General features: G+C 35.1%; 1 pseudogene; it reads left to right on the forward strand.

The window, feature by feature from the left end:
• The first annotated feature begins 32,067 nt into the window (after positions 1 to 32,067).
• On the forward strand, positions 32,068 to 60,032 carry LOC129882610 (E3 ubiquitin-protein ligase CHIP-like; annotated as a pseudogene).
• Positions 60,033 to 72,089: the final 12,057 nt, after the last annotated feature.

A 72,089-nucleotide genomic window follows, 5' to 3' on the forward strand; every position in this document is an offset into this window, starting at 1 on the left:
GTTGGGAGAATTTCAAAGTTGCATTTCTTAACCTCTTCTTCCCACTTGAATTAAGGGAGGTAAAAGTGTTGGAGTTTATCAATATCAAACAAGGTAACATGAGTGTGAGGGAATACACCCTCAAGTTCATAAAATTTTCCAAGTATGCTCCTTCTTTGGTAGACAAATCCCATTCCTGAATGAGTAAGTTTATTTTGAATGTGTTGAAATTTGATGAAAGAATGTCGAACCACTATGCTCTTTAAGGAGATGGATATTTCTAGGCTCATGACATATGCCGAACAAATTTAAGGGGAAAATCTTAAGGAGAGGAAGGTGATGGAATTCAAGATAGCTCGATTTGAAGGTGGATTTTCTTAATCCAAATCCCGGGGTGGTAATGGTTATTTTTGACAAGGTCAAGGTTTCAAGGACAAGGTTCTTCACAAGCTTCGGGCCAAAGGTTTGATAAAGATAGGGTGACAAATGTTAAGGCCTTAGGGGTGGTGTAGTGAGTCTACTTTTAGTAAGTGTACCAAGTGTGGGAAAATCCATGGAAGCAAATATTTGTTTGGTTCGGGTGCTTTTTTGGATGTGGTAAAATGGGGCATCCTCAAGTGCAAGCTCCTCAAGAAGGAAAATCTCAAGGTGGTGGCCCATGCCAAAATAGGTTCTATGCACTCCAAGTTAGGTAAAATGTTAAGGAGTCTCCCAATGTGGTTATGTGTATGTTGCGGGTCTTTGACTTTGATGGTTATATTTTACTTGATCCGGGTACCACATTGTCTTTTATTACTCTTTACCTTACTATAAGATTTGAAATATGTCCCAAAATCTAGCTAGAGCCTTTTTCAATTTATACTCCTATTGGTGATTTGGTTCTAGCCGAGAAAGTCTATGGAAATTCCCCTGTGTCGGTCTTGCATAAAATAATATCTTGTGATCTTATTGAACTTTGCATGACCGATTTTGATGTTATTCTTGGTATGGGTTGGCTACATGTTTCCTATGCATCTATTGATTCTAGAACCTGTATGGTTAAATTCTAATTTCCCAATGAGCCCATTCTTGATTGGAAGGGTAATGATTCGGTATTTATGGGTCGATTCATATCGTGCCTCAAAGCCCATAAAATGATTTCTAGGGGGTGTATCTATCATATAGTGCGGATTAGGAATGCAAATTCTAAAACTCCTACTATTGATTCGGTTTCCATTGTAAATAAATTATCCGATGTGTTTCCTGATGACTTACCCGAATTCCTTATGAAAGGGAAATCGATTCCAATATAAATATTCTTCCTGATACTCAACCCATCTCTATTCCTCCTTATCGTATGGCTCTGGTGGAACTTAAGGATTTGAAGGAATAATTGAAGTATTTGTTAGATAAGGTTTTCATAAGGCCAAGTCTTTCACCATGGGGTAATCCCATGTTATTTGTTAGAAAGAAGGATGGGTCACTTTGCATGTGTATAGATTACCAGCAGTTGAATAAGGTCACCATAAAGAATAAGTACCCCATTTCAAGAATAGATGATTTGTTTGATGAACTCCACGGTGCAAGTCACTTCTCCAAAATTCATCTCCAATCCAATTAACACCAATTAAGGGTAAGGGAGTGTGACATTCCCAAGATAGTGTTTTGAACAAGGTATAGCCATTTTGAGTTTTTGGTTATGTCATTTGGGTTGACTAATGCTCCCACTATTTTCATGGACTTGATGAATCAGATTTTCAAACCATACCTAGGTATATTTATGGTGCGTTTTATTAATGATATATTGATTTATTCCCGAAATGAAGAAGAGCATATGGGTCATTTGAGAACTGAATTACAAGCTTTGAGGGACAAACAATTATTTCCAAGTTTAGTAAATATGAATTTTAGTTGAAATCCATGGCATTTCTTGGTCACATTATTTTCGGTGATGGTATCATGGTTGATCCAACAAAATGGAGGAGGTATAAAATTAGCCTAGACCATTGTCTCCTTTAAATTATTGTAGCTTCTTGGGTTTGTCTAGATATTATAGAAAGTTTGTACAAGGATTTTCATCTATTGCATCACCTTTAAATAAGTTGACCCAAAAGAAGGTAAGGTTCCAATGGTCGGACAAGTATGAAAGAAATTTCCAAACATTGAAGGATCGTCTTATGTCGGCTCCTATTTTGATATTGTCAGAAGGTTTGGATGTGTTTGTTGTATATTGGGACACCTCACGGGTTGGATTGAGTTGTTTTTTGATGCAACATGGAAATATTATAGCATATGCCTCTAGACAACTAAAGGTGCATGACCGAAACTATCCAACTCATGATATTGAATTAGCGATGGTTGTCTTTGCATTGAAAATTTGGTGTCATTATCTTTATGGGGTGCATGTTGATATATTTACCGACCACAACAGCTTCCAATATGTGTTTAGCTAAAGTGACTTGAACCTTAGGCAAAGAAGGTGGCTTGAACTATTAAAGGATTGTGATATGAGTGTGTTGTACCATTTGGGTAAAGCAAATGTGGTTGCTGATGCTCTTAGTCGGTTGTCCATTAATAGTATTGCTCATGTTAAAGATGAAAAAAAGGAGTTAGCTAAAGATATACATCGATTGGCCCGTTTGGGTGTAAGTTTGAGTGACTCAAATGAGGGTAGTATTCTTTTTCATAATGGTTCAAAAATTGTAAGACCATGGAAGTTGAAAAGTCCTAAAACGAGGTTCAAAAGAAGTTTCCCAAAAATTTTCAGCTATTTGATTTAGGTGGCTCTCCATGAGGCCCCTTCACAGTCCTTATTACACTCTATGAGCCTTGGAATATGCCCGTGAAGACCACTAGGTAAATGGGGAGAGGAAAAGGGAAGGACCACGGATTTCTTCACGGCCCATGGAGCATACTATGAGCCATGGTAAGGTCCGTAAATTCCAACCCTCTAAGGCCCAGTTTAGGGTGCCTACCATGGAAAGGCACCATGAGCCTTAGTGTACACCACGAGCCTTGGTGGACTCCGTGGTGAACACCCCTACAGATCCCCTTGTCAGGTTTCTCACTACAACCCCCACCAAGGGTAGTGGTGACCTTCACAGACTATTATGGTCTCCGTGAAGGAAGTCCTGCAAATCATTTTTTTCCCGAGTGCAAAGCAAGGACCACGATCACCACCACGAGCTGTGGTGAGGTTCAGAACTGTGGTGGGTCCTCCATTCAGTCACTTTTCTAGTTTTAAGTGGGGGTTATTTTAGTGTATTCCCCATATTTTCATTAATGAATATGGACGGTTTTTTAGGCTAGATTCGTACCTATTAACTAACCAAAATTCCTCTAACCCTCTCATTCTCTCCACATTTCCCAAAATCAAAAAATATTCTCTCCCAAGTCTTCTCTCAAGAGTCTTCTTCTCCCTCAAGCAATTCAAAGGATCTCTTCAAAGTCAAGCTTTCATTCTCTTCAATTTAAAGCTCATAAAGGTCAAGGTATATGGGACTTCATCCAAGAGTACATTTCACCCATGTAATCCCAAAGATTTCTTCTCAATTTCTCTTCTGATTTCTTCAATTAAAAGTCCTGATTGCATAATTTTTATTGGGTATCCTCAATTATGATATTAGCCTAATTATGCATAATTGATATCATATTGTATGATTTCAAGTTGGATTTCAATGACGCATGCTATATGCTAGTTTCAGGTATGATTTATGAGATATGATCATGATTTTCAAAATATTTCAATAAAAGGAATGAATTTAAAGATGCTTTATGCAAAGAAGTTTATAAATGATCATTCTATGATGTTTCAAGCAAGTTAATGATAGGGAAATCTAAGTCCCTAAAGATGTTCTATGATCAAAGATATGAAATGATGGAAGGCCTACACCCACATTACATGAGTTATATGATAGATGAGCTAATTTGATGATATTAATATGATGATGCTAGATGAGTTATTCTTATGTTATTTTATACAGATGAATTAATATCTATTATTATATTTTCCATTGATGTTTAAGATCATTTTTTATGAGTTCCATTGGGATAATGACTAAGCATCGAGAGGACTATTAGGTGGGGTTTGGCCTGGTAATCAAAGGTTTGTTACCCAAGGGAATCCTAATAGCAATCTTTAGTCCCAAACTACATTATCTGCGTAGGTTCAAATATGCCAATATGATAAAGCTAATGGATCTATACAGCAAAGTTAAAAGAGTTACTTAATAGAGTATGCCTAGGCAAGGTAGCCTCTCCCATCTCGATGTAGGAGTCATCGAATTTCATATATTAGCTCGTTGGTCTTATATGTCCATTAAGGGTCCTATCCTACAACATTTTTAGTTGATTTATGAGTTCTTATGATGATTATGAGATTTTGATGCATTGACCAATGAGATAAATGTTTTAATGTTTTCATGACTTTATTCATGTTTTAAAGATATTGGTCTTGCATCCATGATTCATATTTCCTATGTCCTATGATTATTGTTCATGCATAGTCTCACATACTTATTTCATTCATTGTACTCACGCATAGTTTTTGCCTATATCATAATATAGGGTCCAACGATCACGCTAATTCTCCTCCTGCTCATGGCTAGAGTTAGCACTATTATACTGTTGGTGAGTCCTCATGTTCCGAGGATGAGACATTTTATTTCTTATGAGTTTATGACTGCTTTTACCTTTTACATTGGGTGAGCTAGGAGATTTTCTTACGCCTCCATCTATACTAGTAGAGGTATGTTAGATGTTCATGGAGTCTAGCATGTTGCGTCAAATAGAGTCTTATTCATCAGTGTGAAGTGCGCTACATCTATAAATAGGAGTCTATAAGGTGTCTTAGGAAACATTTCACTTTTTTCATGATCTCATCATCCTATAAAATTGAACTCCAAGGTTTTCTCATCTAATGCTTTCTCTTTGCAATTACAGAATGATGCCTCCACGAAGAGCTCCCGTATGAAGAAATGTTGATGAAGAGCCACAAGCTCTGAATGCCCCTTTTAATAAACAAGTAACTAATGTAGAGTTTTGAGCCACTTTTCAGATGTTAGCCCAAATGTGACTACTCAAGTGAATCAAGGAGTAGTTGTTCCTCCCAATGTATCCACTCTTGCTTCAAGGGTTAGAGACTTTTCTAGGTTGATCCCTCCCGAGTTTCATGGGTCCAAGGTTGATGAGGATCCCCAAGACTTTGTTGATGAGTTATACAAGATCATGGAAATTATGGGAGTATCTTCTGAGGAAAAGGCAGAATTGGCGGCCTACCAACTCAAAGGTGTCACCCAAGTATGGTACAACTAATGGAAAGCCAAAAAGGATTGAAAAGGGTCCCATAGGTTGGGAAAAGTTCAAAGTTGTATTTCTCCACCACTTCTTCCTACTTGAGTTAAGGGAGGCTAAGGTGTAAGAATATATCAACCTCAATCAAGGAAAAATGAGTGTGAGGGAGTATTCCCTCAACTTCACAAGGTTGTCCAAGTATGCTCCTTCTTTGGTAGCCGAATCTTGTGACCGAATGAGCAAGTTTATTTTCGTAGTGTCGGACTTGGTTATGAAATAATGTCAAACCTCAATTCTCATCAAGGAGATGGACATCTCTAGGCGTATGACTTATGCTGAGCAAATTGAAGGATACAAGCTTAAAGAGAAGAAAGTAAAGGAGTCCAAGAGAGCTTGGTTTGAAGGTGGGTTTTCTCAAAACAAACCCGGTGCTGGAAATAGTCATTTTCAACAAGGTCAAAAGTTTCAAGGCCAAGGTTATTCAAATACTCTGGCTCTAAAATTTGATAAGGCAAAGGTGCCAAATCCTAAGGCACAAGGAAGTGCTCTGGGTGTTCAAGTCATCCCTCCATGGAAGAAGTGTGGGAAAAACCATAGGGGGGGGTGCATGACAGGGTTGGATGTTTGCTAAAAATGTTGAAAGTTGGGTCAACATGCAAAGGACTTTAGGAGTGGTTCTAGACCCCAGGTTCAGACTCATGCTATCGGTCCTCTAGATTAGCGTGCTACTAATTCGGGTAGCGGTCAATGCCAAAACAGATTTTATACCCTTCAGACTCAACAGGAGTTAGAGGATTCCCCCAATGTTATGATTAGTATGTTGAAAGTATTTGACTTTGATGTTTGTGCGTTATTAGATCTAGGTGATACTCTATTATTTGTTACTCCTTACCTTGCTACGAGATTCATTATTAGTCCCGAGATTTTTCTAGAGTCTATTTTAGTCTATACTCCAGTTGGTGATTCAGTTGTGGCTAAAAGAGTTTATAGAAATTGTCCAGTATCAGTTTTCATAGAGTTACTTCAATCGATCTTATAGAGCTTGACATGATCGATTTTTATGTTATTTTTGGTACGGAATGGCTTTATATATTTTATGCCTCTATATGTTGTAGAACCCGTGTGGTTAAGTTTCAATTTCCTAATGAGACAATCCTAGAATGGAAAGGTAGTAATTTTATGTTTAAGGTTCAATTCATCTCATGCCTTAAAGATCAGAAAATGATTTTCAAAGGTTGCATCTATCATCTATTTTAGGTAAGAGATACTAACTCCAAAATTCCTTCTCTTAAGTTAGTTTCAATTGTTAATGAGTTTTGGGATATTTTTCCTGATGATCTCTCAAGTATTCCTCTCAAAAGGGAAATAGACTTCGGTATTGATCTTCTCTCCAAAAGACAGGCTATCTTTCTTCCTCCTTACCAAATGGCCCCGACAGAATTAAAAGAATTAAAGCATCAGTTGAAGGATTTGCTAGATAAGGCTTTCATTAGACCGAGTATATCTCCATGGGATGCTCTAGTTCTCTTTGTCAGAAAGAAGGATAGTTCTCTCCGTATGTGAAGTGATTATTGATAATTGAAAAAGGTCACAATTAAGAATAACTATCCCATTCCAAGGATTGATAACTTATCTGATCAACTTCAAGGAGCAAGCTATTTTTTAAAGATTGATCTTCGATTGGTCTATCATCAAACCTGAGTAAGGGAATGTGACATTTTGAAGATAGCTTTTAGAACTCGGTATGGTTACTTTGAATTCTTGGTTATGTCATTTGAACTAATGAATGCCCCTACAACTTTTATATATTTGATGAATAGAGTGTTCAAGCAATACTTGGATATGTTCATTTTCATGTACATTGATGATATTTTGATCTACTCTCGGAGTGAGGAAAAGCATGTCGATCATTTGTGGATTATGTTGAAAATTCTCAAGGACCACTAGTTATATGTAAAGTTTAGTAACTGTAAATTTTGGTTAAGGTCTATTTCTTTCCTTGGACACATCATCTACCCAAAGAAGATCGAGGTGGTTAAGAATCGGCCTAGATCATTAACTCCTTCCGATATTCAGAGTTTTTTGGGATTAGCCGGTTATTATAGATAGTTTGTGGAAGGTTTAATTCCATTGCATCTCCTTTGACTACTGTGACTCAAAAGAAGGTGAAGTTCCAATGATCCAAGGCATGTGATAAAAGCATCCAAGAGTTGAAGGATAGGCTTACCTCTTCTCCAGTGTTGACCTTACCAAAAGGTTCCGATGGGTTTATTTTGTATTGTGATGCTTCATGAGTTGGTCTTAGTTGTGTTCTAATGAAAAATGGTAAAGTGATAGCTTATGCTTCAAGGTAACTCAAGGAATATGAGAATAACTACCTAACTCACTACTTGGAGTTTGCGGCAGTGTGCTTGCTTTGAAGTTGTAGAGACACTATCTTTATGGTATCCATGTGGATGTTTTTACCGATCACACAAATTTGCAATATGTGTTTACTCAAAAGGACTTGAAACTTTGACAAAGAAGATGGCTTGAGTTGTTGAAAGATTATGATATAAGTGTGTTATACCATCCAGTAGGGTAAAGGTGGTTGCTGACGCTCTTAATAGATTGTCCATGAGTAGTGTTGTTCATATTGAGGATAAGAAGAAAGAGCTAGTTCGGGATATTCATAGATTAGCCTGTTTGGGTGTTTGATTGGTTGATTCTAAATATTGTGGAGTTATTATGCAAAACGGTTCTGAATCATCTCTTATGGGTGGATGTTAAGGAAAAAAAGATAGTGATCCTGCATTTGTTGAATTGAAGAAAGCGGATGCCGAAAAATTCATTGGGGCTTTCTCCCAAGGGGGAGATAGTGTTTTGGGATATCATGAACAATTATATGTTCTGAATATTGATGGCTTGAAAGATATGATATTGTCTAAAGCTCATAGTTCACGGATTTCAATACATCCCAATTCCATAAGGATGTATCAAGATTTAAGGGGCATTTCTTGGTGGAATGGCATGAAAAGGGATAATGCAGAATTCTTGGATATTGCAGAATTCGTAACTAAGTATCTTAACTGTCAACAAGTGAAGGTTGAGCATCAAAATTCAAGAGGTTTGGCTCAAGACATTGAGATTTCTACTTGAAAGTGGAAAACCTTGAATATGGACTTCATTACAAATTTGCCTCGTACTCGTAGGCAACATGATTCTATTTGGGTGGTTATTGATTGAATGACTAAGTCTGCTCATTTTTTTTCTATTAAGAATTCATACATAGCTGAGGATTATGCTAGATTGTACGTCCAAGAGTTGGTTAAGCTTCATGGTGTTCCATTGTCTATCATCTCAGATCGAGGTACTCAGTTTTGGAGATCCTTCCAAAATGATATTGGTACTCAAGTGAAGATTAGTACAGCTTTTCACCCACAGCTAAATGGTCAGGCCTAACATACCATTCAGATATTAGAGGATATGTTGAGAGCATGCGTTATGGATTTTAAAGGAAATTGGGATGATCATTTGCCATTGATAGAATTTGCCTATAATAATAGTTATCACTCTAGCACTTAGATGGATCTATTGAGGCTTTGTATAGTAGGCGGTGTAGATCTCCAATCAGTTTGGTTCGTGGTAAGTGAAGTTGCTTTCATAGAACCCAAATTGGTATTTGAGGCTATGAAAAAGGTTAGACTCATTAGAAAAAGATTGAAAATAGCCTAAAGCCGATAAAAGTCCTATTCGGATATGAGAAGAAAGAAGCTTGAATTTGAGGTTAATAATTGGGTTTATTTGAAAATTTTACCCATGAAGGGTGTGATATGTTTTGGTAAGAAAGAAAAGCTAAGTCCCTGTTATGTTGGGCCATATCAGATTTTGAGGTGAATTGGTAAGGTGTCTTATGAATTGGATTTGCCTTTCTAGTTGGAATCGGTGCATCCGATATTTCATGTGTCTTCGTTAAAGAAGTTCATTGGTGATCCTAGATCCATTGTGCCCTTAGATAGCAGTGAGCTTAAGAAGAGTCTTTCATATGAGGAGGTTCCAGTTGAGATCTTGGATAAGCAAGTTAAAAATTTGAGGAACAAAGAAATAGCTTTAGTTAAAGTGTTATGGAGGAACCAGGAGGTTGAGGGTGCTACATAGGAAGTCGAAGCCGATATGATGTCCCGTTATCCTCATCTCTTTCTTTCCATGCCTAGATAAGGGATTTAGTTCCTTCATGATCCAATCAGCCCTAAATATGTGTTTCAATTGTTCTCAGGGTTTCATATGCATTCATGTTCATGAAATGAATTTTAAAATTATGTTTTAGCTTGAGATGAAAGATTTCATGTTTTATGCATTTGCGAGATATTTTGCATTCAAGTTGGGCTGTTATGTTCATTTCCTATTCCATTCATGCTAGTTTGAGTCCCATTCGAGGATGAATGTTTCTAAGAGGGAGATATTGTAAGACCCCGGAAGTTGAAAAGTCCTAAAATGAGGTTCAAAAGAAGTTTTCCATAAATTTTTAGCTTTTTGCTTCAGGTGTCTCTCCACGAGGCCCCTTAACTTAGTTTTTTATTTTGCAGGTACTTTTGAGTCCAAATCAGTTTCAGGATATTCCAAGTGCAGGGAAAATAATAATAAATGCTGACAAATATGGTGTCCCACATTTGAGAATAAGGCAATCTAATAAGATTTGTTCTAACAATGTGTAGTATTCCGTATAACTTCTAAAATATTCGTAACCCAAGCATTTTTTTCCACCACATTTTTCTGAATAAGATTTGTTTGGTTACATATCATGTACCTGGTGAGATCCTAAGGTTTCACACATGATATAAATCTAGGACAAGTGATGTTAATCTTGTACATGTCTAGGATATGTTTTATTAAGTTGTCTCCATCAAATTATCATAAATAACTAAAAAAGGATTTGTGTACATGATTTGAACTATATCAGTTGTTTTCCTTCTTCAATTAGTAAACCTGGTCTGGTTACTTGAGTATCTCTTGTGTCAACACTAAAATAGTTTAATTAATCAGTACCCTTTCTAAAGATCTAATCTCATGTGGTTGTAGTAATGCCATTGAGGGATTCAATCCACCAGGATTAGATTTGAATAATGGGGTTTAAACTTATACTTATTGACAGACAATCCAAATGTTCTTGATCTAGAGATCTGCAATGGAAGAAAGATCAACAACCTTGTCATGACCCACGCTAGGCCCTAAGCGTGACACGGCGATGAGAATTCTAAATGACTCCAATTAAGACTCTTAGCATATCATATGTTAGCATATATAAGGTAAATTAGAACAATCATACTAAATCATAAATGCATAATAAAGGTTTCGTGATCCAATCCTAGGGCCTAGACATGAAATGGCGAATGAGGAACCCGAAAGTACCTCAAACAAGCCTCTTAGCAGTCTTTTAGCCTTTCATAGGTAATAACAACAAATAAATAAGTGGAAATCATAATAGTAAATCTTCAACTTACATATGTCCAACAATACCTCTAACTTTAAGATTTAACGTGGCTAAGACAAGTCCCTAGCTCACCCTCAATCATAATTTATCATTTAATTAAAATACTTTAGGCATGAGAGTGAAAGGAACACTCTCATTGAAGACTTATAAACCTAGAATCTGAAGCGTTACTCAGAATCAAAGGACTTAATAAACACTCTTGAATCCTAGCCTTTTATCCTCGCCGGAGCGTTTTGTGTACTACCCGGAGTATATGAATCACCGGAATAGTATTTCTACATTACAAAGAACTAAAACTATATTTTGAGAATGAGTAAAGGAGTGTATAGAGAGAAGAGTTGCTTGAAAAAGCTTGATGAACAAAATAATGAAATAAGATGGGTATTTATAGGTGTGAAGGAGGGACCTAACAATAATTAAAATAATTATAAAGAAAAATTTTAAAAATTAATGGAAGATTGTGATATAACCCATGACATTAATAGTTCTCCATTTGACATCACCCATAACATCACAATCTTCCATTAAATTTTCAGATTTTTCTTTATAATTATTTTAATTATTGTTAGGTCTCTCCTTCGTACCTATAAATACCCACCTTAATTCATCATGTTGTTCATCAAACTTTCTCAAGCAACTCTTCTCTCTATACACTCCTTTACTCATTCTCAAAATATAGTTTTAGTTCTTAATAGTGTAGAAATATTATTCTGGTGATTTATATACTCCGGGTAATACACAAAATGTTCCGGTGAGGAGAAAATGCTAGGATTCAAGAATGTTTATTAATTCTTTCTATTCTTAGTAACACTTCAGATTCTAGGTATGTAAGGCTTCAATAAAAGTATTCATTCTACTCTCATGCCTAAAGTATTTTAATTATATGATAAATTACGTTTATTTTCTTTAAACTTTACTCTAAGTTATGTGGTGTTTATCTATGGGCTCTTCCACCCATGTAGTCCAAAAATCTTTCAACTAAATCTCTTGATTTTAAATAAGATTTTCTTATGGGTAATTCTTATTTCTACTTAATAGTATGAATCATGGTTAAACTAATGATCATTGATCTATTTTGATGCAAAATAATTTTATATGTATGAATTGAAGGTTTGCAAGTAATTTCTCTATTTATCTCTTTAAAGGTTCTTGAAATTCATGGTGGGTTGTTTAAAGCATGATTTTTAATTAATGGTTTTCAAAGTATTTATGCATAATTTCATTTACATACATGTTTGAAAGTTGAAGTGATTTGAACTCACCTAGTTTTACTATATTTTTCAATGAAGTTTGACTTGAAAGCTTTGACTCCAAATGAATATTTATGAAAGTAATATCTATAATCAAAAGAGATTCGTATGAAATAAAAGAATGATGAAATGATATGAATGATGGATTCTTTATGCAATAAGGACAATTCTTGCATATTTGAATAACCAAATGTTTTAATGAGCTATTCCACCGAATATGATGTTTTGAATATCAAGGTATATGCTATGAATCTTTTGAAGTATTAACCTATTCTGTGGGATTGACTTAGCACCGAATGTAGCATTGAGGTAGGATTTGGTAAGGGAATCTTAGTAGCAACCCCTTGTCTCATTAATTATGTGCCAACATAGAAGCCCTTGTAGGCTTAGGCTAATGGATCCATGAAAGACCTTAAAGTTAAATAAATGAATGAAGTTGACGGAGTTCTACACGGCAAGTAGTCTACCCAGCCAACGTAGGGGGTTATGTTGGATTCCATGTAATAGCTCACATGGTCTTAAATATCAGTTATGGTCATTTTTCCACAAAATGAATGTTTTAAAGGATATATATATATATATATATATATATATATATATATATATATATATATATATGTATGATTTATAATACATCAATTGCATTATATTTGATATTACATAAATGTTTTAATGTTTCCTCAATGTTCATGCATGCTTACATACTTAGTACATTCAAAGTACTAACGCATACTCTTTTGCCTACATGATATCACCATATAGGGACCGGTGCTCCTCCTCATTCTCCTCTACGTGGCTAGTCTAGATTTCATTTGAAGACTACTTTTGGTGAGTTTCCATATTCTGAGAATAATACTCTTTTATCTTTCTATCTTATGATATATTGAGATCTTTAGACACTTACTATGGTTTTTTCTTTCTATTATGATTGAGGGTGAGCTAGGGACTTGTCTTAGCCCCGTTAAGTTAGAGGTATTGTTGGACATATATAAGTTGAAGATTTACTATTATGATTTCTGCTTGTTTATTTATTGTCATTACCTATGAAAGGCTAAAAGAATGATAAGAGACTTGTTTGAGGTACTTTCGAGTTTCTCATTCGCCATGTCACATCTAGGCCCTTGGCTTGGGTTGTGACATGCATATTGATCTCCAGACCCTATATAATGATACAACATAGGCAAAAAGTATGTGTTAGTATATGTAAAATATTAAGTATATGAGAAGCATACACAAATAATAATAATCAGACATAGTCAATATGAACATGTGATTCATGACCAATATCTTGAAAAATGTGTAAAACTTGAAAACACTTGAAAATCATAATAATATGGTCAATGCATCACAAAACATCATAAGAGCTTATAGAACATAACATATACATATGTGGGATATTAACCTTAACTGGCATATAAGACCATGTGAGTTATAACCTGGAATCCAATGTAACTCCCACACCAAGAAGAGAAATGCTACTTTCCAAGGTAGAATCTATATCTTAAATATAAACATGAGTTATATGTAGGTCCACTAGTTAAGTCATGAAGACAAACCTATGGTAGCACATAGTTTTAGAACTAATGGTTGCTACTAGTGTTCCCTCATGGATCCCCACTATAAAATTCACTAGGTGCAAAGTTAATCCCAATAGAATACATAAACTATAGCCATTATGAAAGGTAATCAACCAATCCAACATGATGAAAATATAACATAAGAATAGCACCTTGAAAACCATGATCATAACTTGAACTTGTGGATACTTACCCCTCTAACAATCCAAATCATCATAACTTGCATATTGCGAGAAATCTTTCACAATTCATGGTTTTATACTTGAATCATCATACATAACTTTCATAAATCTTTGATAAATATTTCATAACTAGAAACTTGAAATTCATAGCATAATGCATGGTTCATTGCAAAACTTATTGAAAACATGCAATTTTGAATCAAATCATGCATGAATAGACTATTGAAAGTATGTAAAAGCATAATTGTATTGACCCAATGCAATTTGATAAAAACCCTAGAATAAATGAATTGAAATTGACATAGAATTAGGTAGAAAACTTTAGGAATCCATGGATGGAAAGGATCCATGAATGAATTTTCCACATACCGTGATGAAGATCAAACAAGGAATTTTGAAGAAGAAGCTTCAACCTTAGAACCCCAGCTTGATGAAGAAGAAGAACCCTTAAAGAGATAATCTTTGATGTCTTAGAGTGATTTTGAGAGAATAATAGGGAATGGTGGTAATTTGAAGAATTTAGGTATTTATAGGCTTAGCATGTTACACCAAAACGATAGTATAGGTATAGAATAGGTAGAAATACCCACAATATCCCTCATTAAATCTGGCCGGAGTGACCTACGTGCAAGAACTTATGGGTCATAGTTCTGTCAACGGGTTGTAGGGACCGATCGTCAAATGAGTGCACAAAATTTCAAGCTATTGAAGTTGCACCCTTGACCCAATGGACTACGTCTACGGGTCATCGATGGTCCTACAGGTCATCAAGATGATTCGACAAACACTCCAACAATTAGACAAATTCCTAAATTTTAGGACCCAACTTACAAACCCCATCTACGGTCTGTCAAAAGTGCTAAGGGTCTTAAGGACCCCTCGTCCTGGAAACTCTTCCAAAACCTGAAACTCAGAGTTTCTGATCATCATCTACGGGTCCTTCCTACGGGTTGTAGGAACTCCTACGGTCCGTAGGAACTCGTCATAAAATGAGTCCATACTTATCCAATTTTATTCTTCAGAACCCCTTTCTATGAACCTTTTCTACGGCTCATCAATGTTTCTACGGATTTTCAAAATGACTCATCTCAGACAACTTATTTTTCCCCAATTGTTGGGCCTTCTATGACTGCCCCCCCTATGGCCCATAAGGCTTCCTACGGACCTTCGGTTGGCTCATAGAAGCCTGTACCAAATACTTTTCTGCAATATGTTTTCCTACTTAGGTTTTTCAACTTCCAGGGTCTTATAAACCTTATCAAAAAGGATAAGATTGATGCAGAGTTTACCTATTCGCATGTATACTGAAATTAGAGCTTTCAAAGCTTTCTTCTCCACACTCAGTTGTTGACTTTTGGAGGTAAACGATCGAAAAATGCTTCACGAGTTTGGAGCTCAAGCTCAAATCATTAATGAAGTTCCAATGCCTCACTGACAAAAGAGGGATTGTGGGGGAGATGCTATCAGAGGAATCTAGAAGGACTTAGACTTTCCACTTTCCTTTTTTCTTATAGTTCCTTTAGATTTTTGGGCCTGTCGGGTCTTTTAATTAAAAAAATTCTATTAAATGATATCTCTAATAAAGGATAAAAGAAGACAAAATGGTAAAAATAATAAATGTGTGTGAAACCCCAATTTTTCTTGCATAATATACATAGCGTGGCGTGGTTATATAAGGTGTATATTGTTATGTCGAAAAAAGACGATTTAAAATTAATTTCAACGTTTTAGAGAAAAAATCAATTTTAGAAAAGAAGAGTCGCCACTTAATTTTTTAAAGATATTAAGAAAACTTAATTTAAAAGACACTAACAGATTTAAGTCTTAAAAATTCAGAGAAAAAGGTACGAGGTTTTATTTCCATCTTGAGAAGGTGTTAAGCATTCAAAGTGGCCGCTAACGCGCGGTTATCCGGGGATTTAAAAAATTATTTGACTAACTTTTGAAAATATTAATTTAAAAGGAAATGAAGACTTTAAAATTATTAGTTTTTTAGAAAAAATGATCAAACTTAAACATTGAAAATAATATACATGTATATAAAATAAAGTAAAAGTTTATCAAATGACTAAGTAAAGGTAGAAAATTATTTAAAGAGTAAATTAACATGAATTGGTTTATCTTTAAGGGAATCTAATTAAGTTAAAACAAATTAAAATTAATATCTAAGCAAACATAAGTAACATAAGTAAATAAATTATTACAACCCGAATCAATATAAATAAACAATAAATAACACATGAAAATATGGCTCGACACTTAGTCTCTGTACACCTGGACTAAGTTGTTGGGCTATCTGCGTTTTGGGTCTTAAGCACAATTCCATTGTATACCGCGGTTGTATATACACTGTATATCAGACTATATATACATTGTATACAGTTTATACAATATTATTTCTGTATATCAAACTGTATACACACAGTATACCACTTGTTTGTTCCATGTATCTTCTGTATATCAGTATATATCATACTGTATATTAGTGTATACAACATTATTTTCTTACATATCAGACTGTATAGATACTGTATATCAGTGTATACGATACTATTTTCCACCGATATTCCATGTATACAACTCAATATAAATATTCAAACCATGTATATTAGTTTTTTTTCTGTATATCAACTTTTCAGCAATTCGAGCAAGATGATGGAAGACTCAAAATTCAATGATATCCAAGGATAGAGTCCAAAGATGAACTCGAATTGAAATTGATGGGCATCCTAGAAGTGACTAACAACATGCATATATGTAGACAAAGGATAGAAAAGAAGAAATATATGCAAGTAACTAAAGAACATAAATTTAATATATACGCTATACTAGCTCAAATTTTAAAGAAAGAATTAAATTGATTTGGCCATGAAAGTTCAATTAAATAACAACTTTAAGCATATTTTTGTTATCTAAATCATGTTAAAAGAAGAAATTAAAAACATAAAAATTTATATTGTCAAAGAAAACTACTTGAAAAAATAATGAACAAAAATAAGAGCTTTCATTAAATAATCCTAACACATGATAGCTAATTAATCCTAACATATGCTAACTATAAGAAATTTCTATCATTAATCTAATTATTCTTAATACATGCTAACTAAAATAAATAAGACTACGAATCAACTAAATATAAAATATGAAATAATTAAATAAAATAAAGCTGAGAAAAGATTTTACCTCTTTCTGGGCAGCGAGACTGAAGACGATGCGCGGAAGATAACTTCACCACCACCCAAGAGCTTGATGGAACTTCAATATACAAAAAGAAAAATTAAAAATTTAGACTCGAACCTTCATGGTTTCGATGTTATAAGAACATTGTTCTTAGCCTAAATTTCGACTTCAATCTCATATATTTTTGAAGAAAAATATATATTGAAAGTTAGAAATTTTCACAACTTTTAGGATGGGGACAAGAGTCCAAAATTCTAGCCAAGTTAAGAAAATTTCTAACTTTCGGGTGGCTAAAAAACTCTCACTTCTTCCCTCTTCTTAATAAGAATACGAGCCTTTATATAGGCTCCAAAAACCTCAAATTCTTCATCATTTTTCGATATGGGAGAATGGTTTTATTATTTTTTTTAGAAAAAACTAAAAATTTCAAAAATACAAATTATAATTAAGCTAACCTAACTAACATTATATTTAGTAAAAACTAAAATCTTTTGAGATGATTTTCAAATAACCACATAAATAGTAATCAAAGATATAGTTATATAGAAATACGTATATTATACTAAAATTTATAAAAATATAAAAATAGTTAAGAATAACATGAAAATATCTTTGTTTTTATAAAAGTCAATTATTTCAAAATATTCGAAATTCAAAGAAACTCGATAGCTAATTTGCGTTGTGGACGGTCAAAATTGGATGTCAACATATATGACTTGATATTGCACATCGAGAGAATAATACTGTAAATATGTGGTAATATCAAGGAACTCAACTTAAGTTTTAGGTCAAAACAAACCCTTTAACAAAGGTTCGGGGTTAAAGAAATGGTTCGGGTAGCACCTTGCCTGGTCCAAAGGTTTAAATTAATTTGTACCTTTGGGATGAGGCTAAGAGTGTATATTATGCAAATAATAATGTTATATGAGGTATTATAAAATCAAAATGGCCGTATGTTAAGTTTTGAAGTCAAGCAAGTTGTGAAATAAAGGTCGGCAAAAGTTATCGTAAGTTTCTCTATTAAATTTTCTAAACATTGGGTCAAATGTCTCAAATTATTTCTCCCAATATATAGAGATTTATGGGTCCCAAGACCTATTAAATCGAAGGTATACGAGTATAGTTTACAATAAAAAAATTGCACATTAAACCGACATCAAAGTAAAAGGTTACGACAATTTTACTGCAAACTATTTAAGTTGAAACTAGGTCGCGAACCGGGTCGGATCAAAATTTTGGTAAAGTCAGCATTTTAACGTTTTAAGCCATAAAACATTTCTTTTCAGCTCATAAACAGTGAGCAAGCTTAAGAGAGGGTTCTATGGTGTTGTTGAGTGATTAAGATGCATTTTTAGCAATTTCTATCGTTAACGCGTGACAATCATTTCCCCCTTCTATTAGCTGCGTTTGGAACTATTTTTGGAAGATATGACATTGTAATTCTTAATTTATCTTCAAGTTTTATACTTGGTTTGCTATGGTAATCATCTTGGGACTCGTTTATGATTGTTTTTACGAAGTTGTATGGACTTTCCTTCAAGTTAGAATTCTATAGAAAATTTGTTGATTTATGCTCAATTATAAACTATTTATAAGTGACTATCAACTGCGTATATATAGTTTTTGCAAATTTTAGGAAGTAAGGAACAACTTTCATGAAGGAACTACGGGTATTCGGACGTTCATTGGAAAGGTATGTTAAGGCTAAGTTCCATCCTTCCTTTTAGCACGAATCTTGGAAATATTCCTAAAACGTCAAATGCGATATTTTACTATTCTATTGTTAAAAAGACCTTCTATGAAAGGCATTAGGATCATACATAAGGTGTTTTCATAATGCTATTGTGTTAATATTCCACTCATTCGGTTAAATAGAGTATTTGACATCTATATGTCATTTTGTCGACTTTCTTGACTATATGTTCATATGTATGAATTTTTATTCTTCTTTGGGTGGTGTAACATAAAAACATTATGAAGGACATTTAGTATTTACAATCAGTCCTCATTCTTTGCTAAAGTGCACTTTGAAATACTTTAAAGTAACACATCGATTTTCAAAACTCTCAAATATGATTTGTATATTTAAACTACTGAAACACTTGGTTTTTGAAATACTTTATTTTACAAATTATCAAAGAGTCGAGTATAGGAACTAAGTGAAGCACCTTAAGATTTTTATCAACATCTTCAGGTTAAGTTATCTTTCTAAAAGTAGAATTAAGTTTTCAAGCTTATTCAGAAAACATATGCGGTTCTATGAGGCATTTGTATGTTATACGGAAGTGATTATGAGATTATGAGAATAAGAGTACCAATGAGCCAATATTGGCTAAATTCTTGTTATGGCCTATGTGCATTCAAAATTCATATCATACATGACATGTTATGCATGGACTCCGAGCTATAATCGGAGGAAAGGAGACCTATTTGCCCATAAAAGTATATGTATTGTACAAATGGCCACAGGTTGGCAATATGATGCTGGTTAGCTACCGAAAGAGACTGCCATTGCTGGCATTTAGATGGGTTTGTCATGCATTTGCATCAATATATATATATATTAACGACATACGACTACACGGGCATACCATGTATATTTGACTACTATAAGGTTGGATGTCATCCATGGAGGCTTTCAGAGTTTCAGTGTCAGGTGGTATCTCTATTACCCTTTTTACAATGACTATTTACGATTCTACTTTTTGCCTTAGATACCAGTACATTTTTATTCGTATTGACGTCTCATTGCCTAGGGATGCTGCATTTTTGTTTCATGCGTGCAGGTCTAGGTAGGGATTCTGATCGACCCCTTCGCTTAGATTTTGGGATTCATCAGTGAGTTGGTAGGCTCCACCTCTTCCCGGAGTTTTCATTGGGTGTTAGTTTTGTTTTATAGTTTGGGTATAGTCGAGGCCTTATCCTGACAATTCTTATGACACTCTTAGAGGCTATAATGGACACAGTGTTCTAGATTTCTTTTTGCAGCTTTCAGTCTCCAGCCTAAATGTTATGTTGCCCGATCTTTTGGGTCGACAGTTTAGTTAGCTAATATGTTTCTATGGCTAACTCGATTGAATACGGTAAGTAGTGCCTATCGCGCCTCCCCTAATTTGGGGAGTGACAATGAGAAAAGGATAAAAACATAAATAAAAGGACAAAAAAATAAATTAAAGAGCATAAACAATAAATGAAAGGACAAAAAAGAACAATCAAGCACTACTCCAACCTATAAACGTAGGAGGCATCTCGAATAAATAGTTTGAGTCTATTAGTAAGGAAGGGGACAAATTAGAGTAATTAGTTTGGTTTTAGGAAATAGTTTGTGTATTTTGACTCTAGAGATATATTAATATGGAGAAGACAAAATTATTTCAAGCACCAATAAAATAAGAAGCGCACCTTCTTTCAGAAAGAAGAGAACGTGTTAATAATATTTCACTTGATCATAAGAGACAAATTAAAAGTTCAATAATGAGAGTTCTAAAGATTTCTCAGGAAACATTTAAAGACGTCTTTTATGCTAGTTACCCATAATATGGGAAAGCATGAATACAGTTTCATAGAGTTATTTTATTCGGATATTTAAGTATTTATATATAAAATCAATCCTTACAAATAATTTTCAACATTTATTTATTGCTTAAAAAATCTACTTATATCCAAAGTGGCTCTAGCCTAGAACAAGGATTGTTCAAAATGAATCAAAGTCAATAATTCAAATCAATTTTTTATATTAATTTATTGATAATGTGATTGATTTAGGGAATAATTGGAAAGACATCCTATTAATTGGATTTGGTGTAATTGGATGTAATTACACTGTCTAACATGTTTGGTTGATCCTATAATTACTTGATCACCAGGTAATTGAGTATAATTAAAAAAGGATAATTACACTTTCCAAGTCTCAGTGTATGTGAATTGCTGGTAATTACATGATATAATTAAAATGGGTTATTTTTTAATATCTTCCTTTTATTTCTATTTCTATTATCACGACCCGATTTTTCAGGTCATGATGACGCCTACTATGACCCACCAGTAGGCAATCCAACCCATAACCCAAAACTGCGAGTAATAGGATGTCAGGGTAGAAAACCAATAATTTAAATTTAAAAAATTAATGAAATAACAGAAACACAAAGGAATGGGCAAAAGCAGATCAAAATATATACAAACAAAGGAACCATCCCAGAACCTGGAAGTCACATTTACAGAGCTACTACAAAAGGTGTACAAGTCCCAAAAATGGACCACAGAAACCAGATTATCTCAAAGAGCAAAAAATAGACAAAAATATATATAGAGAGAGAGGGAGACGGGTAAATCGAGAACATTGTGCGCTCACCCTCACCTCCGATCAAGACTGCAGCTGGCTCAAGATCAACACTAATAGCTAGTACTCGGATCTTTATCACAAAAATAGATACAGAGTGTAGTATGAAAACTAAAACAACAGGTACCTAGTAGGCATTATAGGCCGACAGAGCAAGGAAAGCAAAAGTAAACTGAACTGCAGAAACTAACACAACTAGAGACAGGAACAAGAAATAAAATTGGTATGTACACAAGTGTACTCACACACAAGGAGAAATAGAGAAACTAGTTAAATCCGTCGGGCTCCCATAAACCCGACGTGTACGCTCGTGCACAAATCTAAAAGTAACAACCTAACAAGACTCCCATAAGCCCTACAAGAGCAAGGATAGTTGAAGCGAGACGAAGAAATCTGATGTAGTACTATAACATCCCTCAAAAATAATTACAAGTACCTTTAAAATGCCTTGAGAATAGACCGCTCATGTAATGCGTTATCCTTAATCTTTTTAGAAAATTCGAGTTCGAAATATCGAAATGGGGTCAAAACCTACAGGAAAATAGTCTCGGTGGATTTTTAGGACCCGTATATCGAAAGGTATATTTTCAAAGAAATTAAATAAATAGTAGGATCCACGACAGGTCCACGTCGCGGACCTAGGAGAGTTTTCTGGCCGAGTTGTGTTTTTTTAAGGGCAATTTAGACCTTTTCCAAATTATTAGTCAATGAACTTAGACGTTTGTAGGGCATAATCTGACTCTATAAATTCACCTAAATCCTTAATTCTATTCATTCTTCTACAATTCATCTATCAAATATTTCTCTCTCTACAAAAAGGCTCTCAAGGGTTTCCATTGAAGAATTCAAGTAATCTACTCAATTTTTCCATCTAACTCTCAAGTTCTTCCAATTATTTGATGTTCTCCCTTAAGGTATGTGGGTATTGATTCATGGATTCTTTCATCCATGAAGCCCAATCAATTTCTCAAGGTTTTCTATCAAATTAAAGTAGGATATTTTATGGGTTTTATGATCTCTATTCCTATTGCATGAATTATGATTCAAAATATGATAATGAGTCTATTTTGATATAAATTAATGGTTATTGCATTGAATTGAAGAGTTTTCCCATGAACTCTCCTATTTTGATCTCTAGGGTACATGGTGTAAATTATGAGTATTTTGAATTATACTTCCAAAGGATATTATCTATATGAATTATGTATGTGATGATATAAAGTTTATGATCATGCATGTTTTCAAGTGAATTACATGATTTTCAAAGTCAATTGATTATGCAATTGAGTTTTACTCTAAGTTCAAGGTATGAATTTCATGCAAGTTATGAAGTAAAAGGTGACTTATGGCCCTATGTGGTGACCTAAGGCCTAAAATGAGACTTAGGGCCCTATGTGGTGACCTAAGGCCTAATGATATGAATTTTTCAAATATGATTGTAATGATGAAAGGACAATTCTCACATTACAAGTATGTTATGAAAATGAGCTACTCTATGATTTCAAACCTATGATCATGACTATGATATATGAAATTATGATCTTATGTTATGTATGTATTCTATGGGATTTGACTTAGCACCGAGTGAACTTGAGGTGGGGTCCCTACCAAAAGCCTTAGTAGCAGCATCATGTCCCATAAACTACGTGTCACCGTAGGTTGCTTTTATGGCCTAGCTAGTGGATCCACAAATAGCACATGTTCATGATCAGAAGCCTACCTTGGCAAATTAGCCTCCTCCTTCTCGATGTGGGTATCATTGGATTCCATGTTATAGATCTCATGATCTTATTGTCGGTTATGGTTCCTATCCCACATATGTATGATCTATTAAGTATGTTATGATTTTAAATTTATGCTTTTAAATACTTTGGTCAATATGATTTTCTCATGACTTTACTTTTTCCATCTTATTATGTGTTTTACTTGACCTTTGCATTCCATGATTTATGTTGCATGTCACTCCCTCATACTTAGTATATTCCAACGTAATAATGCATAATTTTTGCCTATATTGTCTCATAATGTAGGGTTTGAGGTTGAAAATCCTAATCGTCCACGTAACTAGTAGGTGTTCTCTATCCGACTATGTTGTGGTGAGTCCTCATTAATCGGGGACTAGTTTCAAGTTGGTTACTATTTTCTTTTCAAAATACTTTTTCTTACGTTGTATATTGAGGGTGATCTAGGAACATGTCTTAGCCCCCGACCATACTCATGTTTAGAGGCATCTAGTTGGACATATGTTCAAGTCTATGTTGTCATAAGATATTTTTAGATTTCTATTCATGTTTTAGACTCTCTTATGATGTTTTTGCTTTTATATTTTACCTTATGTATGCTTTTAATATGTACAAGAGGCTTGGTTGGAGCCCTTTGGAGTTTTGATCGCCGTATTATGACTAGGCCCTAGGTTGGGTCGTGATAAACTTGGTATCAGAGCACAAGGCTTTTCAAGTGTCCTAGGATGTCCAACATGCCGCATCAAGTAGAGTCTTATTCATGGGTGTGAAGCACGCCACACTTATGAGTAGGAGGCTATGAGATATTTAGGAATTCCCACTTCTTTCATGATCCATGTGGTGCGATAGAGTTCACGTTAAGAACCATTTTCCCTAACGGTCCTTCTTTGCGATTTTTCAGAAAGATGGCTCCAAGAAGACCACCATTTCCAATGGGAGATAATGTTAATAGAGCCCAATCTTCCCCAGCTCCTTAAGACAATGGTCCTCTACCGGATCAAGTAACTAATGTAGAGTTTCGAACTGCTATTACTATGCTAGCCCGAGTGGTGACCAACCAAGGTGTTGTGGCTCCTCCTAATGTTCCTACTCCAGCCTCAAGAGTAAGGGACTTTGCACAAATGAATCCTTCGGAGTTTCATGGCTCAAAAGTCAATAAGGATCTTCAAGAGTTCATTGATGAGGTCTACAAGATAGTAAGTATTATAGAGGTGACTTCAAAAGAAAAATTGGAGGGTGTTGCTCAAATATGGTACACTCAATGAAAGTTGGAGAGGGTGGATGAAGGTCATATCGAATGGAAAGCTTTCAAACTTGCTTTCCTTGATCACTTTTTCCCTCTTGAGTTAAGAGAGGCTAAAGTGTTGGAGTTCATAAATCTTTGACAAGGCAATATGGTGATGAGGGACTATGCCCTCAAATTTACTATGCTATCCATGTATGCCCCTTCAATAATTGCTGATCCACGTGCCTGAATGAGTAAATTCATATCAGGGGTGTCCGAATTGGTTGCTAAGGAATATCGCACCACTATGCTTGTTAAGGAGATGGACATATCTCGGCCCATGACTTTTGCCGAACAAATTGAAGGAGAAAAGCTCAAGGAAATAAGCATGAGAGATTCTAAGAGGGCCCAATATGAAGGTGGGTTCTCCAATGCTAGGACCATTGGTAGTAGTGGACACTCTCATCAAGGCCAAAGCTCGGGGAAGAAGTTTGCTAAGGATAGGGTGCCATACCCTAAAGCTCAAAGAGAAGGAGGTATAAATGCTAGTAACCCTTATTTTCCAAGATGTGCAAAGTGTGGAAGGAATCACAGAGGAAAGTGCTTGATAGGAATGGGTGCTTTCTTGGATGTGGCAACATGGGCCATAAGCGATCTGAGTGCCTTCTTGTTGCCAACATGGGTGGAGATGGTCGTCCTATAGGAGGCTAAGTTCCACAAGGCGCCCAAGCTCAACCTAAGGGTGGCCAACGCAACAACCGATTCTATGCTCTTCATGCTAAGCAAGAGGTTGATGAGGCTCCTGATGTGGTCACGGGTATGTTCCGAGTCTTTAATTTTGATGTTTATGCATTTCTTGATCCGGGTGCCAACTTATCTTTCATTACTCCTTGCATTGCTATAAGATTTGATGTGTGCCCCGAAGTGTTAATAGAACATTTCTCGGTTTATACTCTCGTTGGTGGTTCGATATTAGCCAAAAGAGCTTATAGAAATTATCTCATATGGGTCTTACACAAAGTTATTCCATGTGACCTTGTTGAACTTGATATGACTGATTTCGACATTATTCTTGGTATGGATTGGTTACATGCCGCTTATGCATCTATATGTTGTAGAACTCGTGTGGTTAAGTTTCACTTCCCTAATGAGCCTATTCTTGAACGGAAGGATAATGATTCAATGGTTAAGGGTCGATTCATCTCATGTATTAAGGCCCAAAAAATTATTTCCAAAAGGTGCATTTGTCATATGGTGCGAGTTAGGGACATTGATTCCAAAACTCCTACTCTTGAGTCGGTCCCTATAGTTAATGAGTTCTTCGACATATTTCTTGATGATTTGCCCGGTATTCCTCCCGAAAAGGAGATTGACTTTGGCATAGATCTCCTTCCTGATACCCAACCCATCTCTATTCCTTCTTACCGTATGGATCCGGTGGAACTTAAAGAGTTGAAAGAACAATTAAAGGATTTGTTGGATAAGGGTTTTATAAGACCAAGTATGTCACCATGGGGTGCTCCCGTGTTATTTGTTAGGAAGAAGGATAGGTCACTCCGAATGTGTATAGACTACCGGCAATTGAATAAGGTCACCATAAAGAACAAATATCCAATACCAAGGATAGATGACTTGTTTGATCAATTACAAGGAGCAAGCTACTTTTCTAAGATTGACCTCCGTTCCGGTTATCATCAATTGAGGATAAGGGAGTGTGATATTCTCAAAATGGCTTTTCAGATAAGGTATGGTAATTTTGAATTTGTAGTAATGTCGTTTGGGTTGATAAATGCTCCCGCTATATTAATGGATTTGATGAATCATATTTTCAAGCCATATTTGGATATGTTTGTAGTGGTGTTTATTAATGATATCTTGATTTACTCTCAAAATGAGAAAGATCATATGGGTCACTTGAGGATTGTGTTGTAAACATTGAGGGAAAAGAAATTATTTGCTAAATTTAGTAAGTGTGAATTTTGGCCAAGAGAGGTTGCATTTTTTGGCCATGTAGTGTCCGGTGATGGGATTAAAGTAGATCTAAAGAAAACGGAGGCAGTTAAGAATTGGACTAGACCATTATCTCCTTCGAACATTAGAAGTTTTTTGGGCTTAGCCGAATACTACAGAAGGTTTGTTGAAGGGTTCTCATCTATTGCTTCCCCTTTAACTAAGAAGACACAAAAGAAGGCAAAATTCCAATGGTAGGAAGAATGTAAGAAAAGTTTCCAAATATTGAAAGATCGTCTCACGTCAGCTCTTATTTTGACATTGCCCAAAGGTTCAGATGGGTTTGTTGTTTATTGTGATACTTCGCATGTTGATTTGGCTTATGTCTTGATGCAAAATGGTAATTTTATAGACTATGCCTCTAGGCAACTTAAAGTACATGAAAAAAACTATCCAACCCATGATCTTGAACTTGCAGCGGTTGTGTTTGCATTGAAAATTTGGCGCCACTATCTTTATAGGGTGCATGTTGATGTATTTACTGACCACAGAAGCTTTCAATATGTGTTTAGTCAAAGGGACTTGAACCTTAGGCAAAGAAGATGGCTTGAACTCCTAAAAGACTATGAGATGAGCGTATTCTACCATCTGGGTAAAGCAAATCTTGTAGCCGATGCTCTTAGTCGGTTGTCTATGGGTAGTGTTTCACATGTTGAGGAAGGTAAAAGGGAATTGGTCAAAGAGTTCCATAGATTGGTACATTTAGGTGTGCTTTTGGTTGATCCCAATAATGCAGGCGTTCTTATACATAATGGTTCGGAATCGTCTCTTACGGCAGACGTCAAGGCCAAACAAGATAATGATCCAATTTGGGTCAAATTGAAGAATTCGGTTGTCGAAAAATCCATTGAGGCTTTCTCCTTAGGAGAAGATGGGGTACTACGTTACCAAGGTCGGTTGTGTGTTCCAAATGTTGATGGAATAAGAGAGTTGATATTGAATGAGGCCCATAGTTCTCAGTATTCAATTCATCCGGGATCCACCAAGATGTATCGTGACTTGAGGGAAGTGTATTGGTGGAATGGCTGAAGAAGGACATAGCGGAGTTCGTGGCTAAGTGTCCTAATTTCCAACAAGTGAAAGTTGAACATCAAAGTTTGGGAGGTCTAGCTCAAGAAATCGAAATTCCTATATGGAAGTGGGAAGATGTGTATATGGACTTTGTCATGAGTTTGTGTCGTACTAGAATACAACATGATTCTATTTGGATCATTGTGGACTGAATGACCAAATCACCACATTTTCTACCGGTCAAACCTTTTATGGTGCTGAAGATTATGCTAAGTTGTACATTCATGAAATTATGAAACTTCATGGTGTTATTATATCGGATAGAGGTACTCAATTTAGTTCACATTTTTGGAAGTCATTTTAGAAAGGTCTTGGCACTAAAGTCAAGCTAAGTACCATTTTTCATCCTCAAACCGATGGACAAGCCGAGAGAACAATTCAAACCTTGGAGGATATGTTAAGGGCATGTGTGATTAACCTTAGAGGAAGTTGGGATGACCATTTGCCATTGATTGAGTTTGCCTACAATAATAGTTAACTCTAGCAGCCAAATGGCTCCTTTTGAAGCCTTGTACGGGAGAAGATGTAGGTCTCCGGTGGGGTGGTTTGAGGTTGGTGAGATGGCGTTGATTGGTCCAAATTTGATAATTGATGCAATGGAGAAAGTAAGGCTCATAAAACAAAGATTAAAAATGGCTCAAAGTCGTCAAAAGTCCTATTCGGACACTAGGAGGAGAGAGCTTGAATTTGATGTGGATGATATGGTGTATTTGAAGATTTCACCTATAAAAGGGGTAATGAGGTTTGTAAAAAAGGGAAGTTGAGCCATAGATATATAGGACCTTATAGGATATTGAAGCACATTTGCAAGGTAGCATATGAGTTAGACTTGCCACATGAGTTGGCTTTGGTTCATCCAGTATTTCATGTGTCGATGTTGAGGAAGTTTGTGAGTGATCCAAATTCCATTTTTCCAAGGGAGAACGTGATTATTGAAGACAATTTGACTTATAAGGAAATCCCGATTGAGACTTTAGAACGGCAAGTGAAGAGGCTGAGAAATAAAGATGTTGCATTTGTCAAAGTGTTATGGAGGAATCAACAAGTAGAGATTGCTACGTGGGAAGCGGAATCAGACATGATGAAGCAATATCCTATTATAGCATATCTCGTGTTATTGTTGATCCAAATTACATTGTGCAAAAGGAGAATGTCTATGTTGTCATAAGACATTTTCAGATTTCTATTCATATTTTAGACTCTCTTATGATGTTTCCGCTTTTATATTTTACATTATGTATGCTTATGATATGTACAAGAGGCTTGGTTGGAGCCCTTCAGGGTTTTAATCGCCGTGTTATGACTAGGCCTTAGGTCAGGTCGTGACAAGTACCAACAACATTACAAGATCCCACGGACTTAAATAGAACCATTTTGAGAACCTGAAGCTCGAACACGAAGCATGAAAGAGTTAAGGACTTGAACCGAGGAACTATAAGAGGATCAGGGACTTGAACCGAGATTTAAAATAACCAAGGACTTGAACCAAGGTTTGGATAATTATGGAGTTGAACCACGTGCAAAAGAGACCAAAGACTTGAACCAAGGTAATAGTAGATATGGACTTGAACCAAGGTTAATAAGTAGCTTTGGACTTGAACCAAGGTTATAGCGGCGGTGGAATTGAACCACGGCTAAGTAAGGCCAGGGATTTGAACCAAGACAATAATACCTTGTCAAGGACTTGAACCCCGCCTGGTGGAGTGATTTAGGGACCTGAACCACAAGTAGAAATGAATCATTCAGAGTTAGGATCAGCGACCAAATGAGCGTCATGGGGAGTACCCCCAATCTGAGTGTCATCAATAAATCACTCAAGCCCGAACCGCATCCAACCAACATCGACGAATAGCCTTCCAGAACCAAGAATCACATGATACGAAGCCAAAGAAATTAGGGAATTATGGATATAAGGTCCCAAAGTTGTGTCACTGCCTAGATAAGGCCCAGACTATCAGACTCAAATATGTTATATTAGTCTACAGGGAACTAAGACGTCTGAAGTGACTTCGGAGAAGTTCCAAGGCCTAACGACACCAAAACCACACGAGTCTACGACAATCACTAGTCTAAGCCTATACAAGTCAAAACATGCTTTCCAACAACATAAACCAAATACACGATGCGCAACCCAAAGAATCGATAATCAAGAATAACACGAGACATGCTATAATAGCTCGAATTCCCTAAAAATAGAGTCTAAGGCATGATTTCTAGGAATTTGCATACTCGACACCCAACTACCCCCAATCTCACACAATTCAATATACAAATGCTTAACAACCGTGCGCGCTCCAACTCAAGGTATTGGAGCTTTTTCCTTTTGAATGGCCTCGAAATGTTGTCACGCTATCAACAATATAATCACAATGTCAATACGGTCGTTTTAACACAAAATTACTAAATTTGGAGACGGGCCAATTTCTAGTAAAAAAAGGAATGTAGGACCCGCTTCGTAAGTTATGGAATTAACTTCGTACAAATTTCTCTACGCCATCCGAACATGTGCTCCAAAAAGGACCACAATTCGGTGCTCACTACAGCCCAAACACATACATGCACAAAAAACACACTAGGATCACCATTAAAGACATGGACAATAACTAAAAGAGAAAAATTACCTCCGAAAAAGAGCCCCGACACTCCCCGACAGATTACCCATGAAGCCATGAAGATTTTAGATGATTAGATCTTTGAATCACCAAAAATGGTGAAGAAATGAGAGAGGAATGACCAAATGAATGTCTAGCACAAGGCTGATCCCATTTCTGGTCATAAATTAAAAGACTAGGATAAATTGTTCATCTCAATTGTGGGGACATGTTTCGCGATCGCGTCCCCAACAAGACCATCGCATCGCAATCGCGAGGGTTAGGTCTCGTGATCGTGAAGACCAATAGGGTCAACTCCTAGTCAACTCTTCATTGCGATCTAGCCCACGAGCCATACGATTGCGATGCTTAGCATAGTGACCCTCCGAGATTGCGGAGGATCCACCACAAACACGATGAGGAAAGCCACCTGCACCAGTAGCTGCTACAATATCACATTTTGGCAAAGTCTAAGTCTCCGATGGGGTATTTGAAATTACTTCAAAATCCCGTGCGCATAAACGGGATTTGCTACCTCACTAAATTCAATATTCTGGACTCAATGACACATTCGAAAAATTCTCATACGAGGTCATTTTAATAAAAAATGTATCCCACACACAAGTGCCATTTTGAGCCAAATTCTACAACAGACCTCAAAATTAGACTGAAAGCCTCAAAAAGCCAATGAAGGGTCGTTCTAGACCAAATTTGACATTCCAGAACTAAATGCGTTGACGAAATTTTCATCTGAGTGTGTTTTTCAAAAATGTTGACCAAAATCAACCATAGGCCAAATTTCAAGGCCACAAACTCGTACAAATTACCTCGATACTTGTGTTGATCATGCTACTAGCCTAATTTGGTCATTTTGAAGCTGAGGGAGCCGTCAGAATTCCGTTCTGAGGTTGTTTACCTGAAGTAATGACCAAAATCATTTTTTTAATTTATAAAAGCTCCAAAACAAGAAAACCGGCCAAAAACACCAAACGAATAACTAGGCGATCGAATAGTTAGTGCCAGCAAGTCATAAATGACTTGGGGTCGCTACCAAACACTCTAAAGGATGAAATGAATGCTTTAATTCAGAAATGACCTGGAGGGTCATTACATCTATTTTTTCATTTTAATTTATTTTTAATTGTAGAACTTTTATTATAATAATATTTTCTAAAAATATAAGTTTTATTTTTTTATTTATATTTCATTTTCTTCTTATTCTCAACATTTACTTTTTGTGATTCCATGCAATTTTTCGTATTATCTATTTTTAAAAAATTATTATATGTTTATTTTTTTTCACTAACATAATTTTGTTAGTATACTAATTTTTAAATTAAAATAGAATTCATTATTGAATAAGGTTATAGACTTACATTTTCTTTTGTTTTAAATCACATTTATGTACATTATGTTGAAATTTGATATAAAAATAATATGTTAAATTTTTTGTTTTGAATTTAGAACTTATGTTATATTTTCAGTTGCATTTGTTTTAGTAGTATTGACTTAGTATTTCACATTGCAAGTCATTTATTTTATAGTTAGACTTGATGTATTATCTTTTTGTCAAATATTTTAATAATTTTATGATATTATATTTAAAATATTAATCTTTTTGCCAAATATGCATTTCATGATGTTCATAGAAATCTTGTACTTTTAGTTTTAAAATTTAATATAACCTTATGATTGCACTTGTGTAACCAAACAATAAATTTGTAATTATACTGTAATTACATCGTGGCAAACAAATAAATCATTGTAATTACTACGTTGTGTCAATACTAAGCTCATAATTACTATCCTAGTAATTATACAAATTCCAATTACCAAGTGGATTTCCAAACAACCCTTAGAGATTTTAGTAACAATTTTAATTTTTTTATATAGAGTTATCAGTTTGGTTTGAGATTTTTTCTTAACGGATTAACTGATAAATCAATAATAAATTAATAAATTATATTTATATCATTTGGTATATAAAGTCCGAATTTAGTTTCGTGCTTTCATTTTTCTGTCTCTATAAGGTGTTAGTGTTTGTTTTTGAGCAATTATTTAATTTGTTACCTTATTTTAAAATTGATTTTCAATTTTTTTATTAAATCAATAAGGAACAATAATGAATAATCAATAAATTAATATGTATATTTACTGATCGATAACCAACAACACAAAATCGATAAGCTTTAAAACACAATGGATGGAATGGCGGCTCTATCACAGGTGACGTTATAAATACTTTCCAAATTGTAGGCTAATGGAATGTTCTTGAAAGTTGAGGAAGAAAACATTCTCATTTCCTTTTCAGCAAAACCGTTGCTTATTTTCCCTCCCAAAAATATTGCTTCCTTCGTCTCAGCAAAACCACTGAAGCAAGATGTCACCGATAGTGGCTGCCTCTGCGGTGGCCAAACAAGCGGAACAGCTGAAGCAAGATGGCAATTATTTCTTCCAGAAAAGTCGATTTGTGGCTGCCATCGATGCATACACGGAGGTGAGACACGTCTTTCTTTAGGATCATCTTCTTCTTCTTTTTTTTGGCTTTTTAATCTTATATTTGTTCTCTAATTTCTGAATGGATTTTCTAGGCTATTACCTTGTGCCCCAACGTTCCCATACATTGGACCAATCGCGCTTTGTGCCATCTGAAACGCAAGTACGCCCCCACAACATTTTTGACTCTGGGTTTTACTCATATCTTATCACTGTTCATTAATATCGTCTTTCTTGGTTGATAGTGACTGGAGAAGAGTAGAGGAAGATAGTAGGAGGGCTATTCAGCTTGATCACACTTCTGTTAAGGTGCCAACTTGCAATATTTTTTGCGTTCATTTTTCTTTTTCAATGATGAATGGGATCTTCATCTACTTAGCTCCATCAACATTCCTATTTCCAATTACCATTTTGGCGGCCATGTTCTTTTCCTTAAAATTTGTACAGTTGAATTTGCAGGAGGTCGAGAGCACCCGTCTTAATTTAACTCTTTTAAGATCAATTCACTGGCGATTTGATTATTAAGTAGATTATGAAAAAGGAAAGAAATCGGTGTAAATAGAAAGCAATAAGTAATGTTAACGAAATTGTGAGCAACACAGATTATTAGCAAGTATAAAATTGCTATTGTATTTCTCAGATTCAGAATGGACCTACAAAAGAAAGAGATCAATCGTTTATAGGCTGCACCAATGAGGCTTTGGCCAATAAGAGGGTTCCACTAGAGCTCTAAAGTACTAAGACCAATATCTTCGCACTAGCACTATGTGTCCAAGCCATTGGTGATGCCAGCTAATATTTCTGAACTGCTCCAGTTTGTACAGGCTCGTCCGCACTCCTCTCCCTTTTTACATTCTTGTCCCTTTCATTCTTTTCTCCACGTCATTCCGGCATAGCTCCTGATCTTATCCTCTCCGGGGATGCTTCTCTGAATACGACCTCTCGGGATCCTTTACTCCAGACTGCCACGTAGTTCTAATAAACTTTCACCTAATACTCATGTAAAGATTACTCTTTCTAATGTGTGATGATTAATCCTGGCGACAATAACTAGTTTAAACTATGCAATGCTATAAATTTGCTGGAATAGGAAAGAAAAGGGAAAAGTAGTTGCTTGCAAGTGTTGCCAATTTAAACACCCTCTTGGTCTGAGTATCTGCTGCTTTTAAGATAATAACTTTCTTTAATACCTACAAACTGCGCATTTTATTCATCTCTCCAAAGGATAATTCATGAGCGTTGAGGGAGCTGTAGGATACAGGTCTCCCTGATCTAGTTTGGAAGATGGCCAACCAACTATCATGATACAAGAAGATGAAATAAATGCTATTGGCAGAATACAATGGACTAAACCATGGTCTAAAAGAAGAGATTCCTATACTAGAGGTGGGATACCTCCAAAAGTTCCCACCAAATCTACAACTGTAACTCTAAAGATTGATCTGCATTGATCATGGAGGCTCAAAAAAAAAACGGTTCTGACTTTTTCATGTTGGTAATGCGAGTAGCTGGAAGGCTTCATTTATCCACAATCACTAGACCTTTGATAGATGGTAAATCCGAAAAATAATGATACAATTTGGTCTCAGGCAGTTGTGACTCATAGAAGCCAGACTATCTGCAACTTTGAGCCCGTTTGGATGGGCTTAAAAAATAACTTTTATGTATAAAGTGCTTTTAGAACTTTGAAGTGCTGAAAGTTATTTTTATAAATAAGCAGTTGAGTGTTTGGATAAAAGTGCTTATGATGTGAATTTTAGGGTTAAAAGAATAAAAAAAAGTAGTTTGAGAATTTAGTTATAATATAAAGGATATAAAAGTAATTTCCATGGTCAAAGAAAATGACTTTAAGCACTTTGGAAAAAAAAGTTAGGAATCCTAACTTTTCATTTCTGACTGACTTTAAGAACTTTATGGCTTAAAGTCAGCATTAGGCAAACACGTCCAAAAGCTAAAAGAGGCTTTAAGTTGGTTTTGACCAACTTAAAGTCAATCCAAACGGGCTCTTTGTTGCATTCCTTGTAGAAATGTTTGAGAGTGAAGCTTGACTGCTCCTTTCTCTTCTTGAACTCTTCAACTTCAACACAGAGCCTCCAAGGAGTAGAATTGTTCCCATTTACACAATGAACTAGAAGTTGTGAATCACTTTTTCAGCTCCTATATTATGCAAGCCATTACTTAAAAACCATTGAATGCCAAAATGTATGGCTGCTGATTACTGCTAGTCCCGTTTCCTAAGACTAGGCTATAAGCAAAAAAGAAAGCCTTCTGCACTGTCCCTAATCACACCACCACTCAGTGTTTTGGAAAGAAAGAAGCGAAAAAAAATTGAGGGCTCGCTTCACTGAGGCGAGAAGCGTGAAGTGAATCACTCACTTTTTTCAGCTGAAGCGCATTTAATACAAAAATAAAAAAAATATTAAATTTGCATAGATAAATAACCAAGAACTCAATAGAAATAATATATTAGAAAAATCTTTCAATTCTTACATTAAAAAGTAAATGCTTAAGTCATGTGTGGCTCGTTAAAGTTGTCCGCATATTTCACTTAGACACATTAATTCTTGGTACCTATTGAACATTTCAACCTTAACAAATTTTATACCTATTTGATATAAAATGACAATCAGTTAAAGACAAAGATGTCTGTATCTCAAAAGCGAATACATAGCAGATGGACCAAGGAAATGATGACATGTGGCAATTAGATCCAATTTTTTTAGAACTCAATTAAAATAATTTTTTTTAAGAAAACAAAAACTTATTTTCTGAATTAATAACCCCCTTCTTCTTACCCTATTTCCTTTTCCACCGGCGCCTCTACCGCCATTAAACCATCGTCCCCACCCACGCTAACCCCTCATTCCCCTTCCATTCTGATAGCATCAGAAACTCTTATTCATTGCTTTCACCACCTTTTCAACTAGTAACCATTTACCACATTTAGAAGGAGGAACAATAGACTTTCGCCCAAAAATAAATTAATTTGTATCACTCTTGTTATTACCATTTTCAAAAAATAAATAAATTGTATCACTCTTGTTGAAAATAATGGAACATTGCTAGATTTATTTTGTTAGACATAAATCACTTTTGCTAATAAATAAATACAAAGGAATAAAAAAAATGTAGAAGAAGAATTGGAGAGAAAGGGAAAGGGTGGGAAAAGATAAGTTGCACAGGAGGGGATGGAGGAGGAAGATGATCTTCTTCCTCTTCTTTTTTTTTAAAGTTAATTACTTTTTCCTTTTTATGATTAATTTAGGTGTAGATGCTAAAAAAATAATATTTAAATTGTTTTACGCGCTTAAAGAGAGTGAAAAACATGTCTTTTGCCATGCCAATGTTTTGGGTCTAGTTGGAACATTTTTGAATAGTTAAGGTGTTCAATAGTTATAAGTCTGAATTAAGGTATTTAAGTGAAATATGTGGACAACTTTAAAGGGAAACAAATGATTTAAGCTAAAAGTAAATAATAGATACTAGAACTAGATAGTCAATAATCCTCATAACATATTAACCAAATGCAAACCTGAGGTCATTGTGAAACTGAGTCTCCTCTACTTCTTCCTCAGAGCCAGTTTCAAAGTGTGAATATTCATACTGCTCATTTTCTTCATCCATAGGTAGCATTTCTGTCACGACCCAAGCTAGGCTCTAGGCGTGACACGACAATTAGAATTTCGAGGGACTCCAACCTAGCCTCTTAGCATATATCGAATGACATAAACAATACGAAATCCAGAGTAGACATAAATGCACAAGATAGTCTCAACATAAAAATATCGATATAAGGAGAATTCAAACATAATAGTCAACATGAATGACTCATACTACTATAGTCCGACAATGCCTCTATTAACTTAGATGGGTCATAAGAAAAGCTCCTAGCTCACCAAACATAATGAAAGAACATAAGTTTGAAAAAAAAGACATGATGAGTTCACCCTTGAATAATGAAGACTCGCGAAAAGCTAACTCTGATTAGATCACCAACTAGCCATGTGCGGGAGGATGAGAGTCGGATCCTACATTATGAGACAATGTAGGCAAAAGTATACGTTAGTACTTGGAATGTACTAAGTATGGAGAATATGCAATGCATGTCGTAAATCATGATAATGCAATGACCAAGCTAAACATCGTTAAAAACATTGAAAACGTCATGGGAATCATAATACATGGTCAATGCAAACTTGTAAGAAAATCATAAGTCAAAGCATAACATAGTGAGAGAATCATAAGTCATAGTGAGAGATATTGTTAACCGACATAAACCATGTGAGCTATAACATGAAGTCCGGTGTTTATCTCTCTCACCCAAAAGAAAGGGTCCATCCTTGCCAAGGTAAGAACCATGATGCCTAAGTGGATCCACTAAGCTGCTAAGGAACCAAGCCTCAACTATCGGGTGACCCTTTCTAAGGAATCAAGCCTCTCCTAACGGGTGATCCTTCTTCCTACGGTGGCACATAGTTATGGGACAATGGGATTTCTACTAACGGTCTCATGCCTCTACTAATGGGTGAACTTCTATGCCAAGGTCCACTCGGTGTTAAGCAAACTCTCAGCGGAATATCGTACGTAGTATAACATAAGCTTTGAAGATGGTAAGAATCTAAGAACACCAAGTTCATCATAAATACTTGAAAATCATAAGAGTAGCTCCTTCAACATATCATGTCATCATAACATATTCATGAAGATACTTATCTAAAACATCAAAATCATGATAAGTTTTTTCATAAAATTCGTATTGATACTTCATCTAGAAGCATCCTTAAATCATAATTCATAAAAATCACGATGCATGCATAATCTCAAATCATAGCTTATAGTCATAAACATAGTCATAATTCATGGGTTCATGTAAAAATCCTTTGAAAACATGTAATTAAGATGAATTCATGCATAAGAAGATCATTGAAGATGAGTAAAATCATAATTGAATGAACCCAATGCTAAATCATTAAAACCTTAGAACAATTGAATTGAAATTCATAGAAAAAAAGAGAAATATTTGATACTCCATGATGGAAAGGATCCATGGATGAAATCCCACATACCTCGATGATCCTTAGCTATTAAATTGAAAAAGACGACTTGAGTTCTTGAAACCCTAGCTTGGATTTGGAGAAAACCTTGAGAGAGAAATCCTTGTAATCCCTAGAGAATTTTAGGTGAATGAGAGGGAATAGGGTTTGTTTAAAGGGTTTGGGTATTTATAATTTGTGGGGAAAAGCCTAAAACGACATAGTATTGGGATTAAAAGAGTGAGCAATGTCCAAAATACCCATCTTAAAATCTTACGATTGGGGCCTACGGGTCATAGTCCAATGACGGGTCGTCAATAAGGCTCGTTGAATCACACATTCAAAAATGGAGTCTCTGAAGTTTGACCCTATGACCTTGTCCTATGGGTCGTAGGACCCATCAGTTCTGCCAACTCCCAAATCGCTGCCCTGTGATCTTTTCCTACGAGCCATCTTACGGGTCGTAGGTCCACCTACGGCTGGTAGGAACCTACCTTGAGCTACTGGAGTGTGAACTTTCTTGGGAGCCTTCCTACGAACACCACCTACGGATCGTAGGGCCTCCTACAGTCCGTAGATGCCAACAGAGAATTTCTGAAATCGTTTTCCTTGTTTTGACTTTCTAACTTGCGATATGATAAGGTTTAGGAACAATAGGAGCACTGGCCAGAGGAACTTCAACACCTTTCCCAATATTGCAGGAGATATTTTGAATGATCTTGTTTTCCTTGATGGTCTGCCTTGAGAAGCATTATTCTGCAATCCATGTTGGAGTTAGGATCATTGATAGCAGTTTCTTCAATGTTTATCAGACTCTTCTCCAAAATGATAGGACAACCGTTAATCTTTTCTTCCTTCTTTCTCCCTTCTCCCCCCTCCCCTTTCACAAGGTACGGCAGTCTTCACAAAGAGGAGTCTCTTTTGGTTCTCATGATCTTCATTTAGGATTGTCTCTGTTGCACCTGCTTAGTCTTTCCTTTGGTACTAATTGATTTATCTTGTTGTGAGAGCTCTCAGAAGGCTCTTTATTGATCTTCACTTCTGTAGCCCCTTCCATGGTATTCTCAATGGCCAGAACCATCTTGTCTTTCATTTTTGTTTCCTGCATATTTGTAATTTTAAATTTCTCAGCATTTTGCTCTTGGTTTTTGTGGTTGTTCTTACCTTTGACTCTTTCAACGATGGTTAAACCCTCATTGTCATCAATTTTCTCAACTTCCATGGTAGATAAGACTCATGTTGTTATGACATTTATCCTTCTTGTATTTCTGGACTTCATGTAAACTGGCATAAGAACAGTTTATTCCTGGTTAATAAAGTGGACAATATTCAAGAATTTGTAGGTGTTCTGGGATGTGGTGGGTTCCCTACCTACTACCTATTGGGGGCTAACTTTGGGTGCTAAAAGTAAAGCCTTGCAGATCTGGAGTGGTGTCATAGAGGTGTGAAAAAAGGCTTGCAATATGAAAGGGACAATACTTATCTCTAGGTGGTAGGGTCATACTAGTCAATAGTGTTTTTGATGCCTTCCCTACTTATGTCATGTCTCTTTTTCCTTTACCTAGCAAAGTAAGGAAAAAAATTGACAAGATCAGGAGAAATTGCATTTGGCAAGGCAACAACGAAAACAGAGCACTCCACCTGGTTAATTGGGATGTTCTTATCAAATCCAAAAAAGATGGTGGCCTTGGCATCAGGAACCTAAATGCTCACAACCAAAGTTTACCAATGAAGTGATTATGGAGGTATAATCTTGAAACATATGCTTTATGGAGAAACGTCATTCATGACAAGTATGGTCAAGATGACCAGTGGTGTTCAAAGGTGGTTGTGAGCCCCCATGGTGTAGGAGTCTGGAAAGCAATAAGATCCCTCTGGTCTTTGATGGCTGGAAATATTAGTTTAAGAGTGGGCAATGGAAGGAAAATTCTTTTTTGGTGTGATAATTGGCTTGGGCATGGACCTTTAAAGGAACTCTTCCCTGAATTCTTTAGCATTGCCACTATGCCAAACATTAGTCTGGAATCAGCAAAAGCAGTACACGGATGGAATATTACTTTTAGAAGGCTACTGCATGATTGGGAGCTGGAAAGAGTTGTTGAATTTTTCAAGACCTCATCATTCCAAGGATTCAAAGATACTGAAGATTCACTTATATGGGAGCCACCAGTAAAGGAACTTATTCTGTAAACTCAGCTTATGACATTATGATTAGGCACAGACAGTCAACTAATCAGTGGCCATGGAGATCCATTTGAAAGATGAAGGCTCCTTTTAAGGTGGTATGCTTTTCTTGGCTAGTAGCAAGAAATGCTTGCCTCACAAAGGATAAACTTCAAAGAAGGGGATTCCAACTATGTTCTAGATGCTTTTTATGCGGAGCTGCTGGGAAAATAATAGTCACCTATTCATTCATTGTGCTGTTACTGGACAATCATGGAAACTATTCTTGAACATGGTCTGAATCAGATAATCAATGTCAGCAAAAGTGTTGATTTACTGAAATGTTGGAACCAGAATGATGGGGTAGTTAGTCAGAAAAATTGGTGGAAACTTGTCCCGGCTTGCATATGGTGGACCATTTGGAAGGAGAGGAACTATAGAGCTTTTGAAGAAAAATATAATTTTGTGGAGAAAATCAAGATGAGTTGTATATTTTTTTGGTTTTATTTTTGGTGTAAAGAAAGCTATGCTGTGGAGTCTGAATCACTAGTTGATATGATCGGATCCTTGTGAAGAAGTGGCCTAAGCTTGGTTGGGATTTTGTTATGTCTTTTTGCACTGTTATCATCCAACTTTAATATATATACACACACACATATATACAAACACGTTACCATTTTTTTAAAAAAAATCAATCTGCATATTGTCTTTGCTGCTGTTAGTAGGGTTCATAGGTTCTTTTCTCAGTTCAGGATGTTGGATTCTACATTTCAAATCATTATGTCCCTGGATTTCGCAATGGTTACAATATTCTCTAGGACTATCTTGTGTAATGGTCTCCTCATGCCCCTGAGGATTTGTGATTGCAATTTGAGCTTCATACATGAGTGGTTTGGTCAAGTCGATCTCCACTTTAACCTTAGCAGTTGGTCTTGATTTGGACAGAGTAGCTCTATCTGTTATAATAGGATTACAAATTGGATCCACAATTCTACACAAAGTATCCCATTCAAAGAAATGCCATGGAGTCTTAGCAAGGTGATCCATACTGGCGCTAAAGATGTTTCTTTTCCGGTTTGAAATTTGTGGTCCATTTCAAAAGTATCATTAGTGGCAAGTAGGAAGAAAATTCCTAGTGTGAATATTTCTGTCATCCTCTTTTAAATCAAAATCAATAAATAAATGGTGCATGTTATAGGCTATGATTTTGACTGTTCCTTTGAGGGAGACTGGCCGATTGAAATCAATTGAATACAATCTATGGAGGGTCTAATTTTCTGGAACTTACCTATCGCGGTGAGGTAAAAAGTTTCTGCCAATAGGGTGTGTTCTTCCTTAGTGAATCGAACAATAGATTTGCCATTTACAATTTTGTGGGATCTCCGAGGTAGACAAATCCTCTTTTTAGTTCCCAAAGAACTCTTAGAACCCATGACTCTTGAATAATTTATGGAGTTCTCTGAATTGGGGTTGTTTCCAAAGATTCTGTGTATCATCTTCTTGGTTAATGGGGGGATTATTCATAGCTAATTGGTGTTTTGGTAGAGGGGGAAAATCTTGGGGCATAAAGTAGACCAGCACACTTGCCATTTGTTGAGTCCCTCCTCGGTGGAATGAGGAGAATTTGGACTCTTTATATAATCTTGGGTAATCCTCCCCTCATAATGTCACGACCTGAGTTAGTCCCTAGTTGTAACACGGCGATTGGGATGCGAGGGACCCCACCCATAAGCCATCTTAGCATACATCACATACATAAGGTAAATAACAATATAAAGATGAGCGGAAGTAATCATTAAGTGGGGAATGGGACTAAGGGAAATTAACTCTATAAATGTCCAATCCGGACTACACCAATGAGTATCGTCTAAACATGCCTCTAGTCTAATCTTTGACGGGGGCTTAGGACAAGCTCCTAGATCACCCTAACAAAAGAAGAAAGTGAAGACAATAGTAATCATGAATAAAAGTCTTGTCCTTAGTAGAATGAGGACTTACCTTCTTTGAAATCTAAAGAAATCTCTAGCCACGAGTAGGATGATCGAAAGTGTCGTCCGTCCCTACATTATGAGACAATGTAGGCAAAATATGCATTAGTACGTTTGAATGTACTAAGTATGTGAGGTATGCATGCACAAGTAAAAGAATGTAATCAAAATGCGATAAGATGCATGATCAATCATAATGAATATGAGTAAAGTTTAAAAGCAATTTAAAACATATGGAACTCATGGTCAATGCATATCATAAGAACTTCAACTTCCAACTCATAACTTTAACTTGAACTTGTGTGGGATAGGACATTTAACCGGCAACTAAGACCATGCGAGCTATTATATGGAATCCGATGACTCCTGCATCGAGACAGGCCGATGAATCCTGCATCGAAATAGGAGAGGCTACCTTGCCAGGGCATACTCAAAGGTAACTCAACTCAACTGGGCTATATGAATCCACTAGCTAGGCCATGAAGGCAACCTTCGTGGGCAACGTAGTTTGGGACTTTAGGTTGCTACTAGGATTCCCTTGGATAACCAATTGTGTAATCCGACCGAACCCTACCTAGAAGTCCTCTCGGTGCTTAGTCAATATCCAACAGAAACTCATTAAAACATAATCATAACATAATAGGGAAAGATAGTAACTGCCTATCAAGCCATCTTTAAAACATATTAGGAATAACTCATCTACTCACTGATTCATAAGAATCTATAACTTCGATGAAAATTGTCCTTATCATCATCTTTAAAGCATCTTTTGATCCTAACTCTGATCATCATCATAACTTTATCTTAAGAATCATAAATCTCAACTTTAACTTATATAAAACTTTCATTGAAAATCATTTAACTCATGATCAACTCATAACTCATCTTAAATTCATAATCATAGCTTGAAAATATAGCTTTATGCACGGGCATCAATAAATCAACTTGAAATTATGCAATTCATACGAGAACATGCATATAAAGATCATTGATAACATTTAAAAACAAAATCAAATCAGCCCAATGCAATTCATCAAAACTAGGGTTCATAATCAATTGAAAATTTAATGAAAACTTGAGGAATCTTTAGGACTTCATGGGTGAAAAGAGTCCATGAATCAATCCCCACATACCTTGCTTGAATCTACTAAGGATTGAAGAGGAACCTTGAAGAAATCTGGAAATCCTAGCTTTAGCATGAAGGAGAAACCTTGAGAGACTTTGTTCTTGCCTTAGAAAATTTTAGGAGAATGAATTGAATAGGAGGGGAATTTGAAGAATATAATATTTATAGACATTGAATTTGGCCATAAAAGTATCTAGGTTCATTGAACTGAACTTTGGAAAAAATACAATTGCCCTTCATTTAATCCCGGATTTCGAACCTACGAATGAGTTTCTACGGGTTGTCGAAGTGTTGACGAATCGTCGAAACGACTTGTCTTGCAGGTTTGAGAAAAGTACCAAAAATCAAGTCTCTAAAGTTTGGGAACGGGCAAGGTTTATGGCCCGTCTTCTTGTCTACGGGTCGTCCTGTTGGCTGGATCTGCAAGTCGCAAGAACCTGCAAAATACAAGTCTCTGAAGTTTTGTGACGGGTGTTCTTACGACCCGTCATTAATCCTACGACCCGTCCTGGCAAGTTGTAGACTTGGCTTGAGGAATATTTGAATCAAGCCCGCTGAACTTGGCTTACAAGGTGTTTCTACGACCCGTTAACTTGACGACGACTCGTCCTGGCAAGTTGTAGCACCTCTCCTGATGGCAACATCAAACTTTGCTCGAAGGGTCACCCTACAACTCAACTCTACGAGCCATAGGGGGACTCGTTCACTTGGATAGGTTCAAAGTTTTGAGACTTTTCTCCTTGGTTCCAACTTTCAGACTTATGGGGTCTTACACATAAGCTAGCTTTTGTGTTGAGTTAGGCCCAATGTCCATTTCTTTACATGGAATCAGAGCAAAGATCATGGGTTCAATTTCTAAGAGCAACATACTGCATGAGGCATGTGTTGGGAAGGGGATTGTTGGTAACACCAACATCCTGCCTATGGCAAGGCCCACGAGGGGCTAGGTCACTCTGGTCGGAGTCATAATCGAACATGATGCTTGCTTGGTGGATTTAGTTAAGAAATAAAGTTGCATCTTTGCTATTAGCTATAGCTTTTGACATAATGGTGAGCGCTTGATCCTAACAAGTGGGTATTAGAGCCAGACTCATCCCAATTTATGCTTTACCATGTTGGGCCCCCATATTTGATTGTCCATGCTCCAGATGTCCAGCTCTGGGCATGAGACGGTGTGTTGAGTTCCTCATTGGTGGAGTGAGGAGAACTTGGACTCTTTATATGATCTTGGGTAATCCTCCCCTTATAAGATAGCTTTTGAGTTAAGTTAGACCCAAAGTCCATTTCCTTACACCATTCATCAAAAATATACTAAAAAGATTCGTAGTAATTCATGAGAATAGTTCATTTGTAAATTAACTGGACAAATTGAGGCATCTGTAATTTCGAAATTTTAGAAAATTAATTTAGCTCGTTAGAGTGTAGAAGCCTAAAACCAAACAGTGTCCAAATTGTTTCAGTCTCTTCTTAACTCTGAGTTTCAGTCTTTTAAGCTTGTGGAGCTAGAAATTAGTTCTCTAAAGATGATAATAAGAGGATGATTTGACAGGCACACTATATGCTAGGTCTTGCATTCCTACAGAAAGAACAATATGCGGACGGAGTTAAAGAATTAGCACAGGTATGGACACTTGTCTGTGTGAGCATTTATTTTCCACTGGACCAGTCACCTATTGCATAGCAATAATCACATTGGTGCCTAAAACTTTGACATTCATGGCTTTGAGTCTCCTGTTAAGTGTTATGCGTTCAATGCATTACTTGGTTTAAGCTGCAGGTTCTAACCGTTTCTAAAAAGTTGACTCGACATGTTTTTTAAGCAAGCATTTCTTGTACTGCTATTCCTCTTGACATTATTACTTCATCGTCTCATTTTTATTTTTACTAAATCGGTTCTCATGCAACCAGTGTATTCAGATTTATCGTTAAGTGTCCATGTTACTACTCTTTCTTGTTTGTTATACTTTGTACATAGTGAAAGTAATTAGTAGGCTTATTTGGTATAAGACTAGATTTTTGAACCTTTTTTGGTTTTGTTTATTTATTTTTGTGTATTCTATTATCTAAAGTCTAATGAATCTTTTCAGACATCAGTAGTGCTTGGATACTTGAGAACTTTTCTTATATTCGGAATTCTTGATGCTCATGAGTATTATTCTTGATTCTCCTAGAAGCTGTCCATACAATGGATTATTCATTATGGTGAGCAATCTGAGTAAAAAAGTAACAATCCTCATAAACAAAAGTCGAGGTGATTGATGGAGTGTAGTATGCATATGCAAAATGTCTACAATGACTTCCTATTTGATAAAATAGAATATAGAATTTATTCCGTTTACTGTTAGAGAGTAAGGTTTAGGATAAGTGGACGTAAGATTGAATACATGCATTTCAATTTTAGTCAGAATGAGAAGAGAGAAGTTGAAGTGAGACTAGATGGGATTGCGGTGCCAAACTGTAAGCAATTTAGATATCTAAAGCCCGTTTGGATGGGCTTTAAGTTAGTCAAACCAACTTACGTGTTTGTCTAATGCTAACTTTAAGTCATAAAGTTCTTAAAATCAGTCAAAAATGAAAAGTTAGGATTTCTAACTTTTTTTTTCTAAGTGCTTAAAGCCATTTTGTTTGACCATAGAAATTACTTTTATATCCCTTATATTTTAACTAAATTTCCAAACTACCCTTTTTATTTTTTTAACCCTAAAATTCAAACACTTATTTTCAACATAAGCACTTTTATCCAAACACTCAACTGCTTATTTATAAAAATAACTTTCAGCACTTCAAAGTTTTAAAAACACTTCATACATAAAAGTTACTTTTTATAAGTCCATCCAAATGGGCTCCTAGTCTCATTTCAGGAGGATGGAATGATAGATAAAGATGTTACTCATAGTATTAAAACTAGATTGTTGAAACAAATAAGTGTTATCGGGGGAGTCCGGAGCCGAAAGGGTAATTCTTTTTGGCAAAAATTCCAAAATGGCAATTGATTTTGGGAAGAAATCAAAAGGGCAAAAATGCACCTTGTGGTGCGACTTTCCCTTTGTCAGTTGACGGAAGTTAGTCCACCGTTAAAGGAAGTTGCATGGCAAGATGTGACTTACAAGTCGCACCACAACCTTCTACTTACCTTTAAGTCATGGGCCCATGCCCCTCTTCCCACCCCCATCCCCAACCCCCAATCCAAAACCCCTTTTATAAATTAGGTGTTACATTTTTTAATAAATTTGTATAATTATGTTTTAGCTTAAATGTATAAATTAAGTTTTATCATCTTTAACGTTAATTTATTTGATATTACAAATATTTTCTCTTTTAACTTTCATTCTTTATTGCATTTTTTTATAAATTTACGATCATAATTTTTTTAAGTTTGCGTGATTCTGATAAATTAATAGTACTTGCTTGTAATGTAGGATAGAGATTCTTATTGTATTGTCCAATTATTCATGTATACATATTTTCATCATTAGTTTGTTATTTTATCAGTTTAAATAAAGTAGTAAATTTTTCATACCATACGATAATATATCAAACAATAATCTGCCTAAAACAATAATAACATCGTATGGTATGCAAAATTTTCTACTTTATTTGAACTGATAAAATAACAAACTAATGATGAAAATGCGTATACATGAATAATTGGACAATGCAATAAGAATCTCTATCCTACATTACAAGTACTATTAATTTATCAGAATCACGCAAACTTAAAAAAATTATGATCGTAAATTTATAAAAAATAAAATAAAGAATGAATGCAATAATGAATGAAAGTTAAAGAGAAAACATTTGTAATACCAAATAAATTAACATTAAAGATGATAAAACTTAATTTATAAATTCAAGCTAAAACATAATTATACAAATTTATAAAAAATATAACAAAAGGGTTTTGGGTTGGGGGTGGGCTGGGGGTTGGGGATGGGGAGGGGTGGAGGTGGGAAGAGGGGCATGGGCCCAGGACTTAAAGGTAAGTCGAAGGTTGTAGTGTGACTCGTAAGTCGCATCCTTCCATCCGACTTTCTGTAACGGTGGAATGACGTCAGTCAACTGAAAAAGGGAAAGTCGCACCACAGGGTGCGTTTTTGCCCTTTTGGATTCTTCCCAAAATCAATTGCCATTTTAGAATTTTTGCAAAAAAAAAAACATTTACCCTTTCAGCTCCGGACTTGTTATCGGGGTGTTATGTGATAGAAGAATGCCTACCAAATTGAAAGGTAAGTCTTATAGAATAACTATAAGACTCGATCATGTTATATGGTAGTGAATGTTGGATTGCTAAAGTCGAACATATCTACAAGATGCGTGTTGCAGCGATGCGAATGCTAAAATCGATGTGTAGTCATACCAAATTAGATAAGATTAGAAATGACCATATTTGTCAAAAGATGCAAGTAGCACACATTCAGGATAAAATATGGGATCACTTGAGATGGTTTGGGCATGTCTTATGTCGATATACAGATTAAGGTATTTTAAGGGGACATGGTAGACCTTATATTACACTTAAGGAAGTTGTCTCGAAAGACCTTCAAATGCTTGGAACCAGTGCAAACTTAAAGATAGGGTGCAACAGAAGGAAAAGATCCATATAGGGATAGCTACAAGTTGATAAGTTTTAGACTTTTTAGAGAATTTTTAATATATATTCACTTTTATTTTATTTAGTATGATAATGCTATGAGCTAAAATGAAGAAGCGGGGATTCATATAACCGATCCCAACTTAAGTTGGGATTGAGGCATTAATGAAGAAGCGGGGATTCATATAACCGATCCCAACTTAAGTTGGGATTGAGGCATTGTTGTTGTAATGTTTAGGGTGGTGTAAAAGAGATAGGTATAAGAATCAACCAACAGTTGAAGATAGAATGATTATTGGAAGAGTGTAAGAGCACTAAGAGAGAAGCTAGGAAAACGATTAGTGAAGTCCAAAGTAAAGCTTTAGGTGACTTGTATCAAAAGTTGAGGGGCACACACGAATGAGGGACATAAATGTACAAGTTAGAACAACTAAGGCCTCATTTGTTTGTACTTAATGGGGGTATGATTCAGACATTATATCTTTAAGTGCATTTGTTTTCATTAAGATTTAAGCACTTAGTGGGTCTGAATAGATTTTAATCATTATGATCTAGAACAGAGTCTTAGGCATCATTTGTTTTCATTAAGATTTAGACGTCTAAATCTGAATGCACATCTAAATGATTAAGATGTAGTCTTAAGATCTGAACATTGAATGATTAAGTTTGTTTGTTTTTCAACATCTGAATGTACATAATTTATTTATATGTACATAATAAATATACAATTCAAATAAAAATTAATAAAATAAAATTATTATTTGATTAAAAAATAAAACACTTGTACTTGCTAGTAATGATGGAGATAGTTTGTAGTGGTGGTGGCGGTGATGATAATAGTTGTTGTTAGTGACTAGTAATGATGGTGGTGATAGTTGTGACAATGGAGGTGGTTGGTGTTGTGGTGACTATCAGAATGGTGATGATTGGTAGGGGTGTTGGTGGTTGTAATGATGGAGTTGGTTGATATCAGTAGTTGACGGTGTTGATGGTTGTGGCTAAAGAACGTGTGGTGGTTGTGATGTGTTTGTGATAGTTGGCGGCGGTGCTAGTTATGATGATGGAGGTAGTTGATAGTAGAGATTGACCACAGTGGTGGTAGTGGCAGATAGTAATGGTGGAGTTGGATGTGGTGACCAAAGAATGTACGGTGGAAGTTAACGGCATTGCTCGTTTTAATGAAAAAGTTTGTTGGTAGTAGGAATTGACTATAATGGTGATAGTAGTTGATATTGGTGAGGTGGCAATTGCTACAAAAACGGGGGTGGTGGCGGCAATAGATGTAATCATAACAATGGAGGAGGTAAGTTTGGTAGCAGCTAATTGTAGTAGTTATAGCAATGTTGGTGGTTGTGATGATAGAGATGGTTGGTGGTAGCCGACGGTAATGGTGGTGGCAGAAGAGGTGGTTTATGGTGGTGGCAGGTGATTGTGGATAGAGTGATGGTAAATATTATCCACAAAGAATACCTTATAATGATATTAAAACTATGTTCTAGATCTTAATGATTAAGATCTATTCAGACCCATTAATAATTAAGATCTATTCAGACCCATTATGTGCTTAAATCTTAATGAAAACAAATTCTCTTAATGGTGTAATGTCTGAATCATTCAGATTCAATCCCCCATTAAGTACAAACAAATGAGGCCTTAATATCATTAAGAGGTATTCTTGTGTGGATAATATTTATCATCACTCTATCCCTAATCACCAGCCACCTCTGCCGCCACCGCCTTATGATAATGGCAGGTGATTGTGGATAGAGTGATGATAAATATTATCCACATAAGAATACCTTTTAATGATATTAAGATTGTTCTAGATCTTAATGATTAAGATCTATTCAGACTCATTAAGTGCTTAAAACTTAATGAAAACAAATGCACTTAATGGTGTAATGTTTGAATCATTCAGATTCAGTCCCCCATTAAGTGCAAACAAATGAGGCATTAATATCATTAAGAGGTATTCTTGTGTGGATAATATTTGCCATCACTCTATCCCTAATCACTAGCCACCTTTGCTGCCGTCACCACCACCACCACTGCCACCACCACCACCATTGTCAACCAGCATTACCGTCGGCTACCACCAACCATCTCTGTCATCACAATCACCAACGTTGCTAATTAACTACTACTATTAGTTGCCACTAAACTTATCTCCTTCATTGTTATGATTACATCTATTGCCACCACCACCCCTGTCTTTATAGCAACTGCCACCTCCACCACAAGTATCAAGTACCATCACCATTATAGTCAATTCCTACTACCAACAAACTTTGTCATCACAACGAGCACTGCTGTCAACTACCACCATACATTCTTTGGTCACCACTTTCACCATTACTATCAGCCACTACCACCACTATGGTCACCTCCATCATCATAACTAGCACCGCCGCCAATTGCCACAACACATCATCAACCACCACACATTCTTTAGCCACCATCATCAACACCGCTAACTACTGACATCAACCAACTTCATCATTACAACCACCAACACCACTACCAATTGTCACAATTATGATAGTCACCACAACACCAACCACCTCCACAGTCACTACTATCACCACCGTCATTACTAGCCACTAACAACAACTATTACCATCACCACTACAAACTATCTCCATCATTACTAGCAAGTATAAGTGTTTCTATTTTTTAATCGAATAATGATTTTATTTTATTAATTTTTATTTGAAATATATATTTATTATGTACATATAAATAAATTAAGATGTTAAAAAACAAACTATCTTAATCATTCAATGTTCAGATCTAGAGATAACATCTTAATCATTCAAATGTGTCTTCAGATTTGTAAATCTTAATTAAAACAAATGAGGCCTAAGAGAGAACATTGGCTAAAGGTAGGTTAAATGTATTAATGGTCTTTTCCAGATGCCAGTTTTGAAAAAAAGATATTAAGGAAAGAGAAAATGTAATTTTGATAAATTGTTTAACACAATTTTTGAGGATAACTTTATGGATACATCCGTGCAGGACAAAAAACTTAGATAGCCTCGTAGAATTAGTTTTGTTGAATTGTGGATACCACAGTATAAGAGTTTGAATCCTCTGGTCTAGATGGTAGCCTGTAGATGTTTGTGCCTCGAGATTGGTATAGTTTGCTTAACCAAGCTATTGACATTACATTAAAGACTAAAGATTGAAAGATGCCAAATGAGTCGGCAAAAAATTGCCTTCTCAAAAAGATGCCAAATGAGGAAAGAAATAGTATATATGGTTAAGAGATATGAGAACAAAAAAGGTAGGATTGTGGTACTAATGTCACGATCAGAACTAGGTCCTAGTCGTGGCATGAAGATTAGAATCCCAAGGGACCCCAACCAAGCCTCTTAGCATATGATTCATGAGCATACATAAGGGAAGCAAAGTAAATAAAAACTAAATCAAGATATGGAAGCATAGTCTCGAAAAAAGGAACAAAAGTCTCAAAAGAGAGAAAACGACAATATAGACTCCATGAATATCTAACATGCCTTTACTAACTCGATGAGGGCATAAGACAAGCTCCTAACTCATCCATGAAAACATAAGAGTAGTGACATAGTCAAATGACAACATGAAAGTAAAGTTTCATGTCCTCGGAACATGAGGACTCACTACCAAAGTACAACTATAAGAAGCTCTAGCCACGAATGAGAGAATGAGCGTGATCGTCGGACCCTACATTATGGTATAATATCGACAAAAGTATGCATTAGTACATGGAATGCACTAAGTATGTGAGAAGTATGCATGAACAATAAACATAGAACATAATCAATATGAATAATGAGATGCAAGACCAATATTTTTAAAACATGAGATAAGTCGTGAAAACCTTAAACATTTAATTCATTGGTCAACGCATTGAAAACATCATCATCATGAGAACTTTATACCTTTGTTTAAATAGTGTGGGATGAGACTTTTAACCGACATTTAAGACCATGTGAGCCATAACATGGAATCAAATGATCCCCACATCGAGAAGGGGGAGGTTATTTGCCAAGGTAGGCTAGTAGCCTCCGTCCAACATTATCATCATCAAAACCATATTGGTAAATAAGAATCCTACGGTGGCAACGTGGTTTAAGGGACTAAGGGTTGCTACTAGGGCTTAGGTCGAGCCCCCACCTCAAAGTTCACTTGGAACTAAGTCAACATCCCACGGAATACATATCATATCATATCATAGTATAAACATATTATAGGAATAGCTCATTCATCATGTGATTCATGTAATGTGGGTGTAGGCCTTCCATCATTACAAATCCTTGTTATAAGACATCAGTAGGGTCACCTTCCTCATTAAGGATCTTAAGTCACCCTTTAATTAACTTGCTTGAAACATCATTGAACATCATTTAAAACTTTTCACGAGTAATTCATAAACTTTGAAAGTCAGTCATAAAGCTTTCATTGAATATAACTTGGAAATCATTATCATAACTCATAAATAATAGTTGAAACTAGCATATATCATGAATCATTGAAATTCATCTTAAAATCCTGCAATATGATGTGAATTATGCATAAGAAGGCTAATAGCATTGAAATATATCATAATTTAGAAGACTCAATGCAAATCATGAAATTAGGGTTTTTAGAAGAAGAAATCATAATAGAATTTGAGAGAAATCTTGGGATTCCATGGGTGAAAGATACCCATGAATGGAGTCCAACTGGGAGGTCTAGGCATCAAGAATTTGGCTAATCACGAGTGTGTGCTAGTGAAGTGGTTGTGGAGATATGACCAAGAGGAATCAGTATTATGAAAGAGAAGTAATCAAGTCAAAATTTGGTTCACTCAGTGCATCAAGACTCCTACATGGTGTTTCCTTCATAAAAACATTTGCAAATTTTGGGATGAGTTTCACAAAGCTACTTATTTGGATAACATCAAAACCTTGTTTTAACTTTCACTATTTTTTGTTTTTCAATTTTACCCTAATTTTTTATTTTTATAAAAATGATCCCATTTAAATCACATTTCTCTTATTATATAAAGTAACTTGAAAAATATAAAAGAGGGAGAAAAGACAAGAGGAGAACAGAGAGCAGTATATTTTCTTATTTTATATGTGTGTTTTTGTTACCTTGTGCATAAATCCGTGCAAGGTATATATAGGCACATCAAATTGGTGATTTGCCTAACTATCCAATACCTAACACTCTATTTGCACAGAAAAAGGCAATTTGCCTAACTATACAAGTGGGTGGGACCCACCTGTATAGAGACATCCATACATAACACTCTCCCTTGGATGTCAAGAATATTCTAGTTAAAGAATAAATATACATAGTTATTCTGAATATCTATATATGTTGTGTCTCGTTAAAAACCTTACTAAAAAAACTCAGTGAGAGAAAAAACTTAGTGAAAGTAACAGAGTACACATATCTGGTAATACGCCTTGAATGCTTCCTCATTAAAAACCTTGTCAGGAAAACCCAGTGGGACAAAAAACCTTGGTTAAGGAAAAAAGAGTGCAGCGCGTATTTTACTCCCTCTGATGAAAACTTCATTTGATATTTTGGAGACGATGCATTCCAACTTTATATCTTAATTTCTCAAAAGTTGATGTTGGTAATGCCTTTGTGAATAAATCTGCAAGATTATCACTTGAACGAACTTGTTGTACATCGATATCACCATTCTTCTGTAGATCATGTGTGAAGAATAATTTTGGTGAAATATGTTTCGTTCGATCTCCTTTTATGAAGCCACCTTTCAATTGAGCTATGCACGCGACATTGTCTTCGAATATAATTGTGGGTAATTTAACATCATTTTCCAGACCACATCTTTCTTTGATGAACTGTATCATCGATCTCAACCACACACATTCTCTACTTGCTTCATGAATTGCTATTATTTCAGCATGATTTGAAGAAGTAGCAACAATGGACTGCTTTGTAGATCTCCATGATATAGCAGTCCCTCCGTGCGTAAACAGATAGCCTGTTTGAGATCGAGCTTTATGTGGGTCTGATAAATAACCTGCATCTACATAACCATTAAGGTCTGTGCAACCTTTGTTAGTATAAAACAAACTCATATCAATAGTACCCTTCAGGTATCGCAAAATATATTTGATACCATTCCAATGCCTTCACATTGGGGATGAACTATACCTTGCCAGCAAATTAACAGAGAATATTATATCAGGCCTGGTTGCGTTGGCAAGGTACATAAGTACACCAATAACACTGAGATATGGTACTTCTGGACCAAAAATTTCTTCATCCTCTTCTGGAGGTCGAAATTGATCCTTTTCCACTTCAAGTGATTGAACAACCATTGGAGTACTTAATGGATGTACTTTGTCCATGTAAAATCTTTTTAAGATTCTCTCAGTGTAGGCAGATTGATGGACAAAAATCCCGTATGCTAAATGTTTAATTTGCAGAACTAGACAAAGTTTTGTCTTTCCAAGGTCTTTCATTTCAAATTCTTTCTTTAGATATTCAATTGCCTTTTGGACCTCTTCAGGGGTTCCAATGAGATTTATGTCATCAACATAAATGGCTAGTATAACAAACTCTGATTCCGTTTTCTTAATAAAAATACATGGACAAATAACATCATTTATATAGCCTTTATTTATTAAGTACTCACTAAGGCGATTATACCACATACGCCCTGATTGTTTCAGACCGTATAATGATCTTTGCAATTTTATTGAGTACATTTTTCGATACTTTTTACATGCTTCAGTCAATTTTAATCCTTCTAGGATTTTCATGTAAATTTCATTATCAAGTGAACCATAAAGGTAGGCTGTAACTACATCCATTAGATGTATATCAAGATTTTTATGTACAGCTAGACTGATGAGATATCGAAATCTTATTCCATCCATAACGGGTGAATATATTTCTTCATAGTTGACCCCGAATCTTTGAGAGAATCCTTGTGCATAAGGCGTGTCTAGTATCTTACAATTTCATTTCTCTCATTTGATTTTTGTACAAACACTCATTTATAGCCAATTGGTTTTACACCTTCAAGGGTTTGGACTACAGGTCCAGAAACCTCACGTTTAGCAAGTGAGTCTAATTTTGATTGAATTGCCTTTTTCCATTCTAGCCAATCACATCTACGTCGACATTCTTTGATGAATTTACGCTCAAGACTTTCACTATCTTGCATGAGGTTAATTGCAACATTATATGCAAAAACATTATCCACCGTAATTTTCGATCGATCTAGATTTATCTCATCACCGGTAGAACTTATTAAAAGTTCTTCATTCACTTGAGTCTCGGGTTCACTGATTTCTTCAGGAATATCAGGAGTACTCAAATCTTGACCTTCTTTAGGAGGTTCTTGTGTAGTATCATTTTTATCATTTCTCACGCTTCTCTTTCTAGGATTTTTATCTTTTGATTCCAATGGTCTACCACGTTTCAGGCGTGTTTGGAATTCAGAAGCTATGATACTAGTAGATGGTCCTTTTGGGACATCAATTCGGATAGACACATTCACTCAGGGATATGTGACTTAGTTATCCGTTTCAAATCAGTAAATGCATCTGACATTTGATTTGCTATTTTCTGCAAGTGGATGATCTTCTGGACCTCCTGCTCACATATGCGAGTACGTGGATCAAAATGTGATAATGATAAAAATTTTCATGCAATTTCTTTTTCTTTGTTGGGTTCCTTTTTCTCTCCCTCTAATGACAGAAAAATTGTTTCATCAAACCGACAATTTGCAAATCGAGCAGTGAATAAGTCTCTAGTCAACGGCTCAAGGTATCGAATTATAGAGGGTGAGTCAGACCCAACATATATGCCCAACCTTCGTTGCCCATCTTTGTACGTTGTGGTGGTGCTACAGACACATATACGGCACAACCAAAAATTTGTAGATGGGCTATATTTGGCTCATGACCAAATACTAATTGTGACGGAGAGTATTTATTATAATGTGTCGGTCTGAGACGTACAAGTGCTGTCGCATGTAAGATAGCATGAACCCAAACAGTAATTGACAATTTTGTTTTCATTAGTAGAGGTCTTGCTATCAATTGTAGACGCTTTATAAATGACTCTGCAAAGCCATTTTGAGTATGAACATGAGCAACAGGATGTTCAATTTTTATCCCAATTGATAAGCAATAATCATTAAAAGCTTGGATGTAAATTCTCCAGCATTATCAAGGCGAATAGCCTTAATTGGTAATCTGGGAATTGCGCCCTTAATCTTATTATTTGTGCCAACAATTTCGCAAATGCCAGGTTGCGGGATGATAAAAGGAGCCCTACAATATATGGTACGAGAAAAATATATTTTAAAAATTAAGAAATCCTAGAATATATATTAAGAGTTTGATCGACAAATTTATCATTTACTATTTTTCTTTTTCTATTTATATACCCTACTAATATCTAATGTTTTTTTTTCCGTGCACAATCTTTTAGTAATTATTTCCTTTTCCTTAGGACATCCTTTAATTATTTCCTTTTATTTAGGAAATTGATGTTAACTAAAATTTTAACTTTAAATCAAAATAAATAAAAACCTACGTAGGCTAGAAAACTAGGGGATTTTAATTAAAAGAGACTTTTGAGTTATCTATTTGAGGATATAGGACACAAGTTTTAAAAATTGGGTAAAAGGGACTCTAGTATAATTAGTTATTAATGAGTTATGCTAATTTAAAAAAGAATATTTTTATACACCCCAAAGTTTTGTTATTTACAAATAGGTCCAACATATAAGAGGATTGTAAAAAACACCTAAACAACTTAGGGTTGTTTAAATATCTTCTGGTTGTTTGAACTAAACAACTTTTGATTGTTTAAACAACTTCTGGTTGTTTGAACTAAACAACTTAGGGTTGTTTAAATATCTTCTGATTGTTTGAACTAAACAACTTTTGGTTGTTTAAATATTTTTTGGTTGTTTAAATAACTTTTGTTGTTTGAACTAAACAATTTAGGGTTGGTTAAATATCTTCTGGTTGTTTGAACTAAACAACTTTTGGTTGTTTAAATATCTTCTTGGTTGCTTGAACAACTCATGTTTATATAAACATTTACAACATATCCTCTCTTCTGTTCTCATCTCTTTTCATCAATTTTTTAATATAGTTTTCACAATCAAATCGAAGTGAAGAAAAAAATGAGAATGAAACATCCAAAGAAGAAGAAGATGAAAACACAAAAAGTTTAAACATAAAGGGAAAAACAGAGAAGGAAAAAAGTAAAGAAGTTAAGGAAGAAGAAGATGAAAGAAAAAGAAAAAAGAGCGTTAAAAAATGAAGAAAAGAGAAGAGAGGAGAAGAGGGAAATGAAGAACAGAAGAGAGAAGAGAAGAGGGAAATGAAGAACAGAAGAGAGAAGAGAAGAGGGAAATAGAGAAAAGTTTAAAAAGAGGAGTAAATGAATGAAAATTAGGGTTTTATTAAAAGTTTTTGATTTTTTAATTTTTACCCTAAACTTTTAAATATTCTAATTCAACCCCATCTCTTCATAATTAACATCTAATTAAAAATTTATAATAAAAAAAATTAAAAAAAAATACAAATCCCCTATCTTTCATTTAACTCTCAAAGGTCTCTTTTACCTTATTTCCCCAGAAAACTATCTATAGAAAATCTAATAAAAACCTACCTAGGTTAGGACATCTAGAAGTCATTTTTGGCGGACAGAGATTACAACACTAATAATATTATTTAATTTAAAATAAAGAGAAGAAAATACTCTTACACACAATACAACTAGGATAATGCAATAACATTATTTTATCATTTAAATGAATATTGCATCTATTTTAATATCATTGTTATTTTACATAAAAAAAAAATTGTATAGTTTTTAAAATTTATCGACACGTGGAAAGTACGCTAAATCTAGTTCTTTATAAATGCCTCATATTTTATACATAATCTATGTGGTGAAATATCACAGCATTCTCATACATTGTATAACTATATGTATGACGTTGACCAACAAAATCAAATCAATTATCCATCCAATCTGTACTTCTTGGTTATAGATGTAGTCAAAGTACCCAAGATTAGTTGACCTAATCCGGTATGAATCCCACACTCATGTCGGGTAAGGATTTTCAAGAGGCAACATAGACCAAACCTAAGTTATATATTTGATATAAGTCATGATTCTCTGATCATGTATGTGGTTCCACTGGCATGTTATCATGTGCCTAGAGTCTTCGTTTGCAAAATTGTCTAAATTGATGATTATCAATAAATAAAATTATATGGACTATTTCAGAGGGGAAGTTGTCCAAGGGACAAATACTCTCTCAGACAATGAAGACTTACATTTAGCCTAAAGGTCTGATCATGTATGTGGTTCCACTGCATGTTATCACGTGGCTAGAGGCTGTGTTTGTAAAATTGTCTATATGGATGATTATCAAAAATTAATTAAAATTATATGGATTATTTCGGAGGCTTTGTGACTAGCACTGTGGAAGAAAGGGTGTGAGGAAGGCTTGGGAATTTCTCGTCTGCCTCAGGGAAAGTTTGGTGCATATAAAAAAGAAAGCCCCTGGACAGAACATCTTGTTTTCTGCCCCCTTAGCCTTAGATCCATCTTGAGGTGACTGTCATATCCTATCCTTGGTACTCGTCAGGTATTCTAGCACCGTAACAGTGTTGAACGAAGGCAGTGGCTCAAGCTAAGCATCTTTTGTTGCTAAGAGATTATCCTCTGATACTTTTTGTAATATTTTCTTAACGGTAGTGCCATGGCTGATGACAGATAGCATCTCGCATATGAGCAGGATAGTCTACATTTTGGGCCTAAAACTCAAAGTCTTGCTTGAGTTGTTTTGAGCAGCATATGTTACATTGATTTGTTAATTAAATCATGAGTTAGATTTTGGCACAGGAAGCCAATATTTAATCCATCACCATTAAAATTCAGAACTTCTGTTCATTAAGGTTCTGGAACAAATGATTTCTTGGTCTTTTTTGTGGGTATGTCGTGACTTTTTTAACGAAGTTTGAATGAATGTATTTTCTCTTGTACCGATTCTGAGTACATTCAAAAGATGATCCCTAGGTCATCCATTTTGCTGAATAATTTTTTTGTATTTAATGTATCAATGGTAGGCATTGGATCTCGGAAGAGGTGCTAATCCAAAGAGTTGCATGGTTGACGACATCTGGCAGGAGCTTGCAAAAGCAAAATACTTGGAGTGGGACCATGAATCTTCGAGACGCACTTGGGAATTTAAGAAATTAAAGTATTGACTCTGCTTTCAAACTTATTAATTTGCATTATTTTCCTGTTGTCGCAGCATTGTTTCTCTGGTTTATGTATCACCCATTGTTTCTCTTGTATATGTACATCAGAGGAGCCTGTGAGTCAGCTCTCAAGGACAAACATGAGCTTGACTGCTCTCAGATGGAAGGATTCATAGGCGATAGATCGACATCCCTGTTGAAGCAACTGGATGCCTTAGGCAGTTTTTTTAGGAAAGCTGCAGAAGATGATACTCCCACCGAGGTCAGTCTTCTGGCTTTATTTCCTTACTGATTTCCTTGAATAGTGCATGTATGTTATTGTCCTTTGACACCTGCTAAGAATTAACAGGTACCAGATTATCTATGCTGTAAGATCACACTTGACATTTTTCGTGACCCTGTCATTACGCCCAGTGGGGTTAACATATGAAAGGGCAGTGATCCTTGATCATCTGCAGAAGGTAAAATTGGCTCATCCATTGATTTGCCTATAACGGAGCTCACATTGTATGTTCTATTAATTTCTCTCTGTGGCAAATAAGGTTGGAAAATTTGACCCGGTTACACGAAAATTCCTTAAGGAATCTCAGCTGGTGCCAAATTTGTCCATAAAAGAAGCTGTACATGCATTTTTGGATAAGCATGGCTGGGCATACAAGATGGGTTGAACCTCTTTCTTGGTTTGGTCGGTGCATATGATCACTGATGCTACCAATACCAAGATATAGAGGGGTGGTTGGAGAGGGCATACTGGGGGAATGAGTCCACTAGGTCTCTCATATTGGACGTCACATCCTGCCTTATGCAGCATTAACCCTGGTTTACTGTGTAATGTTTGTTCTTGCAGTTGAATGGGAGTCCTTTTGTGATGGTTTGTTGATGTTCATCAATTGTACAGTGTCTATAGCCATTTTTTGTATTGCGTTATAGCAAACGTGTTGATTTCATGAAAGGATAATTAAATGAAAGGAGAAACACATGGAAATACTTCTCTACCTCTTTAGGTTGATGGCATCTAGTAATTGAATCACTTTGTTTAAGTTATGCAGCAACTCTGTCAAATTCAGTTCCGAGTTTGCAGATAATCTTCAAGTCATTATACGCCAAGGGACAGGGAAACAGAATTCTACTATATTGTTAGCTGCATTTTTGTCGCCAAGCTCGAAAGAACGTGCCCTATTATCATCATATCAAACAGGTAATATATTCCCTAGCACAAAAGCAGCAGTCACCAAGAGATGTTAGTCCTACTCTCTCACTTGTAAAGTCAAACTATGTGATACCCATTTTTGACTTGCTTTTACTTGCTCATTGTGATGTTTACCCTCCCAGACCCAATGAATTCTTTAAATATTTTGTTGGAATTGAAAAAATTAGTACATTTGAAAAATATATTTAGAAGTTTGAAGTTATAGTTAGCATGAATTTTACTTCAGAAAGGAGCTAGAAGATTTGTAAATGAAAAATATTATTTCGAATAATGAAGAATTACTACTCATTTTTATCACTTGTTTACCAAGATTTCTACCTTTCAGCTGCAACATTCATTCTAATCTAGCACACGGCTAACCTCATTATTAGTAAATTCTGATGACAAAATCAAATTTACAAATACTCCATCTAGTCTATTAAGTGAGGGTACGATATAAAAATATATAAGAACATAAATTAAATTTCAAACTTGAGTATTTGCAAATATTATGTATGGACTAAAGCGAACAAATTCCATTAGGAGGGGACAATAAGTCACTGTTTTTTTCCCGAAAAGTCCGTGTCATATGACATAGTAAGAGGTCCACTGTTATGTGTCGGCAAATTAAAAAACAATTGGAGAAAAAGATAATGGAGAATATTTTATCTCAGGTAATAACAAGAGATGAACCAATAACATGAATGATGTCTAAAATAGGTATAATGTCTTTAACTGGAGAAAGGGACAGCCAGCAGCACTGATTTGTTTTTCAATTGACAAGTTGCTTTCATTTGTCGTTAATCACATTTTAACAAAGGGAACTTCCACTGTAACCACGCGTCTAATTACAGTGACTAATATTTCCCTCCTTGCAACAGCTGTTTTCCTCAGACTTACTTAGCATAGGAAGTTATTTACAAATCAAGTAATAACAATCTCAAAATTAACTATGGGATAGTAGCAGTGGAACTTGAACCACTAGAAAGAAAATGGTGCAAAAAGTGGTCCAAAAGCCAATTAAACAATGAAGTCCATAGTTTGTCATCTTTCTTGATTTGTCTGCCCAAAAGGCTTTTTTGGCTTGTGTCGACAATTTTGTGAGGCCACTGCCGGCTCTCTCTCTTCTTCAACTCAAATTCTAACTTTTCCACTATCTTACAATAATAAGAATGAGTAAAATAAGCAAATATATACGCACACACAAAAAAAAGACAATGATGTTTTAATATTTCTCGATTTAGTTCATTAACTCAAATGCTAAATAAAAATTGGAGAAATTTAAGTTTTCATCCAATCACATGGGGAGATATTGACAACACGCTATTTCGTAACTGATTGATTTAGCAGTTGCTTGTAGACCATCTATCCACCTAAAAAAGCTAGTCTCTTTCATATGAAACAACCATAAGAAATCACTCAGTAGCATTTCATATTATACACATTATAAATAGCACATAAGTATTTCAGTTACATGCATTAATTTTGTTTACAACATTCTCTACTTTACCCCTCTTAACTTTTAAGTGACAGACAGCACTAGGAAACTTGGAACAAAAAAGAAAACGTTGTAACCTTTTTGGTGTGATTTGTGGACAAAATCAAGTGGTCAACAATAAGCTACTAATAAAATACAATTAGTCTTATGATTGTGGGCTAATCAAATTTTAGAAAATAGGCTACTACACTTGTTATTGCTTAAAGAAAAGCCAAAATCATTCCAAAATCCGATGTTAAGTGCAATAATCGCGTCCACCTACAAATCGCACATCATATGCTAAAATCAAATAGGATAGCTGGATTATAATTAATCAACCACCTAAATCATTACCAATGAGTTTGTCAAATTGACATTTGTTCTCCATTCGAAATACATATAAAATCAACCAACATTTTATTTATGCCAAGTTAACTGAGTTGGTCTCAAACTTCTAAAAGTGGCTGATTTGACAAGTGTTTTTTTTAAAAAAAATATTTGATAAATAGATTGTGTTCAATTTTTTTTCAAAAAGTATTTATTTAGTGTATAATTGTAAAAAGAACAGCATTAAAGTTTCATTTACAATTATACTATTATTTAAATTAAAAATAAGTATAACTGTTTAAATAGAAAAACTGTTTCTGTTATTGTTCAAAATAACTTCGAGTATTTTTACCAAAGACCTTATATCTTCTTTTAAAAAAAAAAAAAAGCTTCTTAAGAACTTGGCCAAACATTGTATTTGTATAGTTATTCCATATCTGATACCTGAATAAAGAAAAGGAAACTGCAATAAGTTGATGACCAACAAAAAATAGTATAAACAAAAAATACTTAATTAGTTCTACTTTGTAAAGTATGGCCGGGGAGCTGGTCTTGATGGCTCAATTCAACTAATTATTTTATAAAATTTATACTATATCATGTTGGGATCGAAAATTATTAAGTGTCATGCGGAAGCTAGCAAAACAAACCTCGAATGACCATGAGTAAGAAGACAAACGAGAAATATACCAAAAGAAACACAAACATTTAACGTAGTTCGGTCAACCGACCTACATCCACAAGAGGAGATGAGAAATCCACTATAAATATGAGAGTACAAAATATCGAAAGAAATAACCTCACACAATTCACTCGGAATAAAAGGAGGCTCACACAAGTGATAACGTATCACTTGTGTCTCACAAATTCTCCCCCTACACAATACTCTTAAAGCCCCTAAGGACTACATTGTGAATGTTACTAAGTTATAAGTTAGAAGGAATAAACCTCTAATTATAGAGTCATAAACTTTTTCCTATAAGAAAAAAGACTAGCTAAATATGGATTCTTTATGTTTTTCTTTTAGGAAAAGGAAAATCCAATTATACAAAGAAAGTCAGGACAGACACCCAACATATCATTTGCATTTTCTTATTATGTATTTCTTTTTGGTTAATTTTTTTTTCCAGCTACCTCTAGCCCTAATAGAGATTCGAATAGACTAGACTATAAGGGTGAGCATCCAAAAACCTGCTAGACTACTAATCTCACTTAGCACTCAATGTCACAAACATCAATTTTAGTTGCTTTATTTCTTAATACAAAAAATAAAATTTTGGAAATTGTGCTAATGTCTCATTTTCTCTTTCGTGTTGTACAATTCGATGTAATTGCGGTATTTTATTTTCCATGTAAGAGTCAAGAATGAAACACGATACTATTCATACTTGCATAGGATATTATCAAATACACTCTAGATAGTTTTATTATTGAGAAGATGATGAATTAAAAAAATATAAAAACCCACTAGAATAAAAATTCATCCCACTATATTCTATAGCACTATAAAATAAAATGGTCGAGATGGTATGCAAATTCCTCTAGTTCCTCATTGCCGCAACCTTCCATGTAGGCTCGTACTGTTGAAAAAAAACACCGACTAATTTTTATTTTTTTGGATTGCCTTCAAATAAAAAATAACAGAGAAATTTAAAGAGAATAACAACACAAAGATTTAATATGAAAAACTCCCCAATTGGAGAGAAACCACGGGCCTTCCAGAAAAATATTCATTATATGAAAATTATTACACCATACAATACACAATATTTTTTCTCACACACCCCAATTCTTAAATACTATTCCCAAAGGCAACTTCAAGAGAATTATCTCTAAACCTCTCCTCTAATATACAATGAATTGAATTTTTGGTGATGATATAAACAAAGGAGCTAAGCTCTTTATATAAGGCAAAAAAGCAACAAACCTTTTCTAATCCTTCTATGTGGGATTGCTTAACAAGTTGCCATTTTTGACTTTTCAAATTTTCTTCTTTTTCAAATAAAATCAACAAATCTCCACCTTTAAAAAAAGAAGAAAAAAACTATCAATCGTTTGCCCTTTACCGTTGTTCAGCTACACATAGAAGAATCAATTCTCCAGCTGACTCAAACTCGGCCAACCATGCGCAACTACAACCTTCACATTGTCTGCTACCAACAATCATAGTTCAAATTTTAGAAATTATCATACCCCTACCATAAAGAGTACCTCCACTCAGATTGAATATCACCAATCCAAGAATTTTCACTTGAAATCACTTTCCAATTTCAAGAATTTTAGTTTTGACTCATGTCGAAAAACTTGCTAATAACTTATGGTGCAACCTTCTTGTTGATTTCTTAAGAGTTCATTAGCCATAGACATCCTTTTCACCACACACCTTGCATCACCTATCAACCAATGCCCATGTGCAAACTTGTGGACCAACTTCCAATTAAACATCCTCTTCCGTGACAATTCTAAAGGTAGCATTCATGTCATGAGGATTTTCATTTTTTTTTACAAAAGAATATCATCCCCTCTTTTAGGAAGACAACATTGGCAGCATTTCCTTTGGAGCTTCCAGCCGAACTAGCCTCATTATTTGGATATTTACTCTTAACATGTCCCGGTTGATTATAATTTTAGCAAATGACCTTATTCTTGGAGCTTTTATTTTTGTTTCCATTTTCCTTTAACAACAAGAGCTGAATTTTCTTGAGATTTTTTGCCTCCTTGATTCCGGACGAAGCCAAGCCGATACATACGATAGGTGAAGTAAAGACCCCCATTTCATAGCTCCTGGGGAACGCAATTCTCCATTCTTCAATCTTTTTTTCTCAGAAATCAATTTGCTCGTCACTTTTGGGAAAATCACAGTTTTCTTCCAATACATTAAAATCGGTTGCATATGCTTATAAGAAGATGGAAGAGATCAGATGAGTTTGAAATGCCTTTTCCTCATCATTAATTTTACTCCAATGGATTTCAATTCAGAAACAATCTCATTCAAGACACTCAAATGATCAGAAATAGTTGTACTTTCATCCATTTGCAATTTATGAAATTACTCCTTCAAATATAGCCTATTTGAAATACTTTTAGTTTGGTAAAATTCATAAATTTTCTCCTACTAATCCTTTGTTGTAGACAATCCAATCACATTAGCAGGAAATTTTAGCTAAACACAAGCGAATTTGACTTGCCACTTTCATGTCTAGCTCTTCCCATTCTTCATTATTAATTTTTGTATTTTTTCGAGTCTCTACTGCTTTCAGTTGTTTCTGAACTCTTATCATCTTTTTCGCTAGTTGGTCTTCCTTTCAACGCCTTGTGTAATCCAGATTGGATTAACACATCCTTGACTTGCACTTGCCACAAGCCAAAATTAATTCTCCCATCAAATTTTTCAATCTCAAATTTTGTCCCCATCTTGCTTATCAGTACTAATAAATAGACAATACCAATAAAAAATACCTACTAAATTAGTTCTCAGGAAAGAGAGGTGGATCACAACGGATACACTTAAGTACCAAGTCTTTACTTACACAGAACTTCTTTAGATTGTACTTATTTCTACTATTACCAAATATACAAGTATCCAAAGCAACTCCACCAGAATAACAAACTCCACCAAAATTATACTCCACTTGCTACTCCTCTAGGATAAAATTTCAGCTTGAAAATAATAATTCTAATTCAGAAATTTTTTCTGATGTGAAAGATCAAATAAAACTGCAACCACAGAGTATACTAAAATTTCAAAAAGAATTATTCCACATCAAAAGCTCTGATACCATTTGTTGGGAAAAACACCGACTAATTCTCGTCCCTTTCAAAAAATATTCAAGCAGAAAATAACAGAGAAATTTAAAGAGAATAACAACACAAAGATTTAACGAGAAAAACTCCCCAATTAGAGAACAACCACGGGCAACCACGAGCCTCTCAAAAAAATATTCAATATATGAAAATTATTGTATCATACAATACACAATATTTTTCCTCACACACCCTAATTCCTAAAATACAATTCTCAAAGAGATCTTCAAGAAAATTATCTCTAAACCTCTCCTCTAGTGTACAAGAAATTGAATTTTTGGTGATGATATAAACCAAGGAGCTAAGCTACTTATATAAGGCAAAAAACAACAAACTTTTTCTAATCCTTTGATGTGTGATTGCTTAACAAGTTTCCATTTTTGAATTTTGAATTTTTTTCTTTTTCAAATAAAATCAACACCTACTTTGCCGGTGAGATAATTGTCCAATTCATTTAATATTTCTTTCTCACTGAGCAGTCTTAGGCAAAAACAAAAAATCTAAAGTGCATGAGTGGAATTTTTTTAATTAAGATGTCACTACGTACTGATTCTACTAAAATTAAGTATCCAATAAAAAAAAATCTAAATGTATTGTTGAAAGTATTAACCTAGATCTAATGGATACTATTGCATTGACAGTGGAGGAAAAAAGAAGAGAGAAAAGAGGAGAAGCTAAGAGTGAAATGAACTTGTAACACCCCAAAAATTTCTAAGCTAAGATCCAAGTTATTCTTCATATCTATTTAGGTCTGAACCCGATAATTTTAATTGTATATATGTGTTAGGATCGATTCTTAAGTATTTGATGTGAATTATGTTTATAAAGAACCTCTAGTACTAAGTCGAGTTCAAAGATCCTCTACTAATTAAGTTTATGCATAAGAAAATGCAAGTCTCAAATTCAAACAATCATATTTCTCATCATATAATGAATTAGATGTGCTATGACCTATCATATTAAAGGTATATAAGTCCTCTTTCCAACTCCACCAAGTTTTCCTCATTTAGATTTAGGAGTAAACATTTATGCCAATTTTAGTGAAGCCCAGTCAGACAGTTAAATTCTTACGGACTGGTTATACGACTAATAGAAGTTTTGATGGACGGTGAGGTCATCCATGGAAGCTTACTGTGTTTTTTCCAAAAACTTTGTGCATGTCTTCTAGGATTATTTTGGTCTTTTCCAAAGCTTTTTAATCCTATTCTAAGTCATTTTTGGGTTTTTAAAAGTAGTATATCATTCAACTAACTAATGTTTCTCTCATAATAATCAATCTAAACATCATAGTCTCAAGAAACTCTCTCAAAACAAACCTAGGATTCCTTTTATCCATCAAGAACCCCAAAACTTCAGTAAAAAATATTCAAGAATCAAGATAAGCCTTCCATCCAAGGTTTTTCCAAGTTCGTCCACTCTAAGAACTCCGTAAAAAGAGTTTCTTTTCTAAAAAATCTAGCACCAAGATTTCAAGATTAAAGATTTCCTTCCAAGAAAGCTAGTGTTCTTCAGAGTTCTTTAAGAATTTAATTCCTCTAGGTATGTAAGGCTACTCATAGTGTTGGACTAAGTTCGTCCTCACGCCCTACATCTAAATTCAGTTAGTAGGAGTTAAAGTTAGAGTTCTTACCCCAAATTCTCTTGAGTTCGAATATGTCTTGATTTTCTTATCTTGAGTTATGAATATTATCGTTGACATTAAGTTTCTTTGTATGATTTAAGTTCTTAAATTATTATTCATTCTTATTCGATCATATGAACTCTATTTATTTAAAAAGTATTAAAGTTGTTGCATAAATAATTTCATGCATTGATTTTCAGTTAAAGTAAAGTTCAAGTATTTTAGGTTATCAGTTGAAGAAGAGTTTTTAAAGGAACATTGAGTGTCCCAAGTTTATTACTTGATTTTGCAAAGAGCATGATTATTTCTTAAAGAAAGCATAGCACATCAGTTTTAAAGGAGAAGTTCAGTCAATTAAAGTATTCTGTATTACTATTCATTATGCACGATTTTCAGAGTATGCATTATTGTTGAAAATGAGTTTTGAGGGAACTTGAGTGGTTCCAAATGCATTATTTGTATTGAGAAAAAAATATGTCAATTTTAAATAAAGCATAAAGAATTTGAGAAATAATTTCCGGTCAATTAAAGTAAAGTCCATTATGACTTCAGAGAAGTATTTTGAGTAGTAACTCAACCCAAAGATTTTTATGAGTATGAGCATTATTGCACATTTTGGGAGTAGTATTGAGAATCGATTTGGGAAAGAGTTCAAATTACTCAAATCCTGTAAACTATGTAGCCAGTGTAGGTGTAACACCCCGTAAGTTGAAGAATCAAAATGAAGAAAAATTCTGAAAAATGGATGAAAATCGAATTCTACGACTTAGTCTGTGAGTCCTAGAAGCTCCTACAAGTCATAAGAGTGACTCATAGGTTTGAAAATTTTGTCTAAGGGAAGAAGTGAATCTTCGAGTCAAGTTATAACTCGTAGATGTTTAGACGAGTCATAGAAATGACTCGTCAAGGAACTTTAGAGACTTGGAATTTTACAGGCGTCTCAGACCCTGCAGGACGAATAGGTATTACGACCCGTAGAAAAAAAAATGACACGTAGAAATGAGTCATAGGAGAGGTTCAAAGACTCACTCCTTAGGGGTTTTTAGAACCTACAGGATGAGTCACTTCTACGATTCATAGAAGTGTCTACGACTTGTAGAGATGAGTCGTAGAGAAAGTCTCGAAGGTCAGTCCTCAGTATATTCCCAAAACCCTGCAAGACGAGTCATTCCTACAACTCATCAACCTTTCCATGATTAGTAGGAACCACTCGTAGGGTCAGTCCGACCAGCTTTTAAAGGGGTATTTTGGTCTTTTTCCATGTTTTAACATCAAAGTGTGATCATTTTAGGAACTGAATCTAACCTATCTAATGACCCTAAACATTCCCAAGCCCCTCATTCCTCACATTAACTCCCCTACACAAAGTTCTTTCCTCTCAAAGTTCTCCCAAGGGTTTCATCTTCCAAGCTAGGGTTGCATTCCCAAAGTCTTCAAGTCTCCATTCTCAAGCTGCATTAGGGATTTATTCTCTAAGGTATGTGGGTCTCATTCATAGGTTCTTCCTCCCATGGAGCCTAAGTATTTTTCTAAACCTAATAGCTCATTTCAAATGGTGAATTTTATGAGTTTTCACATTATGATTTCAAATATATAGATTATTGAATATTTGAAGTTTATTTATCTATCTTAGCTTATATTGACTCTAAATTTCATAAAGTGGTTGATTTATCAAAGGTTATTTATGGAAGGAGTTTTAAAGTGTATTGGTGGGTTGTTTTAAAGATGTCTTAATTAATGCATCCTATTATTCTCATGCATGCTTTCATTGATGTTAACAATTTGAAGGTTGAATTGAATAAAACCCACCTAGTTTCACTCTGTTTCAATGAAATTTGAATTGAAAACTTTGACTCCAAAAATGAATGTTATGAAAGTAAATGTCTATGATCGAAAGGAGTCTTATGAAATGAAAGAATGATAAAATGAATATGAAATGATAGATTCTACTTGTGAAAGGCCAATTCTCACTTGTGTGAATCAAAAAAGAGTTTTAATGAGCTACTCTATTGAATGACGTTTTGATGATCTAAAGTTACGTAAATAATTATGTTCTTATGTTATATTAAAATATTCTGTGGGATTGACTTAGCACCAAATGAGGCATTGAGGTGGGATTCGGTAAGGAAATCCTAGTAGCAACCCTTTGCTCATTAACTATGTGCCAACATAGGAGCCCTTGTAGGCTTAGTCTAGTGGATCCACAAATAGCCCTAAATATTAAAGAAATGAAAGAAGTTGATGAAGTCTATCCGGCAAGTAGTCTCTCCATGCCAACGTAGGGGGTTATGTGGGATTCCATATAATAGGTTGCATAGTCTTAAATGCCAGTTATGGTCATCTTCCCACAAATGAAAGTTTTAATGTTATTTATGTTGATTTCTTATTCATGCATCTACTTATGTATTTTATCTTACAATGCTTTAACATTTCCATTGAATTGCATGCCAACATACTTAGTACATTCAAAGTATTAACACATACTCTTTTGCCTACATGATATCACCATGCTGGGATCGACATTACTCCCTATTCACCTCAATATGGCTAATTGAATACGTTGAAGACTACTTTATTGATGAGTTCCCATATTTTGAGAACAATATTCTTTTCTCTTTCTGGCTTATAATATGTAAAGACCTTTGGAGAGGGTGAGCTAAGAACATGTCTTAGCCACTATCAAGTATAAAGATGTTGAGGTATTGTTGGAAAAATGGATGATGATTTGAGGTTGTTATTGACTCTTATTCTATGACGTTTACCTTAGTCCCTTTACCCCTCTCTACTTCTGCTTATTATTGAATGTCATTGCCTATGAAAAGCTAAGTGATGCTAAGAGGCTTTGGTGGGGTACCTCCGGGTGTCTCATTCGCCGTGTAGCTTCTAGGCCCTAGTCTTGGATCATGACAGTAGGATAGAATCGTATCGAAAGTCGGGCAACTCCTTATTGCCTCTGAGAAAACTTATAAGATGGATCCATAAGTTAAAGTTTGTCCTATACCATGGCAATGTATCTATCATGAGGCTCATAAATGATGGTTGTCAGTTAAAAAAACTCTCCAAGAAACAAGTATTATGTTTTTATATAATGAGTTGCATTTTCTTATTCATATATTTTAAAGCATTCTTTTACACATATTACATGCTTAATTGAGTTGAGAGCTATTTTTAGAGTTGAGTTGAATATTTTTGAGTAAGTTTCCTTTTAGGTATTTTACATACCGTATATTACATGTACTAACATTATTTGGCACTATATCATTTTATGATGCAGATTTGGTACACACGATCGCAGAAACTTCAGTAAGATCTCTTCCTATTAGTAGTTGGTGAGACCTCCTTTATTTCAAAGGGATCCGGTTTAGTTTTTTTGAGATTAGTTATTTTATGTTTTAGTTTTATTTGATTTATAGTCAGGTAGCCGTGGGTCTTGTCTCGACACCTATCTTCAATAGGCTTCATAGATAGTCAAAGTTAGTGAGTCAGTTTAGTTTATTTATTCTAATATTTTAAACTTTGCATAAATTGAGTTTTGCTTAAACATTTTAAAGGTTCAGTTTTTAAAGCTTGCGCATGTATTTTAGTATTATTCAGTAGTTAGCCATGTCAAGGGTTCTCTTGGGATTAATAATGTTCTTTGAGTACTGTCCACGTCCAGAGTGTAGGTTCAGGGCTTGACAAAACTGCCTTGTTTTATATTCATTCCAAATCAGATATTTATACAAGCAACTAACTAACTCATTAATTAAAGTAACCGACTAACAACCTATCAATTAGTCTAACTAACTTTGTAACTAATTAGAGTAAAACCTAAGCTAGCTAACACTCTATGTATAACTTAATACAGTTGTCACTAATTTCCACACTCCCCCACAAGTTGGGTGATGAAATATGTCCAACAACCCCAACTTGGATAGCATCTCAGTGTGTAGCTTTTTGGCCAATGCCTTTGTAAATATGTCTGCCAATTGTTCTATAATAGCAATATATGTTATTGTGATCAGGCCTTCTTGCAACCTTTCTCTAATGAAGTCACAGTCAATTTCTATGTGTTTGGTCTTATCATGATACATAGGATTTGAAACTATCTATAATGTTGCTTTATTGTCACAATACAAGTCCATTGGTAACTTAATACTAGCATCTAGTTCTTTGAATAGGCCTTGTAACCACACTAACTCTGCTATTGTAGTTGCCATGATCCTGTATTGAGCTTCTACTGAGCTTCTTGACATTTTATTTTGTTTATTTGACTTTCATGAGGTGAGAGAATCACCATATTTTATTCCAAAGAATGTTACTGACTTCCTGGAAAACAAACAAGATGCCCAATCTGTATCATAGAATGCAGTAACCTTTCCTGGACTCTTTTCTCATTAGAAGTCGAAGTGCAAGTTGTTTGTTGATATATTTAACCACGTGTAGGGATTCCTCATAATGTGACTTCTTAAGTGCATGCATAAATTGGCTTAGACGTTGCACTACATAAGAGATATCTGGTCTTATCATTGCAAAATATACCAACCTTCTTATGAGTCATGGATATATTCTTCTATCATCTAATTTTGGATCATCATCTGTGGCTTCGAATGCTTTGTCATACTCCAAGATGGCCAACCTTTTATTTTGTTCTAATGGTGTTGTAGAAGACTTTCCTCCCCCTAAACCACATTCTGAAATTAACTCCAATGCGTATCTCCTTTGATTCATCAGGACCCCTTTGGATGATGTTCCAAATTCTATCCCAAGAAAGTATCTTAATTCACCTAGGTCCTTTATCTTGAAATTTTAGTTTCAGAAGTTTTTTTGCTTCCTGAATAAGAACTTTCTCACTATTAGTGATCAACAAGTCATCAACATAAATATATATGATAACAATTCCTCTTTCATCCCTTTTAGTGAATAACGAATAATCTAGTTTGCTTTGTATAAAATCAGATAGAACAAGGGTTGTAGTGAGCTTTAAGTTCCATTGTCTGCTAGCCTATTTTAAGACATATAGGGAATTGGGTAACCTGTATACTTTATGCTCCCCCTAGCTACCAAAACCTGGTAGCAAAGTCATGTGGACTTCCTCCATGATATCACCTTGGAGGAAGACATTGTAAACATCTATTTGAAATAAATGCCAATAGGACTAG

Source organism: Solanum dulcamara, chromosome 3 (genome assembly GCF_947179165.1).
Source record: "Solanum dulcamara chromosome 3, daSolDulc1.2, whole genome shotgun sequence".
In the NCBI taxonomy this organism is placed as follows: Eukaryota; Viridiplantae; Streptophyta; class Magnoliopsida; order Solanales; family Solanaceae; genus Solanum; species Solanum dulcamara.